Source organism: Petromyzon marinus, unplaced genomic scaffold, assembly GCF_048934315.1.
Source record: "Petromyzon marinus isolate PM22_M1 ecotype Great Lakes invasive population unplaced genomic scaffold, UKy_Petmar_22M1.pri1.0 PM_G_Scaffold_41, whole genome shotgun sequence".
Classification (NCBI taxonomy): Eukaryota; Metazoa; Chordata; class Hyperoartia; order Petromyzontiformes; family Petromyzontidae; genus Petromyzon; species Petromyzon marinus.
The window spans coordinates 909,596-981,684 of record NW_027422993.1 but is presented as its reverse complement, the minus strand read 5'-3'; the positions used below and the strand labels follow the sequence as shown (position 1 = coordinate 981,684).

Genomic DNA, 72,089 nt, shown 5'->3' with positions numbered 1-72,089 from the left:
TGTAGTGTGTACTATAGTGTCGTGTGTACTATAGTGTACTGTAGTGTGGTGTGTACTGTAGTGTAGTGTGTACTGTATACTGCAGTGTAGTGCGTACTATAGTGTCGTGTGTACTATAGTGTACTGTAGTGTAGTGTGTACTGTAGTGTGTACTGTAGTGTGGTGTGTACTACAGTGTAGTGTGTACTATAGTGTAGTGTGTACTACAGTGTAGTGTGTACTATAGTGTACTGTATACTGTAGTGTAGTGTGTACTATAGTGTAGTGTGCAGTGTAGTGTACTGTATACTACAGTGTAGTGTGTACTATAGTGTAGTGTGTACTGTAGTGTGGTGTGTACTATAGTGTAGTGTGTACTATAGTATAGTCTGCTGTATACTACAGTGTAGTGTGTACTATAGTGTAGTGTGTACTATAGTGTGGTGTGTACTATAGTGTAGTGTGTACTATAGTGTAGTGTGTACTATAGTGTAGTGTACTGTATACTACAGTGTAGTGTGTACTATAGTGTAGTGTGTACTGTAGTGTGTACTATAGTGTAGTGTGTACTATAGTGTAGTGTGTACTCTAGTGTAGTGTGTACTATAGTGTAGTGTAGCTATCAACACATACACTACACTATACGCTACACTATAAACTACACACATCTATATACATAGCTATCAACACATACACTACACTATACACTACACACACAACATCTATACACCCACATCGACCATCACCACCACCACCCACATCAACCATCATCATCACCACCACCCACATGAACCATCACCACCACCACCGCCCACATCACCACCACCACAACCATCATCACCACCACCACCCACATCAACCATCATCACCACCACCCACATCACCACCACCCACATCATCACCACCCACATCAACCATCATCACCACCACCCACATCAACCATCATCACCACCACTCACACCAACCATCATCATCACCACCCACATCAACCATCATCACAACCACCCACATCAACCACCATCACCACCACCCACATCAACCATCATCACCACCACCCACATCAACCATCATCACCACCACTCACATCAACCATCATCACCACCACCCACATCAACCATCATCACCACCACCCACATCAACCATCATCACCACCACCCACATCAACCATCATCACCACCACCCACATCAACCATCATCACCACCACCCACATCAACCATCATTACCACCACCACCCACATGAACCATCATCACCACCACCCACATCAACCATCATCACCACCACCCACATCAACCATCATCACCACCACCCACATCAACCATCATCACCACCACCCACATCAACCATCATCACCACCACCACCCACATCAACCATCATCACCACAACCCACATCAACCATCATCACCACCACCCACATCAACCATCATCACCACCACCCACATCAACCATCATCACCACCACCCACATCAACCATCATTACCACCACCACCCACATGAACCATCATCACCACCACCCACATCAACCATCATCACCACCACCCACATCAACCATCATCACCACCACCCACATCAACCATCATCACCACCACCCACATCAACCATCATCACCACCACCACCCACATCAACCATCATCACCACAACCCACATCAACCATCATCACCACCACCCACATCAACCATCATCACCACCACCCACATCAACCATCATCACCACCACCCACATCAACGACCCTCACGTGTTGCACACTGCGCATCGACTTGCCCCTCGGCCAACTGTGCGCACGGCATATTTCACTACACTGCAGTGTGTGTGTGTGCACGTTGGAACTATACGTGTAGCGTGTACTATAGTGTAGACTCTAGTGTATACTATAGTGTAGGGTGTACTATAGTGTAGTGTGTATTATAGTGTCGTGTGTACTATAGTGTACTGTAGTGTGGTGTGTACTATAGTGTAGTGTGTACTGTATACTACAGTGTAGTGTGTACTATATACTATAGTGTAGTGTGTACTATAGTGTAGTGTGTACTGTATACTATAGTGTAGTGTGTACTGTATACTATAGTGTGTACTATAGTGTAGTGTGTACTGTAGTGTGGTGTGTACTGTATACTATAGTGTAGTGTGTACTGTATACTATAGTGTGTACTGTAGTGTAGTGTGTACTATAGTATGTACTGCAGTGTATAGTGTAGTGTAATAACGCGGGTTTGTGACGGTGTAAGGGGCACTGACGGCAGGGGGCAGTGCACACGTCGGCGTGAGGAGATCACGTGGGGAGCCCAGGACAGGGGTCCATCTGGAAGCCGAGAACCCGCAAGTCGCTTCTAGAAGGGGGGGGGGGCGTGGCTATGTAGGGCGTGGCTTGGTAGGGCGTGGCTAGGTAGGGCGTGGCTAGGTAGGGCGTGGTTAGGTTGGGCGTGGCTAGGTAGGGCGTGACTAGGTAGGGCGTGACTAGGTAGGGCGTGGCTAGGTAGGGCGTGACTAGGTAGGGCGTGGCTATGTAGGGCGTGGCTAGGTAGGGCGTGACTAGGTAGGGCGTGGCTATGTAGGGCGTGGCTAGGTAGGGCGTGGCTAGGTAGGGCGTGGCTACGTAGGGCGTGGCTAGGTAGGGCGTGGCTAGGTAGGGCGTGACTAGGTAGGGCGCGACTAGGTAGGGCGTGGCTAGGTATGGCGTGGCTATGTTGGGCGTGGCTAGGTATGGCGTGACTAGGTAGGGCGCGGCTATGTAGGGCGCGGCTATGTAGGGCACGGCTAGGTAGTGCATGACTAGGTAGGGCGTGGCTATGTAGGGCGTGGCTAGGGCGTGACCTCGCCCCGCCCTTGCCAGGATATGAGAGGGGCCCGGGGCCGTTGCTGGCAGTGTCGCCCTTCGTCTCGACCAGTGACGTGCGGTGAGGTCAATGGCTAGGCAGGCACTGGCCAGTGTCAGAGCCAGATTCACACACTGAGAGGGGCGTGGCCTCACTGAGAGGGGGCGTGGCCTCACTGAGGAGGCGTGTTAGACACGTCCCCCTCAGTGAGGCAGATGTGATAGCTGCCTCCCCCGATGCTTTTTCATTGCAGTTTCACGATGAGACCAGCGAGTCTAAATATCTTTATACACATACGTGAAGTAAGTTACCTGGACTATGGAAGGCGAGGACATGAAATGAAGGGGTCTACAAACATTACATTAGTGACATATTGAGACAGTAACAGGCACGCGCTTATTGCCCGCGCTCCATCCAGTTATTGAGGGGTTGCACAATCAGAGGGGAGGCTGAGCTCGTCGCTGCCTCACCTCTCACCCCTCCCTGTATTTGCAGCGGAGCTCCGCAAATTTGGCGATTTTAACTGTAAAAAATGATCGTGGAGTCATACAGAAATGGCATAACACAGATCAGTGGGAAAAACGTAATCTTTATTTGATCAGATTTTTTTTTACTTTTAGTAACAGCTTATTTTCATTGTGGCATGACAGGTAAAGGCTCTGCCTCCCCTGCCTCCCGTGACCGCACGTCCCAGGTCTCGACCACCTTTAGGCGACGTCGCTAGCTGGCTGGCCAGGCAGCCTGCCGACTGCGCTAGCGAGGCAGTACCTCCACGCGATGGACGTGCGGCTGACTTGCAGTCAGCGCGCAGGGCGTCTGGGGTTCCCTTACGTGTAGAAATGAAGGCGGTGTCTTAAGAACCCCATCTCGGAGTGAGTCGCTACAGTAGTGTAGTGTTTACTGTAGTGTAGTGTATAGTGTAGTGTATACTATAGTGTAGTGTATACTGTATACTATAGTGTGTACTGTAGTGTAGTGTGTACTATAGTGTATACTATAGTGTAGTGTATACTATAGTGTAGTGTGTACTGTAGTGTAGTGTGTACTATAGTGTAGTGTATAGTGTAGTGTGTACTATAGTGTAGTGTATACTATAGTGTGTACTATAGTGTAGTGTATACTATAGTGTAGTGTGTACTTTATACTATAGTGTAGTGTGTACTATAGTGTAGTGTATACTATAGTGTAGTGTATAGTGTAGTGTGTACTATAGTGTAGTGTATACTATAGTGTGTACTATAGTGTAGTGTATACTATAGTGTACTGTATACTTCAGTGAAGTGTGCACTATATACTATAGTGTAGTGTGTACTATAGTGTAGTGTGTACTATATACTATAGTGTAGTGTGTACTATAGTGTAGTGTGTACTGTATACTATAGTGTATACTATAGTGTAGTGTACTGTATACTACAGTGTAGTGTGTACTATATACTATACTGTAGTGTGTACTATAGTGTAGTGTGTACTGTATACTATAGTGTAGTGTGTACTATAGTGTCGTGTGTACTATAGTGTACTGTAATGTAGTGTGTACTGTAGTGTGGTGTGCACTATAGTGTAGTGTGTACTACAGTGTAGTGTGTACTATAGTGTAGTGTGTACTATAGTGTAGTGTGTACTGTAGTGTAGTGTACTATATACTACAGTATAGTGTGTACTATAGTGTAGTGTGTACTGTAGTGTGGTGTGTACTATAGTGTAGTGTGTACTATAGTGTAGTGTGTACTGTAGTGTAGTGTACTATATACTACAGTATAGTGTGTACTATAGTGTAGTGTACTATATACTACAGTGTAGTGTGTACTATAGTGTAGTGTGTACTGTAGTGTGGTTTGTACTATAGTGTAGCGTGTACTATAGTGTAGTGTGTACTATAGTGTAGTCTACTGTATACTACAGTGTAGTGTGTACTATATACTATAGTGTAGTGTGTACTGTAGTGTAGTGTACTGTATACTACAGTGTAGTGTGTACTATATGCTATAGTGTAGTGTGTACTATAGTGTAGTGTGTACTGCATACTATAGTGTAGTGTGTACTATGTACTATAGTGTGTACTATAGTGTAGTGTGTACTGTATACCATAGTGTATACTATAGTGTAGTGTGTTCTATAGTGTCGTGTGTACTATAGTGTACTGTAGTGTGTACTATAGTGTAGTGTATACTATAGTGTTGTGTATAGTGTAGTGTGTACTATAGTGTAGTGTATACTATAGTGTGTACTATAGTGTAGTGTATACTATAGTGTACTGTATACTTCAGTGTAGTGTGCACTATATACTATAGTGTAGTGTGTACTATAGTGTAGTGTGTACTATATACTATAGTGTAGTGTGTACTATAGTGTAGTGTGTACTGTATACTATAGTGTATACTATAGTGTAGTGTACTGTATACTACAGTGTAGTGTGTACTATATACTATACTGTAGTGTGTACTATAGTGTAGTGTGTACTGTATACTATAGTGTAGTGTGTACTATAGTGTCGTGTGTACTATAGTGTACTGTAGTGTGGTGTGTACTGTAATGTAGTGTGTACTGTAGTGTGGTGTGCACTATAGTGTAGTGTGTACTACAGTGTAGTGTGTACTATAGTGTAGTGTGTACTATAGTGTAGTGTGTACTACAGTGTAGTGTGTACTATAGTGTAGTGTGTACTATAGTGTAGTGTGTACTGTAGTGTAGTGTACTATATACTACAGTGTAGTGTGTACTATAGTGTAGTGTGTACTGTAGTGTGGTGTGTACTATAGTGTAGTGTGTAATGTAGTGTGTACTATAGTGTAGTGTGTACTATAGTGTAGCGTGTACTATAGTGTAGTGTGTACTATAGTGTAGTCTACTGTATACTACAGTGTAGTGTGTACTATATACTATAGTGTAGTGTGTACTGTAGTGTAGTGTGTACTGTATACTACAGTGTAGTGTGTACTATATGCTATAGTGTAGTGTGTACTATAGTGTAGTGTGTACTGAATACTATAGTGTAGTGTGTACTGTGTACTATAGTGTGTACTATAGTGTAGTGTGTACTGTATACTATAGTGTATACTATAGTGTAGTGTGTTCTATAGTGTCGTGTGTACTATAGTGTACTGTAGTGTAGTGTGTACTGTAGTGTGGTGTGTACTATAGTGTAGTGTGTACTGTAGTGTGTACTATAGTGTAGTGTACTGTATACTATAGTGTAGTGTGTACTATAGTGTAGTGTGTACTATAGTGTAGTGTGTACTGTATACTACAGTGTATTGTGTACTATATACTATAGTGTAGTGTGTACGATAGTGTAGTGTGTACTGTATACTATAGTGTAGTGTGTGCTGTATACTATAGTGTATGCTATAGTGTAGTGTATACTATAGTGTACTGTATACTACAGTGTAGTGTGTACTATATACTATACTGTAGTGTGTACTATAGTGTAGTGTGTACTGTAAACTATAGTGTACTGTAGTGTGTACTGCATACTATAGTGTAGTGTGTACTGTATACTATAGTGTAGTGTGTACTGTATACTATAGTGTATACTATAGTGTAGTGTATACTACAGTGCAGTGTGTACTATATACTATACTGTAGTGTGTACTATAGTGTAGTGTGTACTGTATACTATAGTGTAGTGTATACTATAGTTTAGTGTATACTATAGTGTGTACTGTATACTATAGTGTAGTGTATACTGTATACTATAGTATAGTGTGTACTATAGTGTAGTGCAGGGGTCGGGAACCTATGGCTCGCGAGCCAGATGTGGCTCTTTTGATGATTGCATATGGCTCGCAGATAAAACAAAATATTCTCACTTGTTTTAATCCATCCATCGATTTTTCACTGCGCATGTCCTGTTCAGGGCTGCAGGAGCAATTGTCCATTATTTTAATTGGATGATACTGGCCTACGTTTGCCGTTGCTGGGTAAAACAGGTAAACGCCCCCTTTTGAATCAGTCTGAGACTGCGTCTGCTCGGTCATTAGCTCAAAGCTAACCCTTCGACGAAGAAGATGGCGAAAAGAAAAAAAGACGACGAGTATCGTACATTTCAGGACGAATGGACCGAAGAATTCGCCTTTGTGGAGAGAGCGGGTTCTGCGGTGTGTCTAATTTGCAATGACAAAATTACATCGTTGAAACGGTCGAATGTAAAGCGGCACTTCGGCACGCGCCACGCTACCTTTGCATCAAAATACCCTGCGGGAGACAGCAGAAAGAAAGCGTGCCAAGAGCTTCTGAGCAGGGTGCAAGCTAGCCAGCAGCAACTCCGCGTATGGACCCGGCAAGGTGATTATAATTCGGCTAGCTTTGCTGGTTCTTTAGCAATAGTGAGGAACGGAAAACCATTCACAGATGGCGAGTATGCTAAAACGTTCATGCTGGATGTAGCCAATGAACTTTTTGATGATCTTCCGAACAAAGACAAGATAATCAAACGGATACAAGACATGCCTCTGTCGGCAAGAACTGTTCATGATCGTACCATCGTGATGGCAAACAAAGTGGAGGAAACGCAAGTGAAGGACATAAATGCAGCGCCGTTCTTTTCTCTGGCTTTGGATGAGTCAACAGACGTGAGCCATTTGTCGCAGTTCAGCGTGATTGCAAGATATGCTGTTGGTGACACACTGCGCGAAGAAAGTCTTGCTGTTCTGCCATTAAAAGGGTCCACAAGAGGTGAGGATTTATTCAAGTCTTTCATGGAGTTTGCTCAAGAAAAAAGTCTACCTATGGATAAACTTCTCTCAGTGTGTACTGATGGTGCTCCGTGTATGGTGGGGAAAAACAAAGGATTTGTGGCGCTTCTCCGTGAACATGAAAATAGACCCATCCTAAGTTTCCATTGCATTATACACCAAGAGGCACTTTGTGCTCAGATGTGTGACAGGCAGTTTGGCGAAGTGATGTCGCTGGTCATTCGTGTGATCAACTTTATTGTTGCCCGAGCCTTAAATGATCGCCAGTTTAAAACACTGCTGGATGAAGTTGTAAATAACTATCCTGGTCTGCTTTTGCACAGCAATGTGCGTTGGTTGTCAAGAGGGAAGGTGCTTAGCCGTTTTGCGGCTTGCCTGAACGAAATCCGGACTTTCCTTGAAATGAAAGGCGTCGGGCATCCTGAGCTAGCCGACACCGAGTGGCTCCTCAAGTTTTACTATCTCGTAGATCTGACTGAACATCTGAACCAGCTCAACGTGAAAATGCAAGGCATTGGAAATACAGTGTTATCCCTTCAACAAGCTGTATTTGCTTTTGAAAACAAGCTGGAGCTTTTCATCACGGATCTTGAAACAGGTCGTTTACTACATTTTGAAAAACTGAGCCAATTTAAAGATGCATGCACAGCAAGTGAGCCCATTCAAAACCTTGATCTCCACCAGCTAGCTGGCTGCACATCCAGTCTCCTACAGTCCTTCAAAGCACGCTTTGGAGAATTTCGTGAGCACACTCGTCTTTTTAAGTTCATCACCCATCCAAACGAGTGTTCACTGAACACAGCCGACCTGAATTACATCCCTGGTGTCTCCGTCAGAGATTTTGAAGCAGAAGTGGCTGACCTGAAGGCCTCAGACATGTGGGTGAATAAGTTCAAGTCACTGAATGAAGATTTGGAAAGAATCACACGACAGAAAGCGGAGTTGGCGAGCAAGCACATGTGGACAGAAATGAAAAAACTCCAACCCGAAGACCAGCTGATTCTCAAAACTTGGAACGCGCTTCCTGTCACATACCACACACTGCAGCGTGTGAGTATTGCTGTATTGACCATGTTTGGATCTACGTATGCATGTGAGCAGTCATTCTCACATCTTAAAAACATCAAGTCCAACCTACGATCACGTTTAACGGATGAAAGCCTCAATGCTTGCATTAAGCTTAACCTCACCAAGTACCAACCCGACTACAAAGTACCAACCCGACTACAAAGACATCAGCAAATCCATGCAGCACCAGAAGTCGCATTAATGGTGAGTGTTATAACAACATTATTTAAAAGAATAAATTCAGAGGCTTATTATACTGACATTTAGTTGAATTCACTTTTAAAATATATTATATGGCTCTCACTGAAATAAATTTCCAAATTTTTTGCTTTCATGGCTCTCTTAGTCAAAAAGGTTCCCGACCCCTGGTGTAGTGTATACTATAGTGTGTACTGTATACTATAGTGTAGTGTATACTGTATACTATAGTATAGTGTGTACTGTAGTGTAGTGTGTACTATAGTGTATACTATAGTGTAGTGTATACTATAGTGTAGTGTGTACTGTAGTGTAGTGTGTACTATAGTGTGTACTGCAGTGTATAGTGTAGTGTGTACTGTATACTATAGTGTATACTATAGTGTATACTATAGTGTAGTGCATACTATAGTGTAGTGTGTACTGTATACTATAGTGTATACTATAGTGTAGTGTATACTATAGTGTAGTGTGTACTATAGTGTGTACTGCAGTGTATAGTGTAGTGTAATAACGCGGGTTTGTGACGGTGTCAGGGCCGCTGACGGCAGGGGCCAGTGCACACGTGGGCGTGAGGAGATCACGTGGGGAGCCCAGGACAAAGCTCTGCCCCCCCCCCCAAAAAAAAATATAAAACATGATTCAAATCGCTTTAAACTATTGTTGTCATTGTAGTGCGTAGTTAATGTGGCGCTGCACTCTGATGTTGTAGGTAGAAAACATTAAAAAGTCTATTTAATTAAGTAGAACGTGTTGTCTATTTAAAGTTGCACAATTTGATGTGACGTCACATTTCTCAAACCCCCCACCCCCCCCCTTGTCACACATCGTCACAAATGTCTGACCCCCCCCCCCTAGGTGCGTCATTTACGGACGGCCCCTAACTGTCAACAGCCTCCACACGGAACAGGCAGTGACGTCACGCGTAACAGACCCAACATAGTGACGTCACGCGTAACAGACCCAACATAGCAGTGACGTCATGTGTGTACAGACACAACACAGCAGTGACGTCACGCGTGTACTGGACCCGACACGGCAGTGACGTCACGCGCGCACCGGACCCGACACGGCAGTGACGTCATACATCGCTACGCATATATAAGGTGTAATACAGTTTAGTGACGACGCCTAGCTCGCTGCTTTCTCGGCACTTGACGTTGATGGCACACCCGCCTTAGCGCAGTGTCAGTGGGTTCACTCGAGGAGGAGGGTGCAGCCCCTCGTGCTACTGCTGGTCCGTCGTGCTCCCCACCCGCCCCTGGTCCATCATGGCCCATGCACCTCCTACGTACATCGTGCTCAATTCTACGCTAATTCCTTTGTCAAAGCGTTTTGCTTCCTCCCACACAGCTTAAAGGACGCGTCCTGGGCTTGGCTGTTTTCACTCCAACGCTGTCCTCGTGACAGCACGGTCCCCTTCACCTGATGAAGGCCACTTGTGTTGTGGCCGAAACGTCGTGATTTTTTGTTATTTTATTTTTTGTTGTCTTTTACGTGACTTTACCGAATAGAACCAAAGAGTATGGAGGGTGGAGCTCTGTAGACCCCCTCTAAAGGGGATTCCCAAGCTGCCTCTTCCACGTTGGTCAGATGTCTTGGAGGCGGTGGCAGTACCACGCGGTTTACTCCACCACACGCGATCTCTTGATTCATTCACTGTGGTGATGGACCCGTGGATACTGCTCTAGACGAGACTGTCTGGAGGACAGCGCTGGAGTGAAAAAGCCACGCTCAGATCGCGACCTTTAAGCTGTGTGAGAAGAAACAAAGCGCCTTAGAGTCGCTTCATCTGAGCGTGGCTTTGTTCACTCCAGCGCTGTCCTCCAGACAGTCTCGTCCCTTCACCTGATGAAGGCCGCTTGTGTTGTGGCCGAAACGTCGTGAGGATTTTATTGTTATTTTATTTTATCAATTTATTATTTTATTCTCATTCTACGTTGTGGTGACTTTACCGAAAGAACCAAAGAAGATGAATCCTTGCAGTCACGAAAGCTTTAAATCGAAAAATAAAATGTATCGCTCCGGATGAACGGCCGCAAATTATTATCTGCGTTTTGATTTAGCGTGCCGATCTTAAAGGTGCATTGAGAAATGTGATACTCCGACCGATGCTCCTGTTGTTTGTGGAGTAACTCATGTAGCCAGCTATGGCTCTAGGATTTGGTGTTACATGTTGTTTATGTTGTTTATTGTTAAAAATTAGGTCACAGTCCCTATGATCACTGATACGTTGCATTTATGGCTTTATTTTGGTGATTTCGAAAAGTTTTTTGGTTTGACCATGTTTTTGTTTATTGTAGTATGGAGTTAGACTGATGACCTCAATCTAAGTTGTCTTTTCTAGATTTAAAGCTTTCGTGACTGCTAGGATCCATACTCTTTGGTTCTATTGGGTAAAGTCACGTAGGTGAAAATAAAATAACAAAAAAAATAACAATTGTCTTGTGGTTGTTCTTGTTGTTGTTTGACTTGCATCCCACTGGGATTTTTGCACACAGCATTGGTGTACGGTGCTTTTTCCAGGAATATTTTTGCTGTTTTTTTTTTTCCCATGGATTTTCTGTTTTTACACAGTCAACACAAAGTCACTTTAAGATGTTTTTCTTGTTCATGTTTTTGTTTTTTGTATTTGTTGTGGTTGCACCCGATTCAAGAGCCGAATGGCTCACAGGGCTATACCAAAATAAACTGAACTGATTGCAATTCCAGAATTCCACCAAGGATCTCAATCTGCGACGGTGCAGAGTTAACAGTGACAAGGGGATTGGTAAAACAGACCCTGAACGCCATGTCAGACAGCACCTTGCTGAGGCCGTGAAGGCTAGCAGGCACGTGTCTGTGTCTTCTTAGGGCTGTAGCCCAGGCAATGAACGTACTGCAGTCTCCAGAATCAGATCAAAATGCAGTCTGCCGTGTATTAACATTCACGACAGCTGCGTTTCATTAGGGATTTTGCTTTCATTTTTAATATTGCTGCTTCGGCCAATCAGCGCCCGGGGATTTCGACCCTCCCCCCACCCCCGGGAGGGGGAGTGGCTTAGAGTGGAGGGGGGAGTGGCTTAGAGTGGAGGGGGGAGTGGCGTAGAGCACGTGGGCAAGTGACCCCCCCGGGGGGGAGTGGCTTAGAGTGGAGGGGGGAGTGGCTTAGAGTGGAGGGGGGAGTGGCTTAGAGTGGAGGGGGAGAGGCTTAGAGTGGAGGGGGGAGTGGCCGTAGAGCACGTGGCAAGTGGCTCTGAGCAAGATGGCCCAGCTGTTGACACCACCAGGAAGGGGACTCACAATGACAACTCCCGCCCGGCCGCCTTTGTCTCTCTCGACGCCACACGCAGGTACCGGGCTGCTGCTGCTGCTTGTTACTCGCCCCGCGAGGTCTAGCTCACGTTAAGGGCTGCTAGAGGCATTTCTGTAGAGTCCACGATGGGCCAGGCGGTGGTGTTGGTTAGGGGGGCGGGGGGGTAAAGTGTGGGGGTCGGAAGCTCTCGGCCGAACGTCCAACTGTAGGTGCCAGGCTAGGTGCACGTACTGTCCACCAGCACGTACTAGTAATCGATGCTCGATTCCTATTAAACATAAATCGATTCTTCCACCGTTCAACAAACGGGGGTGGTGGAATCGATTATATGAAACTATCATCGATTCCACGAATCGATTATCCATTGTTTTGTTTGGGGAGCGGTGGGTGTAGTGGTGAGCGCTGCGTTGCGCTACGAACCTGGCGACTTGGCTTGGGCAAGGTGAGGTAATTTACCTTTGTCACCGGGTAAAAGTGTAAAGGTAAAGGTGAAGTATTATAAATACGGTGCCTGGTTTACCGCCACAAAGCTCCGTGGCCCTGTCCGTGGCCTACATTTAATAAGTAATATTTAAAAAAATGTTTTATTAAAAACACGCTTTAATGAAATGTGCGAGTAGTAATGTCAGAACTACCTATGAGATCTTCACTCAAAACTGCTCTAGAGGAGTTGTACACCCCTAGCTGCCACTGCTATTCAGTGGCCTAACATATGGCTCTAGATTTTGGTGTTATAATTTATTTACGTAGTTTATTGTAAAAAATTCGGTCACAGTCCCTATGATCACTGTTACATTGCATTTATGGCTTTATTTTGGTGATTTCGAAAAGTTTTTTTTTGTTTTGGCCATGTTTTTGTTTATTGTAGTACGGAGTTAGACTGATGGCCTTAATCTTAGTTGTCTTGTGGTTGTTGTTGTTTGACTTGCATCCCACTGGGATTTTTTGCACACAGCGTTGGTGTTCGGTGCAATTTCAGGAATATTTTTGATGTTTTTTTTTCCCTGGATTTTCTGTTTGCACAGTCACACAAAGTCACTTTAAGATGTTTTCTTGTTCATGTTTTTTTGTGTTTGTTGCGGTTGCACCCGATTCAAGAGCCGAATGGCTCACAGGGCTATACCAAACTAAATGCAACTATGAACTAACTATGAAAACTCCACCACGACTCCGGGCAGTGGGCCCGAGCTCGCCACGACGTAAGGGGCCGTGGGCAATTAGACGCAAGCCGAAACATAACATGTACAAAATAATGTTTAAGATATATTTTTATTTTATTTTTAATGATAGAATATGGTATTGTCATCAGTATGACATAAGTATACCGAGTTTGCAGTCGATACCACATTGGGAAGTGGGTTAAAATTGAGTTACAAAATTTGAAGATACAACGACAGACAGAGTGAGTTAAAAGAAAGCGTGTACAATTGGAATCATTGAAAGTATTCTTTAGTTTTTCCGGTAAAGTCACGTAGAAATAATAAAATAAGATAATAGTGTATGACGTTTCAATTGCAACACAAGCAATCATCATCAGGTACAGAAGAGCTAAATTTACGAGAGCGAGGAGACACGTAACCGCAGATATATGTACAGACACAGATACAACAGGGGATACAGCGAGAGAGAAACGTGGGAGCACACTAAATATAATTCCTGCAGTCACGAAAGCTCCAAATTCAAGTATCATTGAGAGTATTCTATATGAATAAAGCACTCTACCTAGTGTGTACCTGCATGTGTAGTAGTACCCCAGTAATTACTACCCTGTAATGGGGTAATTTGTATGGGGTAAGCGTAAAAGGTCGGGTAAAGGTAGGCTCGTTGTTTTTAACCTTTAACCTTACCTGCTGAAGGGTAAAAGGTAGGTAGAGTGATTGTATTGTGGTAAGGTAAAAGGTAGGAAAAAGGTAGGCTCGTTGTTTTTTTACCTTTTACGTCACGACAACTTAAAATGTAGCAATGTGAGAGATCCTCGCCACGCGGTTGGCTAGGAGATGTTAACTCCCTCGCCTGGTCTACAGAGGTCCGTGGGTTCGATCCCGACCCTGGCGATACCTTCTGCTGCTGCTACTGAATGTTTGAAGTCTGTATCTCTCTGTCTCGCTCCCAGGTGCCCCTCGGACCACGAGGATGGAGGAGGAGATGAGGAGGGCCGGAGGTGGCGACCATCAGAGAGGAAGGGGAGGAGGAGGAGGTGGTGGAGGTGGTGGAGGTGGTGGAGGAGGTGGTGGAGGTGGTGGAGGTGGTGAAGAAGCTTGGGCGAGGATGTGGGCTGGTTCGGGAGGGTGGTGTGGACTTACCAGAGAGGGGGCCTGGTGGCACTATGATGGCAGTGGTGGTGGTGGTGGCTATGGTGGTGGTTATGGTGGTGGAGGTGGTGGTGGAGGTGGCTATAGTGGAGGTGTCTATGGTGGTGGTGGAGGTGGTGGTGGTGGTGGTGCCACGATCTGTGACGTGCTACAGAGACCCCAGCAGGTGCAGAGCGGATACGTGGAAGGAGGTGAAGGATCTGGAGGAGGTGAAGGAGGAGGTGAAGGATCTGGAGGAGGTGAAGAAGCTTGGGCGTGGATGTGGGCTGGTTGGGGAGGGTGGTGTGCACTTGCCAGAGAGGGGGCCTGGTGGCGCTATGATGGCAGTGGTGGTGGTTGCTATAGCGGAGGTGTCTATGGTGGTGGCTATGGTGGTAGCTATAGCGGAGGTGTCTCTGGTGGTGGCTATAGCGGAGGTGGCTATGGTGGTGGCTATGGTGGTAGCTATAGCGGAGGTGTCTCTGGTGGTGTCTATGGTGGTAGCTATAGCGGAGGTGTCTCTGGTGGTGGCTATGGTGGTAGCTATAGCGGAGGTGTCTATGGTGGTGTCCATGGTGGTAGCTATAGCGGAGGTGTCTCTGGTGGTGGCTATTTGGTGTCTATGGTGGTGCCACGATCGGTGACGTGCTACAGAGACACCAGCAGGTGCAGGGGGGAGACGTGGGAGGAGGTGAAAGATCTGGAGGAGGTGAAGCAGCTGGAGGAGGAGGAGGTGAAGGAGAAGGTGAAGGAGCTGGAGAAGATGAAGAAGGAGGTGAAGAAGAAGGAGCTGGAAGAGGAGGAGGAGGTGAAGGAGCTGGAGGAGATGAAGGAGGAGGTGAAGGAGGAGATGAAGGAGGAGGTGAAGGAGGAGGTGGAGGAGGAGGGGGTGGAGGAGGTGGAGGAGCTGGAGGAGGTGAAGCAGCTGGAGGAGGAGGAGGTGAAGGAGCTGGAGGAGATGAAGGAGGAGGTGAAGGAGGAGATGAAGGAGGAGGTGAAGGAGGAGGTGGAGGAGGAGGGGGTGGAAGAGGTGGAGGAGCTGGAGGAGGTAAAGCAGCTGGAGGAGGAGGAGGTGAAGGAGCTGGAGAAGATGAAGGAGGAGGTGAAGGAGGAGGTGAAGAAGCTGGAAGAGGAGGAGGAGGAGGTGAAGGAGCTGGAGGAGATGAAGGAGGAGGTGAAGGAGGAGGAGCTGGAGGAGGTGGGGGGGTTGGGGGCCACCACCACCGTGGGAGGACAAGAAGGAGAGCGCCAACAGCAGAAGCAGGTGGTGAGTGTGGTGGTGGTGGTGAGTGTGGTGGTGGTGAGTGTGGTGGTGGTGAGTGTGGTGGTGAGTGTGGTGGTGAGTGTGGTGGTGACCTACCTGATGTTCATCTTCTCTCTCTGCCCCCTCTGTCCCCACTCCCCTTCCAGCTGACTCACCGCTCGGTGAGGAGTCAACGCGACCTGACTCAACCTGGGGTCAATCTCCCCCCCTGGGGGAGTCGCTCCCAGGCGGTGTATCGCCAGGCTCCTGTCAGTCACCCCCAGCTTGTGAGCCGCCCACAGCTGGCTCAGCAGCTGAGTCACCCCTGGATGATGAACCCCCAGATCCAGTACCACTGGGTGATCCACCCCCCACAGCTGACTCACCCCCCTCAGCTGACTCACCCCCCACAGCTGACTCACCCCCCACAGCTGACTCACGCCCCCAGCTGACTCAACCACGCCAGGTGATTTACCTACAGCTGACTCACCCCCCCAGCTGACTCACCCCCCCAGCTGACTCACCCTCCCCCAGCTGACTCAACCCCCAGGTGACTCACCCCCCCCAGCTGACTCACCCCCACAGCTGACTCAACCACGCCAGGTGATTTACCTACAGGTGACTCACCTCCCCCCAGCTCACTCACCCCCCCCAGCTGACTCACCCCCCCCAGCTGACTCACCCCCCACAGCTGACTCACCCCCCTCCCAGGTTACTCACCCCCCCAGGTGATTTACCCACAGCTGACTCACCCCCATTGGGTGGTGTGGGATTGTCAGATGGTTCCTGCCATGGCCAGGACACGGCGCTCACCACACAACGTGAAGATGTAACGTGTACAGCCTGGGGTGTCAACAAGCCTGGAGTGTGGTACGTGTTGTGATGTTATTAAAGTTTTACTAAATATGGAAATGTAACATACAATCTGGATTGAGGTTGTATATTTTGTGATGTTATAAAAGTTTAACTAAATATGGAAATGTAACATACAATCTGGATTGAGGTTGTATATTTTGTGATGTTATAAAAGTTTAACTAAATATGGAAATGTAACATACAATCTGGATTGGCGTTGAATATTTTGTGATTTTATAAAAGTTTTACTAAATATGGAAATGTAACGTACAATCTGGATTGGCATTGTATATTTTGTGATCTTATAAAAGTTTTACTAAATATGGAAATGTAATGTACAATCTGGATTGGGATTGTGTATTTTGTGATGTTATAAAAGTTTTACTAAAAATGGAAATGTAACATACAATCTGGATTGGCGTTGTTTATTTTGTGATGTTATAAAAGTTTAACTAAATATGGAAATGTAACATACAATCTGGATTGGGGTTGTTTATTTTGTGATGTTATAAAAGTTTAACTAAATATGGAAATGTAACATACAATCTGGATTGAGGTTGTATATTTTGTGATGTTATAAAAGTTTTACTAAATATGGAAATGTAACATACAATCTGGATTGGCGTTGTTTATTTTGTGATGTTATAAAAGTTTAACTAAATATGGAAATGAAACATACAATCTGGATTGAGGTTGTATATTTTGTGATGTTATAAAAGTTTTACTAAATATGGAAATGTAACATACAAACTGGATTGAGGTTGTATATTTTGTGATGTTATAAAAGTTTTACTAAATATGGAAATGAAACATACAATCTGGATTGGCGTTGTGTATTTTGTGATGTTATAAAAGTTTTAATAAATATGGAAATGTAACATACAATCTGGATTGGTGTTGTATATTTTGTGATTTTATAAAAGTTTTAATAAATATGGAAATGTAACATACAATCTGGATTGAGGTTGAATATTTTGTGATGTTTTTGAAAGTTTTACTAAATATGGAAACGAAACATACAATCTGGATTGAGGTTGTATATTTTGTGATGTTATAAAAGTTTTACTAAATATGGAAATGTAACATACAAACTGGATTGAGGTTGTATATTTTGTGATGTTATAAAAGTTTTACTAAATATGGAAATGAAACATACAATCTGGATTGGTGTTGTATATTTTGTGATTTTATAAAAGTTTGAATAAATATGGAAATGTAACATACAATCTGGATTGAGGTTGAATATTTTGTGATGTTATAAAAGTTTTACTAAATATGGAAATGTAACATACAATCTGGATTGAGGTTGTGTATTTTGTGATGTTATAAAAGTTTTAATAAATATGGAAATGTAACATACAATCTGGATTGGCATTGTTTATTTTGTGATGTTATAAAAGTTTTACTGAATATGGAAATGTAACATACAATCTGGATTGGCGTTGTTTATTTTGTGATGTTATAAAAGTTTTACTAAATATGGAAATGAAACATACAATCTGGATTGGCGTTGTTTATTTTGTGATGTTATAAAAGTTTTAATAAATATGGAAATGTAACATACAATCTGGATTGGTGTTGTATATTTTGTGATTTTATAAAAGTTTTAATAAATATGGAAATGTAACATACAATCTGGATTGAGGTTGAATATTTTGTGATGTTATAAAAGTTTAACTAAATATGGAAATGTAACATACAATCTGGATTGAGGTTGTATATTTTGTGATGTTATAAAAGTTTAACTAAATATGGAAATGTAACATACAATCTGGATTGGCGTTGAATATTTTGTGATTTTATAAAAGTTTTACTAAATATGGAAATGTAACGTACAATCTGGATTGGCATTGTATATTTTGTGATCTTATAAAAGTTTTACTAAATATGGAAATGTAATGTACAATCTGGATTGGGGTTGTGTATTTTGTGATGTTATAAAAGTTTTACTAAAAATGGAAATGTAACATACAATCTGGATTGGCGTTGTTTATTTTGTGATGTTATAAAAGTTTAACTAAATATGGAAATGTAACATACAATCTGGATTGGGGTTGTTTATTTTGTGATGTTATAAAAGTTTAACTAAATATGGAAATGTAACATACAATCTGGATTGAGGTTGTATATTTTGTGATGTTATAAAAGTTTTACTAAATATGGAAATGTAACATACAATCTGGATTGGCGTTGTTTATTTTGTGATGTTATAAAAGTTTAACTAAATATGGAAATGAAACATACAATCTGGATTGAGGTTGTATATTTTGTGATGTTATAAAAGTTTTACTAAATATGGAAATGTAACATACAAACTGGATTGAGGTTGTATATTTTGTGATGTTATAAAAGTTTTACTAAATATGGAAATGAAACATACAATCTGGATTGGCGTTGTGTATTTTGTGATGTTATAAAAGTTTTAATAAATATGGAAATGTAACATACAATCTGGATTGGTGTTGTATATTTTGTGATTTTATAAAAGTTTTAATAAATATGGAAATGTAACATACAATCTGGATTGAGGTTGAATATGTTGTGATGTTATGAAAGTTTTACTAAATATGGAAACGAAACATACAATCTGGATTGAGGTTGTATATTTTGTGATGTTATAAAAGTTTTACTAAATATGGAAATGTAACATACAAACTGGATTGAGGTTGTATATTTTGTGATGTTATAAAAGTTTTACTAAATATGGAAATGAAACATACAATCTGGATTGGTGTTGTATATTTTGTGATTTTATAAAAGTTTTAATAAATATGGAAATGTAACATACAATCTGGATTGAGGTTGAATATTTTGTGATGTTATAAAAGTTTTACTAAATATGGAAATGTAACATACAATCTGGATTGAGGTTGTGTATTTTGTGATGTTATAAAAGTTTAAATAAATATGGAAATGTAACATACAATCTGGATTGGCATTGTTTATTTTGTGATGTTATAAAAGTTTTACTGAATATGGAAATGTAACATACAATCTGGATTGGCGTTGTTTATTTTGTGATGTTATAAAAGTTTTACTAAATATGGAAATGAAACATACAATCTGGATTGGCGTTGTTTATTTTGTGATGTTATAAAAGTTTTAATAAATATGGAAATGTAACATACAATCTGGATTGGTGTTGTATATTTTGTGATTTTATAAAAGTTTTAATAAATATGGAAATGTAACATACAATCTGGATTGAGGTTGAATATTTTGTGATGTTATAAAAGTTTTACTAAATATGGAAATGTAACATACAATCTGGATTGACGTTGTATATTTTGTGATCTTATAAAAGTTTTACTAAATGTGGAAACGTAACATACAATCTGGATTGGCGTTGTGTATTTTGTGATGTTATAAAAGTTTTACTAAATATGAAAATGTAACATACAATCTGGATTGACGTATATTTTGTGATGTTATAAAAGTTTTACTAAATGTCGTGCCGTGAATTCACTCGGACGACAACCGTCTCTTTTTCCGCCATCACTTTTATTCCATTGTTCCGTACACACAGTAATTCTCTCCGTGTTCCACCAACTCGGACACTCCGATTTACTTCAGCATCGTCCGTGCATCCCCTTCCACACACAGTGGTTCGTCTTCTATCTCTTCCACACACAGTGGTTCGTCTTCTATCTCCTCACACACAGTCTCGCCGCTATCTCTTCACACGCAGTGACTTCTATCTATTCACACACAGTGACTCTATATATCTCCGCTAACGCTGACTCTCCCTATTGCTATTTACTGTCTTTGGGGTCCGGCTCTCTATCTATTCTTCCCTAACATTTCCAGCTGTCTTCTTCGTATCGCTTTACCTCTTGCCAACAACTGCCCAGCAACAACTCTCCAGCAACAACTCCCCAGCAGCCACTCTCCAACAGCAACGCCCCTTCCGTTCAAACCACCTCACGTTTTATCCCCTCTCGCATTAGCCTTAATTAATTGCCACGTGGCTCGCTGGCCATTTCCCGCCAGCCCGCACCTGTCCCCTTCATCAGACATTCAGACGCCACCACTTAACGCTAACAGCCTCTCGACCAATCACAGCCCTCGTGCCACGACTCCCTTAATTACTTGGGTTTGTTTACGCCACTCGTGACTCGACCACCTGTTCGACCTCGTGTGACCCGTTCTCCTTGTCTGTCTGTATTTACTGTATATGGCCAATTCCTATGCGCATGATCTACTCCACTACATCACCCCCACCCCCCCCCCGTGATGAAAGAACCTAGCCGTCCCCGGCTACGATATACTCGAATTGGAGTAGTGGAGTGAAGCGGACGGAACGATGACAACATATATACATAACGCATTTGCAATATACATCCATTTTGTACACTCACGCAACGACAAGCACACAAGACCTTTATACAGAATTCCCAACCCCCAAAGTCAATGTATTGTATTCCTCCTGGAACGGGTTCCCGCAGCCGGTCCCTGTCCCCGCGACACTCAGCTGGTGGGGCTGTCCGTCGTTCACGGTCGGGATGGCCATTGGTCCGGATCTGTGGCCGTTCAATCGGCGTCCGGTCAGTAACCCTGCCCAAAAAGGGCGATCCTGCAGGCATACGGGGGGCAGATCTCTGGGACACGCGCACTTGTGACCTTCCCACAGGTTTGTCGGACACATCCAATACAGGCCGCTCTCAGATGGGGGATGACGCATCATATGGTAACACAAATTTCTTCAGGCGCGACGGGTGAACAAACCATGTCCGACGACCGAATTTTATTCGCACACTCTGATCCCGTAAAACCTCCACAATATCAATGGGCCCCTGCCAGGGGCGGTGAAATTTCGGGGACGTTCCCACCGGCACCATGGGGCAGTGCAACCAGGCTTTATCTCCAACACTCCACGGCTCTCGTGGCCGCTGCCTGCCGAACAATCTTTCGTTAGCGGCTTGTCGTCGTGCCGAATTTTGCAATGCAGCCTCTCGGGCTTCCCTTAGACGTTCCAAAGCCACCTGCATCGGAGCAGGCACCGTCGTAGATTTCTCCCGTTTTCGAATTCCCAATTTCACAATAGCCGGCGCTTCCGGTTCCCGTCCATACATCAGAAAAAATGGCGAGTACCCCATTGAGGCATGCGGGGCCAATCTATACGCGGCCAGCGTCGCTGCAACATGCAGATCCCAATCATCTTGAGCGGTGTTTACTTGGTGACAAAGCATGGACGTCAGCGTCCTATGCAGCCGCTCGACCATCCCGTCAGTCTGCGGGTCGTACGGGGACGTCCGGATCTTTTTGGTCCCCAGCGAGTCACACACGTCCTTAATCAATTTTGATGAAAAATTTCTGCCTTGGTCAGTAAGCAATTGTTCTGGGGCCCCCTTATCTAATACGTATCCATTCAAGAAAGCCTCAGTGATCGACGTCGCTGACTGGTCTACTAGCGGCCATGCCATCGGCCAATGAGTTAAGTATTCCACCCTGACGAGCAAATATCTGTGCCCTCGGGGGTGGTGGGAAACGGACCCAAAATATCCAGTGCCACAATTTCGTTCACTCTCGAAACTTGAATCGATTGCAAAGGGACACGATATGGCCGTGCCGGCGCTTTCCTCCGTGCACATTCCTGGCACACTTTTACATGCTGTTTCACATCGTTAAACATTCCCGGCCAGTAAAATTCACTCCCCACCGTCAACGCGGTCTTCTTCTCCCCCAGATGCAGCAATTTCTCATGTACCTCGTTAATAAGTTTCCCCCGCAACACCTTCGGGACATTTTTGTGCTTCCACATCCCAGCGAACAAGCAACCCCTCCGTTAACATCAAAAATGGGCGATCCTCCGATCCCCTTGAACGAGAGGCACGCAGCCTCATCCTGGTCAGCGAGGAATCTTCCACCTGCAGTTGCTTCCACTGCTTCAATGACAACCCCAACAGTTCAATTTCTGCTCCAGGGATTATCCCTGGCACCCCCGAACCCGCTGCAGCGACCGTTTGCGGAACCTCCTGCAGCGGCGGGCCGCAACGCGGCGAGACCTCTTTGCACCGACACGTCTCAGCCGGTCACGGCAACCTCGACAAAGCATCCGCGTTTACATGGTGCGTCCCTTTCCTATGCTGGATCGTGAAAGAGTACTCCTGGAGAGTCTCAATCCAGCGAGCCATTTGCCCCGATGGCTGATCCACGCGCAGCGAGTACTGTAGCGCCGCGTGATCAGTGCGGATCAAAAATTCCCTGCCGTATAGATACGGTCGGTACTGGCGCACAAAATAGACAATCGCCAATAATTCCCTACGCGTCACACAGTATTTTTGCTCGGCCGGCGATAACACCCGGCTGCCATATGCCACCACTCTCTCGACGCCATCAACCATTTGTGACAAAACCACGCCTATGCCCGTATCACAGGCATCCGCGTCAAGTATAAATTACTTCGTAAAATCCGGGTATCCCAACAGCGGTGCGTCCGCCAGTGCGGCCCGCAACGCTTCAAACGATTTTTGTTCAGCAATCCCCCATTGAAACTTTACACCTTTCCCGGTCAGCGTATGCAATGGTCGAGCAATCGTGGCAAAATCCTTAAAGAACCGCCGATAATACGACGCAAAGCCCACAAAGCTACGCACTTCCCCTGCTGTTTTCAGCACTGGCCATGTACGCACACAACTCGTCTTTTCCGGATCAGTGGCCACTCCTGACGCACTAACGACGTGCCCCAAATACTTCACCGATGTTCTCAACAATTGGCACTTCTGTGGTTTAAATTTCAATCCAGCGCGCCGCACTCTGCCAAAAACGGCGCGCAGCCGTTGCAAATGTTCATCACATCATCTAAATATATCAAGCATGACTCCCACTGCAGGTCTGACAACACAAGTTCCATTAATCGCTGGAAGGTCGCCGGCGTTGAGTGGAGTCCCATCGGGAGCACGTTAAATTGATACAATCCTTGTGGTGTCGGAAATGCCGTTTTAGGTCTTGACTCTTTATCCAGGGGCAATTGCCAAAAGCCCGACAACAAATCGAGGGTCGAAAATATTCTGGCGCCGGACAGGGCGTCCAGCGAATCATCAATTCGTGGAAGCGGGTATGCTTCCGCCACCGAAACTTTATTTAATTTCCGATAGTCAACACAAAATCGCATGGTTCCGTCACGTTTTTTAACGAGGACAATAGGGGCCCCCCACGGGCTGGACAATGGGGCGATAATATCCTGCTCTAGCATTTCGTCAACAGATCGCCGAATACATTCTTTCTCAAGAGGACCTACACGATATGAATTTAACCTGATCGGGGGTGCGTTCCCTGTGTCAATACGATGCTGCAACAACGTCGTTCGACCCACGTATTTCCCTGAACTGAACACATCCTTAAATTCCACTAGCAACGCATGCAACCTCGACCGTTGCACAGGCGATAACTCTGGGTTTTGTTTGTAAAGATCCCTTAACCATTCCGGATCGTCCTCCTCCCTTGACAACATTTCATCCTGCCCCTTAGCAAAACATGTTTTTGTTTCTGGACCCGGCGCACCCGTTGCGTGCACCAACGTAGTGCCCCCTTGAATAACAACCTCTTCGTGCCCCGCGTTTACAATTTGAATGAAGGGATCACAATATTTGAGGGTGTCAACAGCACAATATTTGAGGGTGTCAACAGCACTCCCTCCTGTAGCTCATCCCAAGGCAATTCCTTCTTTAACCGTAGCGGTACCAATATTTGCGATGCAGGCGGGACGCGCACGGTGCGGCTCACCATGGCCTGCACCACAGCGTTCGTCACCGAAAATTTCGAAGTGTCCCCAAAAAATTCATACATTTCCCCGACGGTAATTCCAAACAACCTTTTTCCACTGAAATCTTAATTGGCATCTTTTGCAAAAAATCCGTGCCCAACAAACATGGTACCGCCAAGGCCGTTGAAACCAAAACACTTCCTGTCACAATAACCTCCCCAATTTGAATTGTCGCAACCACGCAGCCCATAATGCCCAAACTACCCCCGTTTGCCGCTACACATAGCCCTTCCACTGGCGCTAACGATCCAGGCGACGTCGGCAGCGACCGAAAAGTTTGCAACAAAATGAGAGTTGCCGATGCCCCGGTATCCACAATAACCCCTACGATAACACCTTGAATACATGCCATCACATCCGACGATCCCGGCGCGGCCCCCAACACACGATGTACCAACGCGCCCCACATATCCCGGCTATGCGTACTATCCGAACCCGATGAATACGGTTGAGATGACGCGGATGAGTGATGTGGATAGGGCGGCCGTGTATTGAATGCATCTCGACTCACCCGGGATCCTTGGTCTTGGGGGAACCGCCCGCCGTAGTTGTTCGGCGTCCACGGAGGACCACCTCTTCGTCTCCAGCAGTCGCGGGCGAGATGACTCCTCCGCCCGCACTCGTAGCATGTCCGATGCACGCCGTCTCCATATGCCCCGGGACGACGCCGTCGGTCTCCGGTCGACACTCCGGCCGCCGCTGCCATCGGCGGCGCCTCGTCCACCACCACCGCCACCGTGCTCACAGCCCTGGCAGGGTTCGTCAGCGACGGCTGCGCTACCGCCGCCGCTGGTTCGTCTCGTATATCAAGGTTGACTTGTATGTTCCTGGCGATCAGCAACGATGACACGTCGTCGTCATCATGCTTGTCCGGGAGTGACAAGACGACTTTCAGTTCCTTTGCCAGCTGTAACATCTTCTCTTGCAGCAGGGAGTCCCAGCCCTCCTCGTCCATCGCCGGGTACGCAACCTGGGCGAGGGCCAGCAAGGTGCTGCGAAATGCCAGGGGGGACTCCGTGGCCTCCCGTTTCCTCTGTTGAAATCGACGTTTGGCGACCGACCGCGGCTCGTAGACCTTCCTCATTGCCGCAATAGCACCGTCCAATGTTTTTTCTGAAAGCGGCAGGGAGTCCGTTAAAAGTCGCCAAGGAGTCGTCATCCAATGCCGTCGGCAGTGCTCGTAACGCGGCACTCTCCGTCCACTTCAGGGACTCGTAAGCCGCACGGAATCTTCGTATGAATGCTGTCCAATCTCCCAACTTGGCCTCTAATCGTTGTACATGTAGCCGTCGTGGCGGACCCTCCGACTGGTCGTCTTCATCGTCATCTTCTTCCAACCGCTCTGGCTGAGCGGCAACCTCCGGTGGTGGACCCGGTACGGGTAGTTGAATGCGGTTCTCTGTCAAGAAGTTCTGGAATTCCTCCGACAACTTCTCCATTCTGGCCTCCCACTGGGTCATGAGGACTCGCCAATCCTCCGGCAATCCCGGGCCTTCAGCACCACCCAAACCGCTGTCACCGTCCGGAGTACTGCCAGCCATCTGGCCGGGCTGCAAATCGTCGTTGTCGCTGTCGCCGCCCGAGTCCACTGGCACATTTCTCTTCTTTTCCGCTTTCCTTGACATCGTGGCGTGTTCCGTACTTTTTCTGACACCAAATATAGTGCCGTGAATTCACTCGGACGACAACCGTCTCTTTTTCCGCCGTCACTTTTATTACATCGTTCCGTACACACAGTAATTCTCTCCGTGCTCCGCTAACTCGGACACTCCGATTTACTTCAGCATCGTCCGTGCATCACCTTCCACACACAGTGTTTCTTCGCCTATCTCTTCACACACAGTGTCTTCCCTTCTACACACAGTGGTTCGTCTTCTATCTCTTCCACACACAGTGGTTCATCTTCTATCTCTTCCACACACAATGGTTCGTCGTCTATCTCCTCACACACAGTATCGCCGCTATCTCTTCACACGCAGTGACTTCCATCTATTCACACACAGTGACTCTATCTATCTCCGCTAACGCTGACTCTCCCTATCGCTATTTACTGTCTTTGGGGTCCGGCTCTCTTATCTATTCTTCCCTAACATTTCCAGCTGTCTTCTCCGTATCTCTTCACCTCTCGCCAACAACTGCCCAGCAACAACTTCCCAGCAGCAACTCTCCAACAGCAACCACCAACAGCAACTCCCCTCCGTTCAAACCACCTCGCGTTTGATCCCCTCTCGCATTAGCCTTAATTAATTGCCACGTGGCTCGCTGGCCGTTTCCCGCCAGCCCACACCTGTCCCCCTCATCAGACATTCCGACGCCACCACTTAACGCTAACAGCCTCTCGACCAATCACAGCCCTCGTGCCATGACTCCCTTAATTACTTTGGTTTGTTTACGGCACTTGCGACTCGACCACCTGTTCGACCTCGTGTGACCCGTTCTCCTTGTCTGTCTGTATGTACTGTACATGGCCAATTCCTATGCGCATTATCTACTCCACTACACCTTGAATAAAGGTGTCAGTTTTTGTGCCAGTTAAAAGGGTAAAATCTATTACTATAGGCCTGCCATTCATTCTCGGCAAGCTCTTCGTCATAAATAGAAGACTGTAAGACGGTGCCCAGTGACAAAACTACGGCCCACATTGCAAATCACTGTGGCCTTGCGCTCCTTCAACGGAGGAACAGCAAAACTAAACGAACTCTCTCCTGAAGCCCCCTTTCGTGGAGAGCAGACCTCGACAAATTGGCATTTAGGTCCTGACCACATTTTCATCATACGCAGGGATGTAATAAACATAGTTGATGCTTCCATGTCGTAATTACATTACAATGTGTCCATGCTGAAATTACATACAAATGCATGCATTCTTCATTTGAAGTGTCACATTGTATTATTGCTCTATAATTGTCATGCTTTTTAATGTCACGAGTGTATACCAATATACGTAGGTCTGTATCGAGAGCTCAACTCATGTTACGCTCTAATTAGGCTCACGATTCCAGGTTGTTCCATTTGCAATGAATAAAAAAAAACACTGCCACACGTTCAGCTTGTTACATTGCAAAAATATGCAGGGGACGCTCGATCCCATGGGAACTTGGTGACAAATTGCTAATTGCTCAGGCTGCCAAGTATCATGGGAGATCATTAGAGAATGCATAAAACTCACCCGGTCCACACAATCGTGAACATTGGCTCTTGCCACATCTTTAGGGATTGTTTTGATTAACAAAGCACCTCACAATTCGCTTGGCCAGCCCTTTACTTAATTACACGTATAATATGACAGTAGCGGACGTTACAACTTGTTACTTGATTACATCAAGTGTTGATTATATTCATATCAGGTAAGAGCAATTCATACGTAACATTAAAAAAATAGCAATTGTTATGCAAACTAGGGGCATGAGTGGCACGGTGGTTACCACACCGCAAGTTTATCCATCGGCCCGAGTTCAATTACAGTTGTAAGCTATATGTGTTCTCATATAATATGGTAGTTATTCTTTGGGTCTTTCGGTAAAGCCACGTAGATAGAAACAAATATGGTAGCTGCTTTCCTGAAGAACTGCGCGGTATGGAAACATCGCGTTATAACAACTTAAATGGTGGTAAATCACAATCCGCGATAACACGTGAGATGCGTATGCAAGCTGAACAAAGACTTGATGCACGTGGGTAGTATCCAGAAGCATCCCACCATGCGTGATGCTACGCAGAAACAGCCATAGATCCGCTTATTCCAACTCGCACGACGAAGTTCTGTTCACTCAACCGCGTTGTATACAATTTGCAGGAAAGCGCAGCGGGAAACTTAGGGATGGCGAACCAAGCGCGCTCGCAAAACCGTCACGTACCACTTGGTGCAGATTTATTTTTTCGTGCTGCCGGTGTTTCCGTACAATGGCGAAAAACGCGTTCTTGATTATTATGACCAGTCACGTGGTGCAGAACCTCATGCTCAAGGTCCGAGTCCCATTGTGTATGGCTTACACGCTCGCGAGTTCAGAGAGACACTTGTAAGGGTGTTCTGTACCAATAGACGCGTTGGGGAGGTTAACAATCGACTCATTTTTTCCCGTTCCATTTGACGATAGCGGAATAATAAACGGCAAGTTGCGACAACCGGTGTCCCTCGATTTACGAACGTTCGGCTCACGACATTTGGCGCTCACGCAATGACTCTTTGGTTCTATTCGGTAAAGTCACGTAGGTCAAAAAATAAAATAACAAAAATCACGACGTTTCGGCCACAACACAAGCGGCCTTCATCAGGTGAAGGGAGCGTGCTGTCATGAGGACAGCGTTGGAGTGAAAACAGTCAAGCCCAGGTCGCGTCCTTTAAGTCGTGTGGGAGGAAGCAAAACGCTTTGACAAAGAAATTTGCTCACGCAATTGTACAAATTACGGACACTTTTCGATTCACGAAATCGATTTTCCACGTGAACGAAATTTCACACTGCACGCGTCACCGGATCAATCGAGAACAGGCCGTGAGGCTGCGTCATCCATCCACTAGAGAGTCTCAGCATCCCTACAGCATGTCAACTTTCCAGTCATTCCAACATGCAGAGATTTTTACGAGTTATAGTAATAGGTTTTACCCTTTTAACTGGCACAAAAACTGACACCTTTATTCAAGGCATCATGTTTGCAATAACCACAACACAAGCAGTCAAAATGCAAACAAAAGAGACAACTCTGATAATAACATGCACTGTCCTTGAATTTGATTGGTCCACACCCGAGACAGCTTTTCTTAGAGCCTAGTCTCCATTGGTGTTGGACCAGAAGACGCCAAAAGGCGTACAACTCAAAAACAGCGCACTATCAGAGTATTGAGGTGCTTGGGGTGAGCCATTATGAGTCCTCCTTTGCCAGTAACAAGATATAGGAAGAGGTTTTACCCTTTTAACTGGTTAATTCTTTTTCGTCTTCGCTTTAACTTTAATATACATTTGTTTGGTATTTGTGTTCTCTATTGTAGTTTTTGTTGCGCTGTGACAAGCGATATAGGTGTGTATTTTTTTAGGTTAGGAGTAGAGTTGGAGTGGCTGTCCGAAACGCATCCCGAAAATTAAATGAAAGTGGGAAAATCGTTAAATTTACGCAATTGTGTTTTCCGCGTGTTTTAAGTCCTTTTTTTCTTTTAAGAACGCCATCCCTTTTGTAAATCGAAGGACCTGCAATGATGTGCAAGTACAAAATAACAAAGAAACTGACATTTGTCAAACACATTGTCCTAAAGAGGATGAACTTGAGTTTCAGGAATTGCTCATTGCTAAACTGCCCATAGAATGGCTTTGCATTTTAGTGGCAATGCTATACATCCAGAAATATTCCCACTTCCTCCGATTGTGGCCGATGTTAATGACCAAATATTACATTGAAATCATTGTGATAGCTATTTTTACGGGCAAGGTTATTTCATGAATTCGTGATTAACTGTTTTTTTTCCCGTTTTGCATAAGTAAAAATGATTTAAGAAAATTAATGGTTCACATCTTTACGCAATATGCTTACATAATAATGTTGCAGTGTATAGTGTGCTATAAAATGTCACATGCATGCTTGTAAATCATCTCAGATTTAATTAAACGATTGTTTTGCTTTATAGCATATCCGCCCTCGTCACTGAACCGCCAATTCAATGAAAAAATAAATTCCATAAAAAAAAATACGAAGTGTTTTCTTGCTCACATAAAAAGCATCCAGTGACTCTCATCACCAATGCCAGCAACCAAACAAGGTGAAATTTGCACATTCCCATAATGGGGGGCTACGTTTGTTCACAGGATGAAAACTTTTCAATCATCAGCATCAGCAGCTATGCCCAAATAACCCAGAATGTACCCGATCTAGTGAAATCCTGGAAGATAATCAGGTTTTAACTTGGATGTTGCTGGCGCAGTGCTGACCACACGCATAGCAGGTTGGCATGGGCAGCTGCAGGGGTGCAAGGTGGTCAGCTGAAGGATCCATTGTTGTACTGTACTTATATGCTCTACTCGCACTTGTGCTCATCCATTTTGTGTTCCGCTTTCTGTCTCGCAGCGAAATTCCCAACGTGTGCGATTGTTACATTTGATTTGTCAGTGTGAGTTCCGTTCCTGATCATTGTTTCTGATCACTCGCAAGACAATTGAGAGATGGACATTGGAAGGCCTTCTTCCAGAAGCGGATAGAGAATGACTTTGATGATAAGTCATTTGACTCTCAATTCTATTTCACATTTGCTTGGTTATGGTATTTACTAAAATGCAAAATAACCCTCGAAGCTTTGTTTATCATTCAAATAATTTGAAACGAGCATGCAACCAAGATTTTGCTGCATGTTGTTTTATTTGCATGTTTCATTTATAGGCTGCTATATACTGGTGGGGAGGTGGAAAGGGAGAAGTGGGGGGGGGGGGGGATTGGGAGGATTTGTGTGCTGGGGGGTGGGCAGAAGCTTGTGCAAGCTGTTTTTTCTACATAACTCAATTTACTTTCTTTCATTTGTCAAACTTGCAACATTTAAATTGTTGATTTAAAGCTTTCGTGACTGCAGGGATTCATATTCTTGGTTCTTTCGGTAAAGTCACCACCACGTAGAAGGGAAGACAATAAAATAATAGAGAATTTTATTGTTTTATATTTTTATTATTTTATTGTTTCCCTTCTAGCGAGAATTTTATTGTTTTATATTTTTATTATTTGATTGTTTCCCTTCTACGTGACTTTACCGAAAGAACCAAGAATTTGCAACATTTAGTTGATATACTAAGCGACCTCTCACGGTCTTTACATAACGTCTTGACATGTAACCTACTCCGATCATTTGTCCCCAAGTTAAAATCGCCCTAAATGCATGGAAATAATTTGACACAGCACCCACGACCACTGAAAATAAGAATGCTTGATTAAAGCACTGATGTGCGTTTATTGTTGTAACTGTTGACGATGAAAAAAGAAGCAATCCGAGCACAAAGCAACACATGGATGCACATGCAATCAGGGAATCATGTCGCAGCTCCGATTATAGCACGGTTGGCTACGTACAGTGTGAAAGACGTTCTCCACGCATACTAAATTTAATTTCACATTTGTAACGTATTTGTTGCGCAAGGTGAAAAAAATATTAACAGATGTGCACACGTATGTATTAGAATGTGAATCAATTATTGCATTATCCAGTTCATATCATGTACTCGGCAATGACACACAATGTTTGCTTTGTGATTGTATATTATGGATATTTTTTGGTCTATAATACGGTATCTTCCTCCACATTTTCAATAAGCTAAGCAATGAGAGATCAGCACATATAAATCATTAAAAGATCATTGTTTACCCAAGCTCATATTTAGTGTATCGTGATGTTGATGAAGATATATTATTGTTGTTACATGCAAGTGCTGTTGCTGAACAACTGAGAGATCAAAACAATGTCCATTAGCAAATTAATCTCCTGAACAACATCATATGGTGGGACCAGAATTATTTGTAAAGTAACCATTGTTAACAGGCATGGCAGTCAAAGAATGTAACGCATCAGTTGGGAGATGGAGCAATGAAATCAGCTCGTGTGCAGGTCATAGTTGGATTATTACATCATAGCATCGTCAAAGGTGGTGGGTTGGGGAGGCCTCCATTCATTGACCATGGCTGATGATGATGACGATGATGATATATAAAGGTGTCTCAGTTTTAGTATTTGATTCCTTGCTGATTTTGTACGTTTGCTCACTGATAAACAAATTATCAGTCTATAATTTTAATGGTAGGTGTATTTGAACAGTGAGAGACAGAAAAACAACAAAAAAATCCAGAAAAACGCATGTTAATAATGTTATAAATTAATTTGCATTTTAATGAGGGAAATAAGTATTTGACCCCCTCTCAATTAGAAAGATTTTTGGCTCCCAGGTGTCTTTTATACAGGTAACGAGCTGCGATTAGGAGCACACTCTTAAAGGGAGTGCTCCTAATCTCAGCTTGTTACCTGTATAAAAGACACCTGTCCACAGAAGCAATCAATCAATCAGATTCCAAACTCTCCACCATGGCCAAGACCAAAGAGCTCTCCAAGGATGTCAGGGACAAGATTGTAGACCTACACAAGGCTGGAATGGGCTACAAGACCATTGCCAAGCAGCTTGGTGAGAAGGTGACAACAGTTGGTGCGATTATTCGCAAATGGAAGAAACACAAAAGAACTGTCAATCTCCCTCGGCCTGGGGCTCCATGCAAGTTCTCACCTCGTGGAGTTGCAATGATCATGAGAACGGTGAGGAATCAGCCCAGAACTACACGGGAGGATCTTGTCAATGATCTCAAGGCAGCTGGGACCACAGTCACCAAGAAAACAATTGGTAACACACTACGCCGTGAAGGAAATCCTGCATCGCCCGCAAAGTCCCCCTGCTCAAGAAAGCACATATACATGACCATCTGAAGTTTGCCAATGAACATCTGAATGATTCAGAGGACAACTGGGTGAAAGTGTTGTGGTAAGATGAGACCAAAATGGAGCTCTTTGGCATCAACTCAACTCGCCGTGTTTGGAGGAGGAGGAATGCTGCCTATGACCCCAAGAACACCATCCCCACCGTCAAACATGGAGGTGGAAACATTATGCTTTGGGGGTGTTTTTCTGCTAAGGGGACAGAACAACTTCACTGCATCAAAGGGACGATGGACGGGGCCATGTACCGTCAAATCTTGGGTGAGAACCTCCTTCCCTCAGCCAGGGCATTGAAAATGGGTCGTGGATGGGTATTCCAGCATGACAATGACCCAAAACACACGGCCAAGGCAACAAAGGAGTGGCTCAAGAAGAAGCACATTAAGGTCCTGGAGTGGCCTAGCCAGTCTCCAGACCTTAATCCCATAGAAAATATGTGGAGGGAGCTGAAGGTTTGAGTTGCCAAACGTCAGCCTCGAAACCTTAATGACTTGGAGAAGATCTGCAAAGAGGAGTGGCACAAAATCCCTCCTGAGATGTATGCAAATCTGGTGGCCAACTACAAGAAACATCTGACCTCTGTAATTGCCAACAAGGGTTTTGCCACCAAGTACTAAGTCATGTTTTGCAGAGGGGTCAAATACTTATTTCCCTCATAAAAATGCAAATACATTTATTACATTTTTGAAATGCTTTTTTTTCTGGATTTTGTTGTTGTTATTCTGTCTCTCACTGTTCAAATAAACCTACCATTAAAATTATAGACTGACCATTTTTTTGTCAGTGGGCAAACGTACAAAATCAGCAGGGGATCAAATACTTTTATCCCTCACTGTACATTGTTATTAAAGGCAATGCATCCTATTGTTATAGTTACATTGTTATTGAAGACAATTCATCATATTGTTATAGTTACATTGTTATTTAAGACAATGTATCCTATTGTTATAGTTACAATGTTATTGAAGACAATGGATCATATTGTTATAGTTACATTGTTATTGAAGACAATTCATCATATTGTAATAGTTACATTGTTATTGAAGACAATGTAACCTATTGTAATAGTTACATTGTTATTGAAGACAATGTATCCTAGTGTTATAGTTACATTGTTATTAAAGACAATGCATCATATTGTTACAGTTACATTGTTATTAAAGACAATGCATCCTAGTGTAATAGTTACATTGTTATTGAAGACAATGCATCATATTGTTATTATCAGAGCCATGTGTGTTTGCATGTTCACCCATTCACCCACCACTCACCCACGCACTTAGTCAACCACCATCGCCCCACTCTCCCCCCACTCTCCCCCCACCCTCCCCCCACTCTCCCCCCACTCTCCCCCCCCACCCCCACTCTCAGCTTCTTCTCCTTAGCGATTCTCTCCGCCCTGAGCGCTGCCACCTGGACAGGTGACAGCGGCGTCTCGTAGCTGATACCGCTGCAACAACATCAACAACATCAACAACACCATCAATAACATCAATAACATCAACAACACCATCAACAACATCAACAACACTATCAATACCATCAATAACATCAGTAACATCAAAAACACCATCAACAACATCAACAACATAAAGAACACCATCAACAACAATCAACAACATCAACAACACCATCAATAACATCAACAACATCAAAAACACCATCAACAACATCAACAACACCATCAATAACATCAACATCAAAAACACCATCAACAACATCAACAACACTATCAACAACATCAACAACATCAACAACATCAACACCATAAACAACACTATCAATAGCATCAACACCATCAACACGATCAACAACATCAAAACCATCAACAACACCATCAACAACACCATCAACACCATCATCAACACCATCAACACCATCATCAACACCATCATCAACACCATCATCAACACCATCAACACCATCATCAACACCATCATCAACACCATCAACACCATCATCAACACCATCATCAACACCATCATCAACACCATCAACACCATCATCAACACCATCAACACCATCACCATCATCACCATCAGCGGTGTGGGGTGCTCACCTCTCCGACGGCACCGACACACGCTTGGGATTCTTCTGGAAGAGATTTGTCCCCAACCTGAAAAGAGCGCAGCACACACACACACAGTCACACACACGCACGCAGACACACACACACACACGCACGCAGACACACACACATGCACAGACACACACACGCACGCACGCAGACACACACGCACACGCACGCAGACACACACACATGCACAGACACACGCACGCAGATACACAGACATGCACAGACACACACACGCACGCACGCAGACACACACACATGCACAGACACACACACGCACACGCACGCAGACACACACACATGCACAGACACACGCACGCAGACACACACACATGCACAGACACACACACACACACGCAGACACACACACATGCACAGACACACACGCACGCACGCAGACACACACGCACACGCACGCAGACACACACACATGCACAGACACACGCACGCAGATACACAGACATGCACAGACACACGCACGCACGCACGCAGACACACACACGTAGACACACGCACGCGCACGCACGCACACGCGACGTCAGAGGGAGCGGGTGAGTGAGTGGATGAGCGGGTGGGTGGGTGAGTTTGTGGGTGAGTGAGTGGGTGAGTGAGTGGGTGGGTAGGCGAGTGAGTGGGTGAGTGAGTGGGTGGGTGAGTGGGTGGAAGAGTGTGTGTGTGGGTGGGTGGGCGGGTGAGTGGGTGAGTGGGCGGGTGAGTGAGTGGATGAGTGAGTGAGTGGGTGGGTGGGTGGGTGAGTGGGTGGGTGAGTGGGTGAGTGAGTGGGTGGGTGGGTGAGTGGGTGAGTGAGTGGGTGGATGGGTGGGTGAGTGGGTGGGTGGGTGGGTGAATGGGTAGGTGAGTGGGTGGGTGAGTGAGTGAGTGGGTGAGTGAGTGGGTGGGTGGGTAGGCGAGTGAGTGGGTGAGTGAGTGGGTGGGTGAGTGGGTGGAAGAGTGTGTGTGTGGGTGGGTGGGCGAGTGGGTGGAAGAGTGTGTGTGTGGGTGGGTGGGCGAGTGAATGGGTGAGTGAGTGGGTGGGTGGGTGAGTGAGTGGGCGGGTGAGTGAGTGGATGAGTGAGTGAGTGGGTGGGTGAGTGGGTGAGTGGATGAGTGAGTGGGTGGGTGAGTGGGTGAGTGTGTGGGTGGGTGGGCGAGTGAGTGAGTGAGTGGGTGGGTGGGTGAGTGGGTGGGTGAGTGGGTGAGTGAGTGGGTGAGTGGGTGAGTGAGTGGGTGAGTGGGTGGGTGGGTGAGTGAGTGGGTAGGTGAGTGGGTGGGTGAGTGGGCGGGTGAGTTGGTGAGTGAGTGGGTGGGTGAGTGAGTGGGTGGGTGGGTGAGTGAGTGGGTGAGTAAGTGAGTGGGTGAGTGAGTGAGTGGGTGAGTGAGTGGGTGAGTGAGTGGGTGGGTGAGTGAGTGGATGAGTAAGTGAGTGGGTGAGTGAGTGAGTGGGTGGGTGAGTGAGTGGGTGGGTGAGTGAGTGGATGAGTAAGTGAGTGGGTGAGTGAGTGGGTCGGTGAGTGAGTGAGTGAGTGGGTGAGTGAGTGAGTGGGTGAGCGAGTGAGTGGGTGGGTGAGCGTGCGGGCACCCACACGGGTTTGAGTGACATCCTGCGCTTGGCAGCGCTGCTCCGCGCCAGCTCAAACTTGGCAGAGAAGAGCTCCGTCTGAGTCGTGTGCTCGTCCTGCGCGAAGATCTGGCTGGTGCACAGCGGCTGCCTGCTCTTCGTCTACGCGGGGAGGGAGGGAAGGGAGGGGGAGGGAGGGAAGCAGTCAAATGATCATCACCACCACCACCATGAGACCCACTACAGCCATCATCATCGCCGCCATCACCATCACCACCACCATGAGACCCACTTAGCGCACCTGCTCACCCGCTCACTCGCCTACTCACCCGCTCACCCGCGGCTCGCTCGCCCACTCACCCACCCACCCACTCACCCACCCGCTCACCCCTCTCACCCACCCACCCGCTTGCCCGCCTGCCCACTCACCCACCAACCCACCCGCTCACCCACCCGCTCGCCCATTCACCCACCCGCTCACCCACTCACCAGTGGCTCGCTCACCAGCCACTCACCTTGTAGACGCCTTTGGTCTTCTGCTTCTTCTTGGGGTGGAAGTCGTAGAGGAGCTGGGGGAGACATTGAAGGCACGAAGATGGTCAGCAGCTCACCACCACCGTCACCATGGTGATGGTGAGCTCACCACCACCATGGTGACAGTCAGCTCACCACCACCGTCACCATGGTGACAGTCAGCTCACCACCACCACCGTCACCACCATCACCATCACCATGGTGACAGTCAGCTCACCATCACCGTCACCATGGTGACAGTCCGCTCACCATCACCGTCAGCTCACCATCACTATGGTGACAGTCAGCTCACCACCACCGTCACCATGGTAACAGTCAGCTCACCATCACCGTCACCACGGTGACAGTCAGCTCGTCACCACCATCACCGTCACCACGGTGACAGCTCACCATCACCGTCACCACCACCACTGTCACCATGGTGATAGTCAGCTCACCCACTCACTCACCCAGCCACCCACTCACCCATTCACCCATTCACCCACCCACCAACCCACTTACCCACCCACCCCCCCACCCAGCCACCCACTCACCCACTCACTAACCCACCCACTCACTCACCCACCCACTCACCAAACAACCCACCCACCCATCCACGCCTCACTCACTCACCCACGCAGCCACCCACTCACCCACCCACCCACTCACCCATGCACTCACTCACTCACCCAGCCACCCACTCACCCACTCACTAACCCACCCACTCACTCACCAACCTACCCACTCACCCATTCACCCACCCACCAACCCACCCACTTACCCACCCACCCCCCCACTAGCCACCCACACACCCACTCACTTACCCACCCACCCACCTTGCCATCCTCGCGTGGCACCACAACGGCCTCGTAGCGCGAGCGGCAGTGCTTGGGTGAGCGGTAGACGCGGCTCACCACGTTCACCACATCGCTCACCAGCTCCCAGTTGGGGGTGTGCGCCGGGGACACCGGGGCCAGGTTCAGCGGCAGCTCCAGCAGCTGCTGGATCGCCTGGTGAGGAGACACGGAGGGAGGGGGGGGGGGTTGGTGGGTGGGTGGGTGAGTAGTTGGGTGAGTGCGTGGGTGGGTGGGTGAGTGGGTGAGTGAGTGGGTGGGTGGGTGGGTGAGTGAGTGAGTGAGTGGGTGGGTGAGTGGGTGGGTGAGTGGGTGAGTGAGTGGGTGGGTGGGTGAGTAGTTGGGTGAGTGGGTGGGTGAGTAGTTGGGTGAGTGGGTTGGTGGGTGAGTGGATGAGTGAGTAGGTGAGTGGGTGGGTGGGTGAGTGGGTGAGTGAGTGGGTTGGTGGGTGAGTGGGTGGGTGAGTGGGTGAGTGAGTGAGTGGGTTGGTGGATGAGTAGTTGGGTGGGTGAGTGGGTTGGTGGGTGAGTGGGTGGGTGGGTGAGTGAGTGGGTGGGTGAGTGGGTGAGTGAGTGGGTGGGTGAGTGGGTGGGTGGGTGAGTGAGTAGTTGGGTAGGTGAGTGGGTTGGTGGGTGAGTGGATGGGTGAGTGGGTGGGTGAGTGGGTAAGTTTGTGTGTGTGTGTGTGTCTGTGGTCCGGCATGCCTAAACAGCTTTTGTTCTGCCGGATAGAGGGGGCTAAACGGGCGCGGCCCGGGCCAGAGAAGAGATGGAGTGATGTGGTACAGGAAGACGTGGAGCTGAGTGGACTTGCCGATGACTGGTACCAGTATTTTCAAGATCGGATTTGTTGTTGAAAGTGGTTGCGCAATTGGCGGTTTGGAGTGTCCGTCTAAGGCTTTGATGGTCTTCCAAAGTTTTGATGAGTTTTGGCGGTGGTCAAAAGATTCGACAAACTCGTGCCAGCGTTCCCTGTTTTGGCTTGATTGATTAGCTTTGTGATTTCAATATTGAAGGCCGGGAGGATTTGTGGTGATGTAGGATTTTTTGTCCTAATGGTGTTCCGTTGGTTTATTAGCGTTGAGGCTTGTTTAGGGAGGCAGGGAAGGTGTTGCTTGCAGCAACCCCCCAGCGATGGTGTGCTTGGTGGTAGTCGCGATGATGTTTCTGAAATTATTTTCAGAGTTATGTGCGGATGTGTGGCTATGGTTGATGTTGTCGGTGAATAATTATTCTGAATCATAAGTGAAAAGTGGCCAGTTTCCTTTTTTAAAGTTGTGATACAAGCGGTTTTTAGGATTTAAATGTAGATTTAAAGCTTCCGTGACTGCAGGGATTCATATTCTTGGTTCTCTCGGTAAAGTCACCACCACGTAGAAGGGAAACAATAAAATAATAAAAATACGTTAAAAAAATAATTCTCACGACGTTTGCAATCATCATAAAAAACGCCATTTTTTTTCAAATCTTCTCGCTGTGGATTTCACACCTGCTGATGATGATTGCTTGTTTGTTTAGCAATCGAAACGTCATGAGAATGTTATTGTTTTTATTATTTTATTATTTCTCTTCTATGTGACTTTACCAAAAGCATCGAGTGAACGGTTTTTAGGAGTTTGTGAATGTTTGGCGGCATTGAGGGTCAACGCAATAGGTGGGCGGTCGGCTCCAAGGGCCTCAAAAAGACTCGCCAGTCGATTGATGAAAGGAGTTTTCCTGACGCTATTGAAGGGCAAGATGATGACGGAACTCTGGTTTGATTCTTTTCATCGAGTACCCCATAGGGGGAGCCGTTCAAGATACCGGCCATGAGGTCGCCACGTGCATCGGGGAGGGGAAGACTGCGGCCTTTTTTTGTGGGCGTCGAAATCTCCAATAACAATTGAGTCGTCGTTTGGTAAAAGTCGATATATATTGAACTCATAGTTGCGAGGGCAAGACCTCGTCGCCGAGATGTAGACGTTGATTAAGGTGAGCGGGCCCAGACGGGATTTGATACGGACGCTTAAGACTTCTGCGGTGATATCACAATGAGGCATTGGGATTTTAATATCTTCAAATTGAATGCTGTCGTGGATGAGGTAAAGGGAGACCGCCACCGGCTGTTGGTCGGTCTCTCTTACGGAGGAAAGTGACATTTTGTAAGTCGGGGCGCGCGAGAAGTGGATTTTAATTTTGTTTCTTCGATGGCGGCTACGTCAATGGAGTTCTCTTGTAGGAAGGTGCCGGAGTTCAAGAGATTTGTCGTTGATGCCGTCGATGTTTTGGTCGAAGGATTTTAAGGTCGTTTTTGTCGTGGACGTTTCGTGTTGTGGTTGTGCAAGGTGGAGTTGTTGGAGTGGACGATTTGCAGAACCGGCCGGAATTTGAGCTGGGGATGCGGGCTAAAGCAGCGCAGCATTTGCGTTACGAAGCTTTGCAAACCGTCGTGTTGGATGGAATTTGCATTGACGTTCATGCCGCAGCCGCCACAAGGGAAAGACGTGGCCTGGATTAAAATCGACGTCCCCGGCAATAATGAGAAGCCAGCTCCAGCATGCGGGGAGGCCTGGGCTGGCTGGCGAAGTTGCCATGTTTCGATTTAAAGCTTTCGTGACTGCAAGGATTCTTTCGGTAAAGTCACGTAGAATGAAAATAAAATAATAAATTGATAAAATAAAATAAAACTTCGTGAGAATTTTATTGTGTTATTTTATTTTACCAAATTTATTATTTTATTCTCATTCTACGTGACTTTACCGCAAGAACCAAAGAAGAAGTTGCCATCAGCAAATGCTTTAGTAGCACTTGGGTCTCTCCACTTGGAACAAGCGACAACACCGCAGCGGTGGTTGTTGTCGAGCGGGTGGGTGGCCTAAACCCCTAAACCTTAACCGTGACGTAAACCCTTAAACCCTCCCCACCTCACCCACCACCCTCACCCCCCACCGCGTCACCTGCAGCAGGGCCCAGTCCTCGTTGACAAGCCACTGCGGCTGGTCGGCGGTGAGATCCGGCGGCGGCGGCCCCACACGGCCCGCGGCCGCCACGTCCTATTGTTATAGGTACATTGTTATTAAAGGCAATGCGTCCTATTGTTATGGTTACATTGTTATTAAAGACAATGCATCCTATTGTTATGGTTACATTGTTATTAAAGACAATGCATCATATTGTTATAGTTACATTGTTATTGAAGACAATACATCCTATTGTTATGGTTACATTGTTATTAAAGACAATGCATCCTATTGTTATGGTTACATTGTTATTAAAGACAATGCATCCTATTGTTATAGTTACATTGTTATTGAAGACAATATATCCTGTTGTTATGGTTACATTGTTATTAAAGACAATGCATCCTGTTGTTATGGTTACATTGTTATTAAAGACAATGCATCCTATTGTTATAGTTACATTGTTATTAAAAACAATGTATCATATTGTCATAGTTACATTGTTATTAAAGACAATGCATCCTGTTGTTATAGTTACATTGTTATTAAAGACAATGTATCATATTGTCATAGCTACATTGTTATATTCTTAGTTTTTTCGGTAAAGTCACGTTGAAGAGAAAAAACAAAACAACAAAATATATATAAAACAATAAAAAATTCTCACGACGTTTCGACCATAACTCAAACGGTCATCATCAGGTGTGTCGGTTTGCATAAATTTATTTTGAAAAGGCATATTTATTTATTTATATAAAAATAACGTTTGCGTCACGCGCAACGATTGGCTGTTTGCCAGGACTAGTCCATCTATTTTTTGAAAAGAGGAGGGGGGAGACGAAATTTGTTTTTATGTATGCTGTCTGAAAGCCACTGTAAGCGTGAACAATCAATCAAGAACTGAAATGATTTATCAAATCTTTCCAATGATTGCTAAGATAGAATCCATCTTCTCGGTTGAAATTGTCTCTGTGTTTGTATATGTGGATAGCCTCATGAACGAATCTCTCATGGAAGCCAGATGGCTTACAAAGAACCGTTTGAGTTATGGTCGAAACGTCGTGAGAATTTTTTATTGTTTTATATATATTTTGTTGTTTTGTTTTTTCTCTTCAACGTGACTTTACCGAAAAAACTAAGAATATGAATTACTGCAGTCACGAAAGCTTTAAATCAAAGCTACATTGTTATTAAAGACAATGCATCCCGTTGTTATAGTTACATTGTTATTAAAGACAATGCATCATATTGTTATAGTTATATTGTTATTAAAGACAATGCATCATATTGTTATAGTTACATTGTTATTAAAGACAATGCATCCTGTTGTTATAACTACATTGTTATCAAAGACAATGCATCCTATTGTTATGGTTACATTGTTATTAAAGACAATGTATCATATTGTTATGGTTACATTGTTATTAAAGACAATGTATCATATTGTTATGGTTACATTGTTATTGAAGACAATGTAAACATATTGTTATAGTTACAATTTATCAATTTATTATTTTATTCTCATTCTACGTGACTTTACCGAATGAACCAAAGAAGATATAGTTACATTGTTATTAAAGGCAATGCATCCTGTTTTTATGGTTACATTGTTATCAAAGACAATGTATCATATTGTTATAGTTACATTGTTATTAAAGACAATGTATCATATTGTTATAGTTCATTGTTATTAAAGACAATGCATCCTATTTTTACGGTTACATTGGTATTAAAGACAATGCATCATATCGTTATAGTTACATTGTTATTGAAGACAATGCATCACATTGTTATAGTTTCGTTGTTATCAAAGACAATGTATCCTATTGTTATGGTTACATTGTTATTAAAGACAATGTATCATATTGTTATAGTTACAATTTATCAATTTATTATTTTATTATCATTCTACGTGACTTTACCGAAAGAACCAAAGAAGATATAGTTACATTGTTATTGAAGACAATGCATCCTATTGTTACAGTTACATTGTTATTAAAGACAATGTATCCTATTGTTATAGTTAGTGTTGTTGAAGACAATGCATACTCTTTTTACGGTTACATTGTTATTAAAGACAATGCATCATATTGTTACAGTTACATTGTTATTAAAGACAATGCATCCTAGTGTTATAGTTACATTGTTATTGAAGACAATGCATACTATTTTTACGGTTACATTGTTATTAAAGACAATGCATCATATCGCTATAGTTACATTGTTATTGAAGACAATGCATCATATTGTTATTATCAGAGTCATGTGTGTTTGCATGTTCACCCATCCACCCACCACTCACCCACGCACTCAGTCACCCACCCTCGCCCCACTCTCCCCCCACTCTCCCTCCACTCCCCCCCCCCACTCTCCCCCCACTCTCCCCCCCACCCCCCCTCTCACCTTCTTCTCCTTAGCGATTCTCTCCGCCCTGAGCGCTGCCACCTGGACAGGTGACAGCGGCTTCTCGTAGCTGATACTGCTGCAACAACATCAACAACATCAACAACACCATCAATAACATCAACATCAACAACACCATCAATAACATCAACAACATCAACACCACCATCAACACCATCAACACCATAAACAACACCATCATCATCATCAACAACACCATCAACACCATCATCAACACCATCAACACCATCACCATCATCACCATCATCACCATCAGCGGTGCGAGGTGCTCACCTCTCCGACAGCACCGACACGTGCTTGGGATTCTTCTGGAAGAGATTTGTCCCCAACCTGAAAAGAGCGCAGCACACACACACAGTCACACACACGCACGCAGACACACACACACACACGCAGACACACACACACGCACGCAGACACACACACACACGCACGCAGACACACACACATGCACAAACACACACACGCACGCACGCAGACGCACACACATGCACAGACACACACACGCACACACATGCACAGACACACACATGCACGCATACGCACGCAGACACACACATGCACGCATACGCACGCAGACACACACACATGCACAGACACACGCACGCAGACACACACACGCACACACATGCACAGACACACACACGCACGCAGACACACACATGCACAGACACACGCACGCACGCAGACACACACACACACGCAGACACACACTCACACACACGCACGTAGACATACGCACACACACGCACGCACGCACACGCGACGTCAGGGTGGGCGGGTGAGTGAGTGGATGAGTGGGTGGGTGAGTTTGTGGGTGAGTGGGCGAGTGAGTGGGTGAGTGAGTGGGTGAGTGGGTGGGTGGGTGAGTGAGTGAGTGGGTGGTTGAGTGGGTGGGTGGGTGAGTGAGTGGGTGAGTGGGTGAGTGAGTGGGTGAGTGAGTAGGTGAGTGAGTGGGTGGGTGGGTGAGTGAGTGAGTGAGTGGGTGAGTGAGTGGGTGAGTGGGTGGGTGGGTGAGTGAGTGAGTGGGTGGTTGAGTGGGTGAGTGAGTGGGTGAGTGGGTGAGTGAGTGGGTGAGTGAGTCGGTGAGTGGGTGGGTGGGTGGGTGAGTGAGTGAGTGGGTGGGCGGGTGAGTGAGTGGGTGATTGAGTGAGTGAGTGGGTGAGTGAGTGAGTGGGCGGGTGAGTGAGTGGGTGAGTGAGTGAGTGGGTGAGCGAGTGAGTGGGTGGGTGAGCGTGCGGGCACCCACACGGGTTTGAGTGACATCCTGCGCTTGGCAGCGCTGCTCTGCGCCAGCTCAAACTTGGCAGAGAAGAGCTCCGTCTGAGTCGTGTGCTCGTCCTGCGCGAAGATCTGGCTGGTGCACAGCGGCTGCCTGCTCTTCGTCTACGCGGGGAGGGAGGGGAGGGAGGGAAGCAGTGAAATGATCATCATCACCACCACCATGAGACCCACTACAGCCATCATCATCGCCGCCACCACCATCACCACCACCACCACCACCATGAGACCCACTGCAGCCATCATCATCGCCGCCATCATCATCACCACCACCACCATCACCATGAGACCCACTTAGCTCACCTGCTCACCCGCTCACTCGCCTCCTCACCCGCTCACCCGCGGCTCGCTCGCCCGCTCATCTACCCACCTCCTCGCCCGCCTGCCCACTCACCCACCCGCTCACCCCTCTCACCCACCCACCCATTCACCCACCCGCTCACCTGCTAACCAGCGGCTCGCTCACCAGCCACTCACCTTGTAGACGCCTTTGGTCTTCTGCTTCTTCTTGGGGTGGAAGTCGTGGAGGAGCTGGGGGAGACATTGAAGGCATGAAGACGATCAGCAGCTCACCACCACCGTCACCATGGTGATGGTGAGCTCACCACCACCATGGTGACAGTCAGCTCACCACCACCGTCACCATGGTGACAGTCAGCTCACCACCACCATGGTGACAGTCAGCTCACCATCACCGTCAGCTCACCATCACCATGGTGACAGTCAGCTCACCATCACCGTCAGCTCACCATCAGCATGGTGACAGTCAGCTCACTACCACCGTCACCATGGTGACAGTCAGCTCACCACCACCACCGTCACCACCATCACCATGGTGACAGTCAGCTTACCATCACCGTCACCACCACCACCGTCACCATGGTGACAGACAGCTCACCATCACCGTCACCATGGTGACAGTCACCACCACCGTCACCATGGTGACAGTCAGCTCACCATCACCGTCACCACCACCACCGTCACCATGGTGACAGTCAGCTCACAAACACCGTCACCACCACCACCACCACCGCAGTGACGGTGATGACGATGATGACGATGAAGATGCCGATAATGCTGATGATGATGATTCTGCTGAAGCCGATGATGATGCTGATGATGAAGCTGATGATGATGCTGATGATGCTGATGATTCTGATGATGATGCTGATGATTCTGCTGAAGCTGATGGTGTGAGAAACTCATAATCAACATCATTATTGTCACCATCGTCAGCGGCAGCATCACCACCACCCACTCACTCACCCACCCACCAACTCACTCACTCACACACCCACTCACTCACCCACCCACCCACCTACTCACTCCCTACCCACTCACTCACCCACCCACTCACTCACCCACCCACCCACCCGCTCACCAAACCACCCACCCATCCACGCCTCACTCACTCACCCACGCAGCCACCCACTCACCCACCCACCCACCCACTCACCCATGAGTGGGTGAGTAGGTGGGTGGGTGAGTGGTTTGGTGGGTGAGTGAGTGGGTGGGTGGGTGAGTGGGTGGGTGAGTAGTTGGGTGGGTGAGTGGGTTGGTGAGTGAGTGGGTGGGTGGGTGAGTGGGTGGGTGAGTGGGTGGGTGAGTAGGTGGGTGGGTTGGTGGGTGAGTGGGTTGGTGGGTGAGTGGGTGGGTGAGTTGGTGGGTGAGTGGGTGGGTGGATGAGTGGGTGAGTAGGTGGGTGGGTGAGTGGGTAAGTGGGTGGGTGAGTGGCTGGATGAGTGGCTGGCTGGGTGAGTGGCTGGGTGAGTGGCTGGGTGAGTGGCTGGCTGGGTGAGTGGGTAGGTGAGTGGCTGGGTGAGTGGCAGGGTGAGTGGCTGGGTGAGCGGCTGGGTGAGTGGCTGGGTGAGTGGCTGGTTGAGTGAGTGGCTGGCTGAGTGAGCGGCTGTCACCCTGCAGCTGCAGCTGGTGCCGGGCACCACCACCACCGCTGCCCCCGGCGGTGGAGCAGATGAAATAATGGGCACGTTATTTTAATCCCCCCATCCCTCCACTCCTCTGTGCACACCGGCAGTACAAGGGGATTAAGTTAGAAATGTGTGGTTTAAGATGTGGAGCAGAGATCTCAACAAAATCATAATGGTGCATGAATGAACAAATTAAAAAAAATCGATTTTAATAAAGTATGTAATGATTGCCAGTCAGTAAGACATTCTGATTAAAATTATTAAAATTGTGTTTATTTTTACTTAACAAAGAATGCATTTATAATCACACTTACACTTCAGTCAATGAATTAGATGGACACAAGAGGGTATGTGTGTATGTTGAACGTATTTCGCATTGTACGTAACCAACCGTGCACATTGGAGGTGTGAGGTAGCAGTAGCGTTAAATGGTTTTTAACGCCAAACGGATGGATGGTTAGAAAAATGGGTTGCCATGAATAACAAAAAAAATTTTGAGCCAAATTTGTGAATGCAACACTTCCAAAAAATGTATTTTTTTAAAAAAGATTAACACTTTCATTCTGTACTCTTTGGTTCTATTCGGTAAAGTCACGTAGGTAAAAAATTAAAACAAAAATCACGACGTTTCGGCCACAACACAAGCGGCCTTCATCAGCTGAAGGGACCAGACTGTCACCTGATGAAGGCCGCTTGTGTTGTGGCCTGAAACGTCGTGATTTTTGTTTAAATTTTTTTACCTACGTGACTTTACCGAATAGAACCAAAGAGCGTGGATCCTTGCAGTCACGAAAGCTTCAAATCGAGAACTTTCATTCTGCCCTTTTTTGTAACGTTACGAGCACCATCCCCTCCGATGCAACATTATTGTTGTTCACGCTTCTTGACGCGGCGACGACAGCGGCCCACTTCGTGGGGCTGTCATTTGCGGTGGCCGGGTCGCTTCTAAAACAGCGCTGCACAGCAACTCACCGGGGCCTTGCCTGGTCAAATAAAAGGCAGTTTTAGTTTGCTTTAGTAGAACGCGGTGAACCCCGCGGTGAACCCCGCGGTGAACCCCGCGGTGAACCCCGCGGTGGCCTCGTGTGCACGGTGGGCAGCTGCGGAGGAGGAGGAGTTCACGTCGTCCCTCTTCCACTTCACTCACTTGCTGGTGACGGCCGAGCTGCTGTCCACCCATGCTGCAGGTGAGGCTCACTCACTTACCCACTCACCCACCCGCTCACCCACTCGCTCACCCACTCAACTACTCACTCGCCCACCCGCTCACCCACCCGCTCACCCACTCACTCACACACCCGCACACCCACTCAACTACTCACTCGCCCACCCGCTCACCCACTAACTCACCCACCCACTCACCCACCACTCACCCACCTGCTCACCCACCCACTCATCCACTTACAGTGAGGGAAAAAAGTATTTGATCCCCTGCTGATTTTGTACGTTTGCCCACTGACAAAAAAATGATCAGTCTATAATTGCAATGGTAGGTTAATTTGAACAGTGAGAGACAGAATAACACCAAAAAATCCATAAAAACGCATGTCAAAAATGTTATAAATTGATTTGCATTTTAATGAAGGAAATAAGTATTTGACCCCTCTCAATTAGAAAGATTTCTGGCTCCCAGGTGTCTTTTATACAGGTAACGAGCTGAGATTAGGAGCACACTCTTAAAAGAAGTGCTCCTAATCTCAGCTTGTTACCTGTATAAAAGACACCTGTCCACAGAAGCAATCAATCAATCAGATTCCAAACTCTCCACCATGGCCAAGACCAAAGAGCTCTCCAAGGATGTCAGGGACAAGATTGTAGACCTACACAAGGCTGGAATGGGCTACAAGACCATTGCCAAGCAGCTTGGTGAGAAGGTGACAACAGTTGGTGAGATTATTCGCAAATGGAAAAACACAAAAGAACTGTCAAACTCCCTCGACCTGGGGCTCCATGCAAGTTCTCACCTCGTGGAGTTTCAATGATCATAAGAACGGTGAGGAATCAGCCCAGAACTACACGGGAGGATCTTGTCAATGATCTCAAGGCAGCTGGGATCATAGTCACCAAGAAAACAATTGGTAACACATTACGCCGTGAAGGACTGAAATCCTGCAGCGCCCGCAAGGTCCCCCTGCTCAAGAAGCACATATACATGACCGTCTGAAGTTTGCCAATGAACATCTGAATGATTCAGAGGACAACTGGGTGAAAGTGTTGTGATCAGATGAGACCAAAATGGAGCTCTTTGGCATCAACTCAACTCGCCGTCTTTGGAGGAGGAGGTGTGAGTGAGCCAGTGTGAGTGAGGAGGTGTGAGTGAGGGTGTGAGTGAGGAGGTGTGAGTGAGGGGGTGTGAGTGAGGAGGTGTGAGTGAGGAGGTGTGAGTGAAGGGGTGTGAGTGAGGAGGTGTGAGTGAGGGAGTGTGAGTGAGGAGGTGTGAGTGAGGGAGTGTGAGGGGATGTGAGTGAGGGAGTGTGAGTGAGGAGGTGTGAGTGAGGGAGTGTGAGGGGATGTGAGTGAGGGAGTGTGAGTGAGGGGGTGTGAGTGAGGGAGTGTGAGGGGATGTGAGTGAGGGAGTGTGAGTGAGGGGGTGTGAGTGAGGGAGTGTGAGGGGATGTGAGTGAGGGAGTGTGAGTGAGGAGGTGTGAGTGAGGGAGTGTGAGGGGATGTGAGTGAGGGAGTGTGAGTGAGGAGGTGTGAGTGAGATAGTGTGAGGGGATGTGAGTGAGGGAGTGTGAGTGAGGGGGTGTGAGTGAGGAGGTGTGAGTGAGGAGGTGTGAATGAGGAGGTGTGAGTGAGAAGGTGTGAGTGAGTGAGGAGGTGTGAGTGAGAAGGTGTGAGTGAGGGGGTGTGAGTGAGGGGGTGTGAGTGAGTGAGGAGGTGTGAGTGTGTGAGGAGGTGTGAGTGAGGGGGTGTGAGTGAGGAGGTGTGAGTGAGTGAGGAGGTGTGAGTGTGAGTGAGTGAGTGTGTGTGTGAGTGTGAGTGTATGAGTGTGTGTGTGTGAGTGAGTGTGTGTGAGTGAGTGTGTGAGGAGGTGTGAGTGTGTGAGTGAGGAGGTGTGAGTGTGAGTGAGTGAGGAGGTGTGAGTGAGGGGGTGTGAGTGAGGAGGTGTGAGTGAGTGAGGAGGTGTGAGTGAGTGAGGAGGTGTGAGTGTGAGTGAGTGAGTGAGGAGGTGTGAGTGAGGGGGTGTGAGTGAGGAGGTGTGAGTGTGTGAGTGAGGGGGTGTGAGTGTGTGAGTGAGTGAGTGAGGGGGTGTGAGTGAGTGAGTGAGGAGGTGTGAGTGTGTGAGTGAGGAGGTGTGAGTGAGTGTGAGTGAGGAGATGTGAGTGTGAGTGAGTGAGGGGGTGTGAGTGAGGGGGTGTGAGTGTGAGTGAGTGTGAGTGAGGAGGTGTGAGTGAGTGAGTGAGTGTGAGTGAGTGAGTGAGGAGGTGTGAGTGAGTGAGTGTGAGTGAGTGAGGAGGTGTGAGTGTGAGTGAGTGAGGGGGTGTGACCGTGCGAGTTGCGATCGAGGGCCCCTCACCCAGGCCGTGCAGGAAGCTCCGTGAGTCTGCGTGCCTTCTCCGCCGCGTCCACGCAGCGCCGCCAGCCACGCCAGCCACTCGGCCGACGAGGCCTTCGGCGCTCGCGAGTCCACGGGGCGGCGGCGTAGGCGGCGGTCGCGTTTGGGGCGCGTGCGGGTCGGCGTAGTGGCGAGCGGCAGCGCGGCGGTTCACGCACCGCGTCGACGAGGCCCCCCCCCATGACCCGGGATCGATTCTCGCTTGCGGCCAACCTCGGTGACGACAGACGCGAACCGGTCCCGGGCCTCCCCTCGGCCGACTCTTAGAACGAGCGCCCCGGTGCGGTGCGTGGTAAACGTTTGCCTCGCGCGCCGTGCCGGTCTTCACGGCGCTCGCCCCAAAGGCCCGTCAACGCCACGGGTGGGGTATTTGTCTTTGCGCACGTCACCGTACGTACACACGCGGATGTATTTGTAGCCGGGCGGTTGGAGGCGGTCGCCCTCCAACAACAACGGAGGGCGGAGGAGCGACGCTCACAACGACGAGCGGGAACGACGAGCGGAGCGAGAGGGGCGGCTAAAATGCAGCGAGTTTGGGTACGGTAGGCGGCACGCAGCTGGTGGTGCATCTACCAATCGCCTCAGTCAGTCAACCCACGGTACCACCTGGGTCTGTTCCGTGAGCTCCCGTCAGCGAGCCTTCGACACTTCACGCGTCCTCAACGTGCACCCGGCCTGGCGCAGGACGCAGTGGTGACATCGCCGCCGCTTAGTGGCGAACGGCGGCTGCTGCTGTTGCAGTGTTCGTAGCTGCGCAGGTGACCGAGTGTGTGTTTACAGTTGTGCGAATGTAGTCGTGGTTTCCCCCAGAGCATCGTCACCTCTGGCGGGTGCAGCACGTCCATCAGCTGCTTGGGATTCCGCTGAGCCATGAGCACGCGCTCACCCGCCGACGGACACCCTCCGCACGGCAGGCAGTCGCTCACCAGCAGGGCCTGCGTCCGCTCCTCACCCCCACACTCACCCCGGCCCGCTTCCTCTTGGAGCATTCCTGCACACAGCGGAGACGGTGAGCCAAGTCTAATGATATCGGTCTAAAATGTATGTGGCGGCGACGCTGCTGCATTGGCAGTGGTGTCACGAATAAAATTCAACATATTCGTCAAGAGGACTGTTACCTTAAAAAGAAAGGGTATATTTACTGGTGACGTTTCAGGCAATGGCCCTTCTTCACAGCACATAGAGAAAGCAGAGAAGTGGGGTTCCAATAGACGGTAAATTACTATACAGTATTTATTTAACAAGGTAAATCCCACCGAGCTGTAAAGCTCTTTTTCAGAAGCGACCTGGCCACAAATTATAGCTCAACAAAGTGGCTCATTCACGTGGAAATGTATAGCAGCCAAATACTCTAAACGCACGTTGATTATATAAATGTGGAGGGAAAGCCGGAGCCGGAGAAAAATCTACGCGACCACGGGGAGAGAGAGACCGCAAACTCCAAATACACAGCAGGCGTCGTCAGGGACGGGATCGAACCCACGCCTTCCTGTACACCTAGCGAGGTAGTTAACATCTCACCACACAGAGAGAGACACCGCAAACTCCAAATACACAGCAGGCGTCGTCAGGGTCGGGATCTAACCCACGACTTTCTGTACACCTGGCGAGGTAGTTAACATCTCACCTCCGCAGTGCCCCTTCCAACATCACTCACTACCAATATTCGCAGCATTTCTCCCATCACCATTCACATCATCACGGCACTGCTCACAACATCAAGTCTTACACAATCACTCCCGTCACCTACTCCACTATCACTCGAACCATGACTCCCACCATCCCTCGCAACACTTACACCACCACATCATCATTTCCATATCATCGTCATGTACACCATTACACCACAACCATCACATTATCACTCACATCAATCCCCCCATTATCACACTCTCTCACACCCCTTACGCTGCATCACCCTCCCCACCCTCCACACACACGAACAACACTCAAACTATCACACCCACACATCACAATCACCTCCACACCATCACCCCCCACCCTCCACACACACGAACAACACTCAAACTATCACACCCACACATCACAATCACCTCCACACCATCACCCCTCCACACACACGAACAACACTCAAACTATCACACACACATCACAATCACCTCCACACCATCACCACCTCCACTTCACCGTCACTCACCAACACCAACATCTACACCCGCAGCGCCGTCTTACGCCATCACCACCATGCGTTGTGATCATCTTCCACATCACTCATCATTTTACACGACATCACCAACATCGCCCTCCTCCTCCTCACCGCCTTTGTGCTGTTGGTCACACGTCCTCACGTATCCCCCTCACGTATCCCCTCGCGTATCCCCTCACGTATCCCCTCACGTATCCCCCTCACGTATCCCCTCACGTATCCCCTCACGTATCCCCCTCACGTATCCCCTCACGTATCCCCCTCACGTATCCCCCCCACGTATCCCCCCACGTATCCCCTCACGTATCCCCTCACGTATCCCTCACGTATCCCCCTCACGTATCCCCTCACGTATCCCCCTCACGTATCCCCCCCACGTATCCCCCCACGTATCCCCTCACGTATCCCCTCACGTATCCCTCACGTATCCCCTCACGTATCCCCCTCACGTATCCCTCACGTATCCCCTCACGTATCCCTCACGTATCCCCTCACGTATCCCTCACGTATCCCCCTCACGTATCCCCACACGTATCCCCCTGACGTATCCCCTCACGTATCCCTCACGTATCCCCTCACGTATCCCCTTCATGTATCCCCTCACGTATCCCTCACGTATCCCCCTCACGTATCCCTCACATATCCCCTCACGTATCCCTCTCACGTATCCCTCACGTATCCCCCTCACGTATCCCCTCACGTGTCCCCCTCATGTATCCCCTCACGTATCCCTCTCACGTATCCCTCTCATGTATCCCCTCACGTATCCCCTCACGTATCCCCCTCATGTATCCCCTCACGTATCCCTCTCACGTATCCCCTCACGTATCCCCTCACGTATCCCCCTCGCGTATCCCCCCACGTATCCCCTCACGTATCCCCCTCACGTATCTTCTCACGTATCCCCTCACGTATCCCCTCACGTATCCCTCTCACGTATCCCCTCACGTATCCCTCACGTATCCCCCTCATGTATCCCTCACGTACCCCTCCCTTCAGCCAGGTCACGCTGACCCTGACCCCGTCTCTCTGCTCGAGGTCGTCACCAATATTGAGCAATCCCCACCCCACCACCAGTGAACAACAACAAAACAAAAAATTTTTCGAGGTCGTCACCAATATTGAGCAATCCCCACCCCACCACCAGTGAACAACAACAAAACAAAATTTTAAAAAAACTCGACTTAAGCTAAAATACGATAATCATGAGGTAAATTATGAGGTAAAGTGTTCATTAATTGTGTTAATTAATTACGCTGTACTATGTAGAGAACAATCGTGTCGAGGAGGAGTTTTTGCGCGGGTCGCTTTTGTTACCTCGCCTGCAAAATACAAACAGTAATCGATTCTTCGATTACTGCCATACAAAATTGGGAATCGTAAATTTTAATCTGATGCTATGGTTCGTCTCTGGAATCGATTCACAGGGCCTTTGCTGAGTCGATTACTTTGACTGCTACTGTGAAAACGGCCCTCAAGGCAAAAAATTCCTCCCCCAATAATGGCGGCAAATTACTCACCCAAGATGGCTGAAACTACTCACCCAACATGGCTGCAAACGCTCGTCCAAAACAGCGGAACCTACTTACCCAACATGGCGGCCACAGAGGCCGTAAGACGTCAAGAGCCACGTGCTTGCACGGCGGTGGAAATTCCACATTCCTCTGGACGGGGATGAGCGTGGAGCATAGAGGGTGGAGCAGTGGTCGGTGGAACCCGCACCCCTCCCACGTCCACACAGGGAGAGAGAACTTAGAATTTGGTGATTGTGCTTTGGCAGTGACTTTTTATATACAACGAGGACTCCTCGACTTACGAACGAGTTTCGTTCCAGAGGTCTCTGTTCGTAACTTTACTCCAAACGTGATGTACGGCGTGTACACTAAACACGGGGAATGCGCTTTAAAAGTTGTATAATCTCCTGCAGATGTAGATGCCACTGGTTCTTTAAGTTCTGCAGATGTAGATGCCACTGGTTCTTTAAGTTCTGCAGATGTAGATGCCACTGGTTCTTTAAGTTCTGTAGATGTAGATGCCACTGGTTCTTTAAGTTCTGTAGATGTAGATGCCACTGGTTCTTCATGTTCTGCAGATGTAGATGCCACTGGTTCTTCAAGTTCTGTAGATGTAGATGCCACTGGTTCTTTAAATTCTGCAGATGTAGATGCCACTGGTTCTTCATGTTCTGCAGATGTAGATGCCACTGGTTCTTCAAGTTCTGTAGATGTAGATGCCACTGGTTCTTTAAATTCTGCAGATGTAGATGCCACTGGTTCTTCACGTTCTGCAGATGTAGATGCTACTGGTTCTTCACGTTCTGTAGATGTAGATGCCACTGGTTCTTCACGTTCTGTAGATGTAGATGCCACTGGTTCTTCACGTTCTGTAGATGTAGATGCCACTGGTTCTTCAAGTTCTGCAGATATAGATGTCACTGGTTCTTCACGTTCTGCAGGTGTAGATGCCACTGGTTCTTCACGTTCTACAGATGTAGATGCCACTGGTTCTTCACGTTCTGCAGCTGTAGATGCCACTGGTTCTTCACGTTCTGTAGATGTAGATGCCACTGGTTCTTCACGTTCTGCAGATGTAGATGCTACTGGTTCTTCACGTTCTGCAGATGTAGATGCCACTAGTTATTTAAGTTTTGTAGATGTAGATGCCACTGGTTCTTCACGTTCTGCAGATGTAGATGCCACTGGTTCTTCACGTTCTACAGATGTAGATGCTACTGGTTCTTCACGTTCTGCAGATGTAGATGCCACTAGTTATTTAAGTTCTGCAGATGTAGATGCCACTGGTTCTTCACGTTCTACAGATGTAGATGCCACTGGTTCTTCACGTTCAGTAGATGTAGATGCCACTGGTTATTTAAGTTTTGCAGATGTAGATGCCACTGGTTCTTCACATTCTGTAGATGTAGATGCCACTAGTTATTTAAGTTCTGCAGATGTAGATGCCACTGGTTCTTCGCGTTCTGCAGATGTAGATGCCACTGGTTCTTCACGTTCTGTAGATGTAGATGCCACTGGTTCTTCATGTAGCATCTACATGACATACGGACAGGTTTTTCAAATCTCTGAAAGTCGAACGTTCGTAAGCAGAGGAGTCCCTGTATAAGGCGACGTTTCGGACAATGGCCCTCCTACACTGCACATAGCCCAGAGAGCGATGTATAAGGGTTGGAGACTGCTCATATAATTATATTTTATTTCAGTTCATTTTTGTGAAGGCAAATCGCTGTTGACTTCCAAAACAAAGTGGTACCCAATTTATCGACCCTCCCCCCACCTCCGCTGGAGGCAGAGGATGATGGGTTGAGCCAACCCCCCCAAGTCGGATTAAAAATTCGAAATCCTTCAACTCACTGGCAGCTGTGAACATTCTCGCTTGAGAGAGAACACCTGCGGTGTTGTGCATGGGGTCAATAATATCATCAGCCATGTATTTAGGATTCTTTCGCACCAATCCACTGCTGGATGAAGGCCTCCCTGAGCCACTGCCGGCATCTCAACCCAGCAGCGTCTACCCACGAAGCTATCCCATCGCTCCAGATCTAAATCAGAACACAGCTACCACGACTCCTTCATGGACTGCAAAACCTCGGCTTAACAAGCAGGCTGACGCGACCAATATAATCCATAGTACAGGGTTATTTTTTTTGGGTGAGTGGGGGGGGTGGTAGATCGCGTAAATAGAGATGTGAAGTTAATACGGTTTATGTAAAGTTTGTTTACGTGACAAACCTTAGTAATTGGCTGTGTCGGGTGGTCAGTGGGTTTAACGACACATGTATATTTACACGATCTAACTCCCCAAAAACCACTCTGTATTATGCCTTCCTGTAGCGTCGTACACTTATATTGTATTTTATACTTGATCATACTTTATATTTAGCCTTTCGTTTAAAGTAATTATATCATCATCATCACCACGATTCATGGACACGTGGCCCCGTTAGGTGTCCACTGCACATTCCATCATTTGTCATTTCCACTTTTCTCTCTCTCTGCTTTGTATTACGCTCAAGTAGTGCACCACATCACACTGACACCCAATCTCTTCCGCTGTCGTCAACCCATTCTCTGTTAGGTCCTTCCTCTGCTTAAAGCAATGGTCACAAATCCAAAGTTCGAGATATCGAACGTACGCATATCGAGGTGTTGACTTCAAAGCCTCACTCACGTGTCTCAAGACTTTTCCTGCCAAAGTTGTCCGCGGTAGGGAGAGCGATTTTGCTGTTGCTGCCGCTGCTGCTGCGTGTAATCCCGAATGAGTAATCGTCCGGTACTTTTTTTAGCCACTGGGATATTTATTAAATCAATTCCAGTTTGCACTTGTGTTTGTGTTTAACTGCGGGAGGAGGAATGATGGAAAATCTAGAGGAAACAGATGCAGAACTGGGGGAGATAATCTACAAACGCCACAATCACTCTGCAGAACAGGAGGTCATACAAACTCCACTCACACTCACTCTGCAGAACAACAGGAGGTCATACAAACTCCACTCACTATCACTCTGCAGAACAGCAGGAGATCATACAAACTCCACTCACTATCACTCTGCAGAACAGCAGCAGATCATACAAACTCAACTCACTCTCAATCTGCAGAACAGCAGGAGATCATACAAACTCCACTCACTCATTCTCACTCTGCAGAACAGGAGGAGGTCATACAAACTCCACTCACTCTCACTCTGCAGAACAGCAGCAGATCATACAAACTCCACTCACTCTCACTCTGCAGAACAGGAGGAGGTCATACAAACTCCACTCACTCTGCAGAACAGCAGGAGATCATACAAACTCCACTCACTCACTCTCACTCTGCAGAACACGAGGAGGTCATACAAACTCCACTCACTCTCACTCTGCAGAACAGCAGCATATCATACAAACTCCACTCACTCACTCTCACTCTTCAGAGCAGGAGGAGGCCATACAAACTCCACTCACTCTGCAGAACAGCAGGAGATCATACAAACTCCACTCACTCACTCTCACTCTGCAGAACAGGAGGAGGTCATACAAACTCCACTCACTCTCACTCTGCAGAACAGCAGCAGATCATACAAACTCCACTCACTCTCACTCTGCAGAACAGCAGGAGATCATACAAACTCCACTCACTCTCACTCTGCAGAACAGCAGCAGATCATACAAACTCCACTCACTCTCACTCTGCAGAACAGGAGGAGGTCATACAAACTCCACTCACTCTCACTCTGCAGAACAGCAGGAGATCATACAAACTCCACTCACTATCACTCTGCAGAACAGCAGCAGATCATACAAACTCAACTCACTCTCAATCTGCAGAACAGCAGGAGATCATACAAACTCCATTCACTCATTCTCACTCTGCAGAACAGGAGGAGGTCATACAAACTCCACTCACTCTCACTCTGCAGAACAGGAGGAGGTCATACAAACTCCACTCACTCTGCAGAACAGCAGGAGATCATACAAACTCCACTCACTCACTCTCACTCTGCAGAACACGAGGAGGTCATACAAACTCCACTCACTCTCACTCTGCAGAACAGCAGCATATCATACAAACTCCACTCACTCACTCTCACTCTTCAGAGCAGGAGGAGGCCATACAAACTCCACTCACTCTGCAGAACAGCAGGAGATCATACAAACTCCACTCACTCACTCTCACTCTGCAGAACAGGAGGAGGTCATACAAACTCCACTCACTCTCACTCTGCAGAACAGCAGCAGATCATACAAACTCCACTCACTCTCACTCTGCAGAACAGCAGGAGATCATACAAACTCCACTCACTCTCACTCTGCAGAACAGCAGCAGATCATACAAACTCCACTCACTCTCACTCTGCAGAACAGGAGGAGATCATACAAACTCCACTCACTCACTCACTCTCACTCTGCAGAACAGGAGGAGGTCATACAAACTCCACTCACTCTCACTCTGCAGAACAGCCGCAGATCATACAAACTCCACTCACTCTCACTCTGCAGAACAGCAGCAGATCATACAAACTCCACTCACTCTCACTCTGCAGAACAGGAGGAGGTCATACAAACTCCACTCACTCTGCAGAACAGCAGGAGATCATACAAACTCCACTCACTCACTCTCACTCTGCAGAACACGAGGAGGTCATACAAACTCCACTCACTCTCACTCTGCAGAACAGCAGCAGATCATACAAACTCCACTCACTCTCACTCTGCAGAACAGCAGGTCATAGAAACTCCACTCACTCTCACTCTGCAGAACAGCAGGAGATCATACAAACTCCACTCACTCTCACTCTGCAGAACAGGAGGAGATCATACAAACTCCACTCACTCTCACTCTGCAGAACAGGAGGAGGTTATACAAACTCCACTCACTCTCACTCTGCAGAACAGGAGGAGTTCATACAAACTCCTGCTCATTCAGATATTAATTCAAAGCATTGCCACAATGGCTGAATAGAAATTAACAGAATAACTAACTAGATGTCAAAGTTGATCTGTGACATTAATAATGAATGGTTATGATCACTTACGGGGGGAACAGTGCCGTAGTAGTTAGAGTACCGCAGTTCAATTCCTTGCCACAGCTCAAATCAATAGTGAGTGACATCTGATCCGGTCCTGGGCACTTCCTTTCACAAACTTGCTCTGGCCAGCGTGGTGATACACGGCTAAAACCCCCATGACCGACAAGGCATCAGGGAGGAATCAATCCATCCATCCATAAGTAGACTGAGAATGGCCAACATGTTAATTTGATTCGAGCATTCATACGATTAGTCACAAGCCAAATCTTCATTGGCATAGCTTCAGTGGAAATGCGAGAGAGAGAGAGAACCTATAGTATTTGCAAGTAGAGGGAACAAATCTTGCATAGTGTCCAATCTGTAGAACGGCACACGGTATTCAGGAAGGGATTCCATTTCAAACACTAACGCTCGTGACCCAGTGGCTGATGCCCTGACATGTAACTTGAGTAGCACATCTATTTAATAATCCTTTGATCTATCCGTATGTATACGTATGGTGGTTCAGAGAATATCACCGAAACCGTTCTGCCAATTTCAATACATGGGGAGTCCTAGGCTAGGCCTACGACATGCAGATCCTGCCCGAATGATTTAAATAATTATACAAGAATTACCACAGATTTTATAATTCGACTGATTCGTCGGCTTAATGGCCACGACGGAGGTCATCCGGACCTACCATATGCGATAGTCTGGCCTGTTGGTGTGACCCCCTTTCCGAAATCATACGTCCTCTCCCCATTGCGCTGTCAGCCCCCCCCTCCCCCACAACTTGTAAAACTTGTAAAACGATGGCACCACCAGTGCCAGTTTGCACGGGCAACGACGCTGTGGCTGGCAAGCCTTGGCAAGGTGGCGCATCGCATACGCAACATCTACCCGCGTGCTGTGTTCACGTGCTGTGTGTCACGTGCTGTGTTCACGTGCTGTGTTCACGTGCTGTGTTCACGTGCTGTGTTCACGTGCTGTGTTCACGCGCTGTGTGTCACGTGCTGTGTTCACGTGCTGTGTGTTCACGTGCTGTGTTCACGTGCTGTGTTCACACGCCGCTTGTGCACTGGATCTTTACAAAAATAGTTCTGGCCGCGCTGACAATTTCGGCAGGCTCCTCGAGAAGTTGCGACTCCCTGGCGAGCGTGCGTAAAAACTGTCAGAAAATAAATAAGTGGACTTTTATTTCCACCCCCCTCCCCCCCCACCGTACTTTTTGGAAAATCTAACTTAGAATTGGCACGAGTCGTAAGCTGTTGTTTTGGTGTCAAATTTCTCGTGACAGCCGACACGGCAGCAACCAACTCGGGGGGGTGTTCGTGTGCCTGTGCCTCTGTGGCGATGGCTCAGTCAGCGAGCGGACACTTGCCTGCTCGGTTGGACTGGTCAATCATGGGCTGCACTATCCCGACGGCGAGCGTTGATGAACCTGCACAGAAACACAAACGGCAACGGCAAAAAACAACAACAGCAACAACAACAACAGCAAGGGCGATGACGACGACGTGAGTTGAGACAGAGAAAGATGAATGAAGCAAATATTTTTTATTTAAAGCTTTCGTGACTGCAGTAATTCATATTCTTAGTTCTTTCGGTAAAGTCACGTTGAAGGGAAACAATAAAATAATAAAATATCTATAAAACAATAAAATAAATTCTCACGACGTTTCGACACGCGCAGCGATTTGGCAGTTTATTTAGAAGGACTAGTCCATCTATGTTCTGAAAAGAGGAGGGGGGAGACGGAAAATTTAATGTATGCTGTCTGAAAGCCACTGTAAGCGTGAAGAATCAATTAAGACCTGAAATGGTTTATCAAATAAGGTCTTAATTGATTGTTCACGCTTACAGTGGCTTTCAGACAGCATACATTAATTTTTTCGTCTCCCCCCTCCTCTTTTCAGAACATAGATGGACTAGTCCTTCTAAATAAACTGCCAAATCGCTGCGCGTGGCGCTGACGTTTTTTTATAAATAAATACACCGTTTAAAAATAAATAAATTAATGCAAACCGACACACCTGATGACGACCGTTTGTGTTATGGCCGAAACGTCGTGATAATTTGTATTGTTTTATATATATTTTATTATTTTATTGTTTCCCTTCAACGTGACTTTACCGAAAGAACTAAGAATATGAAGCAAATATTATGGTACGCAAAGGGTTGAGACTGGATAGTGTTTTAATGGGTCATCACGGAGCTGAGCATCGGTGTCAGTTCATTACGTTTTTGATCCAGCTGGCGATGATTGGGCAAAAACTTAGCCCCACTGTTGACCCAAGCAACTGAAGGGCGCACAGACCAAGTGCTTCGAACCGAACGTCGTGTGTTGTGGGCTACGTCGAGCCTGTTAGAAGCAGTACGGTACGCTGTTGTACTCTACTCCTATGTCCCCCGCCTCGTAATACTCGCACGGATCGGCGTGGTAAAATGACCTCCACAACCCGCACGGCAAGGGGGAAGTCCTCATCCAGAAGTGGCCTGTGACAAGGGCTGTTCACGTTGTACGAAGAATGTTATAAAAATAAAACACGTTACGTTCCGAGATAACGGAAGAACGTTTTTGGTAATGGAATGTTAAATGAATACATAAACCAACAGTTTTCATGCCATTCCTCTATAGCATAACTCTGTACATCGATGCCTTCACCCCACGTTGCAACAGCATAAGTGCATAAACAGTGGGCCTTAAACATTGTCATGACCCATCATCATTTGTACGGCCCTGCAAACCACATTCTCCGCGTTACATTTGATCTTGGCACACCATATCAAAACAGCCATTCTGATGCCTAACATGATGCTTGTCATTGTGTTTATTTTATAGATTCTGGGGGGGGGGGGGGGGGGGTGGGATGAAAATGCTCTTAAATAAAATTTTCACCGCCCCCCACCCTCCACAAATTTAGCTCAATCGCCTCTTCTTCTGAGTCTCCTTTCATTTTCTAACCGTTTCAAACACCGACAGTGCCGCGCTCACTTCACGTTCACGCGTGCGATGCAGCCGGTATTCGCCCGCACTTATCTCTGTGTCACACGCAGATTACCATGTAGGCCTACGATGCCACACCAGCGGGGCGTTGTTCTCAAGCCTTTTGCCATAATAGAGAGGGACGTTACGGGTCTGAAATAGGTAGGGCGTGAAAGAACAACAGGGAAATAACGTTGGTTGTGTGTCCACCTATTCCCCGTTGTGTCCATACATTCCTGGTTGTGTGTCCACCCGTTCCCCGGTTGTGTGTCCACCCATTCCCTGTTGTGTCCATCCAGTCCTCGTTGTGTGTCTATCCATTCCCAGTTGTGTGTCTATCCATTCCCAGTTGTGTGTCTATCCATTCCTTGTTGTGTGTCTATCCATTTCCCATTGTGTGTCCATCCATTCCCAGTTGTGTGTCTATCCATTCCCAGTTGTGTGTCTATCCATTCCCAGTTGTGTGTCTATCCATTTCCCGTTGTGTGTATATCCATTCCCAGTTATGTGTCTATCCATTCCCAGTTGTGTGTCTATCCATTCCCAGTTGTGTGTCTATCCATTCCCAGTTGTGTGTCTATCCATTCCCAGTTGTGTGTCTATCCATTCCCAGTTGTGTGTCTATCCATTCCCAGTTGTGTGTCTATCCATTCCCAGTTGTGTGTCTATCCATTCCTCGTTGTGTGTCCATCCATTTCTTGCTGTGTGTCTATCCATTCCCAGTTGTGTGTCTATCCATTCCCAGTTGTGTGTCTATCCATTCCTTGTTGTGTGTCTATCCATTCCCAGTTGTGTGTCTATCCATTCCCGGTTGTGTGTCCATCCATTCCCAGTTGTGTGTCTATCCATTCCCAGTTGTGTGTCCATCCATTCCCCATTATGTGTCCATCCATTCCTGGTTGGGTGTCTATCCATTCCTTGTTGTGTGTCTGTCCATTCCCAGTTGTGTGTCTATCCATTCCCAGTTGTGTGTCCATCCATTCCCCATTATGTGTCCATCCATTCCTGGTTGGGTGTCTATCCATTCCTTGTTGTGTGTCTGTCCATTCCCAGTTGTGTGTCTATCCATTCCCAGTTGTGTGTCCATCCATTCCCCATTATGTGTCCATCCATTCCTGGTTGTGTGTCTATCCATTCCTTGTTGTGTGTCTGTCCATTCCCAGTTGTGTGTCTATCCATTCCCAGTTGTGTGTCTATCCATTCCCAGTTGTGTGTCTATCCATTCCCAGTTGTGTGTCCATCCATTCCCCATTATGTGTCCATCCATTCCTGGTTGTCTGTCTATCCATTCCCGTTTCTCGACCTACTTCACCGCCAAACAACACAACGTGGCAACTGAACTCCCCTCCACACCGCAACCTCTTTCTCTCTCTCTCCCCACCACCACCACTAGCCTCATCCCTCTAATTCCCAGCTCCCCATCACTACATCCCCTCAGCCCCACCTCCCCATCACTACATCTCCCCAGCACCCCCCCCCCCCCCACAACTCACCCCCACAAATAGTACCGCAGCCGCTTTCTCCCATACAGCCAGACCTGCTGCAATGGGAACTCGTGGGGTTACCGCGAGGTCAGGCTGGGTGGCAGAGTAACCTTTCTCAATCCAGAAACGTTTCACTACAAGCTCTATCGGAGACTGGCTTGGAGAATTTGCGATATTTAAGGCGGGCTTCGTGCCACAATATTTACTGCAAAGACGTCTCGAGGAATCATCTCTGGAATGGTTGTACGCACCAACCAGATTGATATTTTGATTTAAAGCTTTCGTGACTGCAGTAATTCGTATTCTTAGCTCTTTCGGTAAAATCACGTTGAAGGGAAACAATAAAATATATATAAAACAATAAAAATTCTCACGACGTTTCGACCATAACACAAACGATCGTCACCTGATGACGTTTCGACCATAACACAAACGGTCGTCACCTGATGACGACCGTTTGTGTTATGGTCGAAACGTCGTGAGAATTTTTATTGTTTTATATATATTTTATTATTTATTGTTTCCCTTCAACGTGACTTTACCGAAAGAGCTAAGAATACAGATTGATATCATTCCAATTGATATCACCTCTGGCACACGGAATAGTGCCAAATGATAAAAATGCGTTGTGTAAAAATGGTTTTCAAAATAAAATGTCTAATTCCAGAGATTTGACAGGGTGAACGACGGCGCGTTTGTTCTCATATTTGATCAATTTTTAAAGCGCAATATTACATTCTTTGGACAAGCAGTTCCACCGTATAAACCTGGGATAAAGTCAGAGGTAAATAATATCCTCTATCCCACCCCATCATTGTGGACTCTTCCAAGCTACAAGCAGCGCATCCGTCTTAATCATGATGCAGGGGCTTCGGTACACTGTTTATATTGAGGCAAATCAAAAGTACGGGGAGTTCTGAATCTCTGGCAATTGCATTTTCGAACAGTTTAACCCCTGTGTAGAATAATACAGCCAATTTATTCCGTTGGTTTATTATTATTTTTATTTTGCACACCGTTAAGACAACACACGAGAGCAGGATTGGAGTGCTTTTGGAAAACCGACAACGAAAAGCAACCGTAATCGACGCGTGTCCCCGAAGAAGAAACCATTCAATCGGCGAACGTTGCCCACTACAATGAAGGGCCCTGCCTCACGTGCCGGAGTGAGACGCGTTGCGGCGTCGTCGCAACGACGACGGCACGGGGAAGAGACCTTCGTCTTCTTTGGTTCTTTCGGTAAAGTCACGTAGAATGAGAATAAAATAATAAATTGATAAAATACAATAACACAATAATATTCTCACGACGTTTCGCCCACAACGCAAGCGGCCTTCAGCACTGTCCTACCAGACATTCTCGTCCCCTTCACCTGATGAAGGCCGCTTGTGTTGTGGCCGAAACGTCGTGAGAATATTATTGTGTTATTTTATTTTATCAATTTATTATTTTATTCTCATTCTATGTGACTTTACCGAAAGAACCAAAGAAGATGAATCATTGCAGTCACGAAAGCTTTAAATCGAAATTCAAGAGACCTTCAACCCAGCGGTGGATAGACGCCAATGCGTAAACCGCGGCATCGACGGAGCAGGTTGTACGGTCACAGGTTAAATTTCGATTTAAAGCTTTCGTGACTGCAAGGATTCATCTTCTTTGGTTCTTTCGGTAAAGTCACCGCGTAGAATGAGAATAAAATAATAAATTGATAAAATAAAATAACACAGTAATATTCTCACGACGATGAAGGCCGCTTGTGTTGGTTTTATTATTTTATTCTCATTCTATGTGACTTTACCGAAGGTCACAGGTTACTCATCAAGCAGTCTTTTTTGTTTGCACTTTGACTGCTTGTGTTGTGTTTATTGCAGACACGATGCCTTGAATAAAGGTGTCAGTTTTTGTGCCAGTTAAAAGGGTAAAACCTGTTCCTAATGGCAGCGGCCTTTGCAAACAAAAGGGCATTTTGCTACTCTTTGCATGGCAACAAGTTGGGACGCGTCTGGCGGAGTGGGTTAAGTGTTTTTTTTTTAAGCTGCGCCACCGTTCACGCTGCTGCGGGGTCAACTCTCGACCTCTGAACTTCTGAGTCGAAAAGCAGGCCCTTCATAAAACATCGCCATCGCGGCCCGTTCTCGGTTGTAGTTGATGCGGGAAGATCACCGAATCCGTTCAAGAGGCTTCTGACCCATCCTGCCGCATATCGAAGCCACCTATGGAGGCCCGCCACTTCCCCCACAATCCCCCTGGGTCTTTCCACACGGTGTCAGCCACAGAAAAAAACGAGGATTTGCTTCTGCAATTACAAACGGCATGCTCCAAAGTGCTGCCCCCCCCCCTTTTATATTGACTCGTGATGTGCACCTATGGAGCAATGGTTAGTTGGCACACTGTGTTATAAACCTGGCGATCCGAGTTCGGATCGCCAGGTCAGCGGTGGTCGGGTGATATATGAAACCAGTCTTGGACACGGCCCCCACTTCCTTCACCAACCCGCACTGCCCAGCGTGGTGAAGTATGTTCATGAACAACCACCCTCACGACCGAAACAGTCGTGGGCTGACACAGGTAAAAGATGAATTCGGATTAAGGCTCCGCTATTTGATGTGTCCACAAACGAGACAGACTCGATGAGCATTCGGCAATATTCCTCAGTTGGAGGTTGACCAGCAGCGACCGATTGCCGCTGTGATTGACAAAGAATGCGGTACATTTATTTTGGAGACCTTTCTCAACCCGCCGCTGGACGGACACCTTCCCACTCTCGTGTTCCCTGCTACACTTACGAACGTGCCTCATCAGTGTTGTACCATGTAAATGCCAGAAGCGTAGACATCTCTGGAACACATGCATCCAATCCATCCACCTTCTTAAACCATTTTCACCGCTGAAGTGTACACCCTAACCTCCCCATACATTTCAGCTCCCTTCAAAGTTTTATTCACCAGAACCATAATCGCACAACGCTGCTATCCCAACGATGCAAGACACTGCTATTGCCGCCATATTGCAATTACCCAGACTGTTTTGCGCAGCTGTGATGCCACTCCACCAAGGATTTGCCAAATTTTGGCCACTGCCACTTACACACAAATTTGAAGCAGTGCTCTATCGACCGTTATTTTAAGACTGTCTACGCCCAAAGTGTACGGGTTAACCTTGAAAGAACATTGTTGGTTATGTTACCATTAAAGCTCCCACATTTCTAATTAAGTAAAAAGAGGCATGAAAAGCACATCAAAACATAACAATTGAGCGTCTAAGAGTCCGTACGGGACCTATCAGCAATGCGGAACATTAATGGGCCCACCACGGAAGTCTTTGATGGAGTGTAAAGATGTTAACCTTTTGCCGAGAAATCTTTTGCGGGTCAACCTTGGCCAACAATCCCCGCAAATGCTGTTGCAAACATGAATTATCCTGGTTATTGGCACACACGCACGTAATCCGCAACGTAAAGTTCTCCTTATTTTAAATACGTTGCAATATTTACTCCCCGAAAAACAATTTGAGAGGATTTTTTTGCTAAGTTGGTTTGGGTTAATGAGTCAACTCCTGCTTGGCGCACTGAGCCGCTGCATGACCTCCACTTCCGCTTTGTAATGAGCGTAAGTACGTGGCTGGAACGCGTAAAAATATATATGATAATAATTACAACAGAGTAACAAAAAAATGTAATTCAAAAAAATTCCAGGATTTGAAATTTAAACTTTTTCTGACCTTTTAAATATTCGTGCTCGAGCTAATTAGCACTGCCACGAAAAACCAAGATGACCGATTGGTGGGATTATAAGCTGTGTTGTAATAAGAGCGAACTTTTTCTCTACCCCCTCTTCTTCCACTCCACCCTTTTCAAACGAATTCAATGTCACTGCAGAAGCACTCGAAGCCTGTCTGCAAATAGTAATGGTACCGGGTTACTTTTGTACACAATGTTCCCGCTGTTACCTGCAGCGCAAACACACCTAATATAACTCCATGTTAATAGACACACGGTATGTAACTATGTTCGCAGTACGTAACTGCAGTGCGTTTGTATACACATACACAAACAGCGGAGGAAAAAAAACGCATCTGCGTAATCACTTACACGAGTTATTTTATTTTTTTACCATCAGAATTGACCCTGAATGCAGGTCAGCTGTAACAAAAAGGCAACCTGTGACCTGCACGGTTGGCGTTATTTATTTATTTAAAAAAAATGTTCTCTTTAAACATTCGGTGAGCGTGGAGGGAATGGTTTGGGTGGTGGTGTAAGAAATAGCGGTAGTTATTTCGCTCAGCGATGGAAATCGGCGCGAGCACCTTGGCGTTTCCGTGGCAGCATCAAAACCTCACCACTGTGATTTGTCAAAGTGATCCCGGCAGTCTGACTGCGGTTACCATGAAAATGTGGAAACGTGCGCCTCCGATCTGGGACGCAATGACTGCGATGCCGTGGGGAATTCGTGTTTAAAATTTGCAACATCAAACCCCTACTCTCCTCTCTTCCTAGCCCGCCCACCCCCACCTCCACCACAATTCCTTGACTCGCTATTCCCGTGCAAGCCCCCGCATAGCAAATTCCACCAAGTAGGGCGCTGAATCGCAAAATTGCCACAAATTGAGATGCACCCCTGCAGGTTACAAAAGCAACAAATATTTATGAATACATGGGAATTATTTACTTGGCCGCTATGTCAGTTAAGCGGAGGTTGTTTGAACATACTTCACCACGCTGGTCATTGTGGGTAGGTGAAGAGAAGGGCCTAGCAGCGGTTCAGACATCGAATGCCACCGATTTTAACTGGGTTTTTTTTACAATATACTAAATATCAGAGCGCTGCACTGCAAATTCTATTGTTTTATTTAACTTCCATGCTCTCACAGCTATGCTTCCTGATTTCAACAACCTGTACTGACCAGTGTGGTGAAGTATGGTCAAACGACCCCACCCACGGCCGACCGAAACATAAAAAAGGTGTAGATTTATTTTCTCGGCTCCGATGCCACCGCCGCCCGAGCGCCCCGTCTGAATGAGCATCTGTGGACTCGTTCCGGCGTCTTCGCCGATCTTGAGCTGTGTGTAGGCGAGCTCTCGACTCACTCGTTCGTCCACTGCACAAAGATCCCCCCCCCCCCCCCGTATAGCCTTAACAGACAGGTGGGACAAGTGCTGTTAGCGAGCAGCACACGCGAGGGGGTGGGTGGCCAGCACCACACCTGGCCGCTTTAGTCTCTTCAGTGCTGATTTATATACAGTGAGGGAAAAAAGTATTTGATCCCCTGCTGATTTTGTACGTTTGCCCACTGACAAGGAAATGATCAGTCTAAAATTTTAATGGTAGGTTTATTTGAACAGTGAGAGACAGAATAACAACAAAAATCCAGAAAAACGTATGTCAAAAATGTTATAAATTTATTTGCATTTTAATGAGGGAAATAATTATTTGACCCCTCTGCAAAACATGACTTAGTACTTGGTGGCAAAATCCTTGTTGGCAATCACAGAGGTCAGACGTTTCTTGTAGTTGGCCACCAGGTTTGCACACATCTCAGGAGGGATTTTGTCCCACTCCTCTTTGCAGATCTTCTCCAAGTCATGAAGGTTTCGAGGCTGACGTTTGGCAACTCAAACCTTCAGCTCCCTCCACAGATTTTCTATGGGATTAAGGTCTGGAGACTGGCTAGGCCACTCCAGAACCTTTGATGTGCTTCTTCTTGAGCCACTCCTTTGTTGCCTTGGCCATGTGTTTTGGGTCCTTGTCATGCTGGAATACCCATCCACGACCCATTTTCAATGCCCTGGCTGAGGGAAGGTTCTCACCCAAAATTTGACGGTACATGGCGCCGTCCATCGTCCCTTTGATGCAGTGAAGTTGTTCTGTCCCCTTAGCAGAAAAACACCCCCAAAGCATAATGTTTCCACCTCCATGTTTGACGGTGGGGATGGTGTTCTTGGGGTCATAGGCAGCATTCCTCCTCCTCCAAACACGGCGAGTTGAGTTGATGCCAAAGAGCTCTATTTTGGTCTCATCTGACCACAACACTTTCACCCAGTTGTCCTCTGAATCATTCAGATGTTCATTGGCAAACTTCAGACGGGCATGTATATGTGCTTTCTTGAGCAGGGGGACCTTGCGGGCGCTGCAGGATTTCAGTCCTTTACGGCGTAGTGTGTTACCAATTGTTCTCTTGGTGACTATGGTCCCAGTTGCCTTGAGATCATTGACAAGATCCTCCCGTGTAGTTCTGGGCTGATTCCTCACCGTTCTCATGATCATTGCAACTCCACGAAGTATGGTCAAACTAGCCACGCGACTGAAAAGAACGAGAAGGCCTCCATCGTAGCAGTGGATTGACAAAGAGCTTCAAATTATAATTATTACCAATACACTTATATTTATATAACTCCATGTTAATAGACATACGGGTGAACTCTGGTTATCCGTCTCTCATTTGGGGAATGTTGAGTTTATCCACTTCTAATTTGGGGAATGTGGCATTGCAACACCAAGCCCTGAACAGAGACGGCTAATTTATTGTCACGCACAGCGATGTTAGTGTACAAATTACCGTGAAAAAACACGGCGACAGTCAGAGGAACAGTGGCAACACAAGCCAACAATCTTGTCAGAACTATAAAATTGTACATTTACACGCGATAACAAGTGCATGTTCAAAACTTTGTGACGTAGGGGTTGGAATTCAAGCATACTTTCATGGTGACACTGCAACACACATGCTAACAGACTATACAATTGTTTAAAATGCAAACGTAATTGCAATACTCAGGCATGTTTTTTTAACAGTTTGAATGTGTCTCAGGGGAAACATTCAAACTGAGGCCATTCGATATCGCAACGAAATCCACGCAAACATTACTGGGATTGAGTAAAATTGCCTTACAATTTCGATTTAAAGCTTTCGTGAATGCAAGGATTCATCTTCTATGGTTCTTTCGGTAAAGTCATGTAGAATGAGAATAAAATAATAAATTAATAAAATATTATTGTGTTATTTTATTTTATCAATTTATTATTTTATTCTCATTCTATGTGACTTTACCGAAAGAACCAAAGAAGATGCCTTAGAATTATTACGTAGAGAACACAATCATCTCCACGCTCGTACTCCAATGTGGGAATCACAGCCTTAGGGCAAAGGTATTGCCTCGGGGATTTTACCACGGGGCCTAGGGGATTTTACCACGGGGCCTAGGGGATTTTACCACGGGGCCTCGGGGATTTTACCGCTGGGCCAAGGGGATTTTACCGCTGGGCCTCGGGGATTTTACCGCTGGGCCAAGGGGATTTTACCGCTGGGCCAAGTGGATTTTACCACGGGGCCAAGGGGATTTTACCACGGGGCCAAGTGGATTTTACCACGGGGCCTCGGGGATTTTACCACTGGGCCTTAGGGATTTTACCACGGGGCCTCGGGGATTTTACCACGGGGCCTAGGGGATTTTACCACGGGGCCTAGGGGATTTTTTGCGCGGTTTCTGCTCCGATGGCAGCCAATGGTATGGGCCCCCGCTCAGGGTGATCCTACATCACTCCCTGAGGGGGACCCTTCGCCGTCTCTCTCTGGGTTCCAGCACCGCCATCGTGCCAACCGCGGAGCCTTCAACGGAGCCCCCCCACCACCACCGCCGCCGCCGCCGCCGACCCGGCGAAGATGAAGCCCGCGTTGATCGCCGTGCCCGGGGGCTCGGCGCCCGTCAGCGGCGCCGGCTCTTCCGGCGGCGTCCCCAAAGCGTGGGGGGCGCTTCCTGGTCGGGTGAGAAGAGACGCCTCTGCAGACGCCGCCATGGGCGTCCGGACTGGCGGCCACCTTGTACTCGCTCGACTGCCACGGGAGTGTAGCGTGACAACCTCCGTCAGCTGGGCGTCCCGGCCCACCCGAGGCCTCCTCCTCCTCCTCCTCCTCTCACGGAGTCGTGGGCTCTCTCGGACCTGTGGATGGGTGAGTGGGTGAGTGAGTGGGTGAGTGGGTAGGTGAGTGGGTGGGTGAGTGAGTGGGTGAGTGGGTGGGTGAGTGAGTGGGTGAGTGAGTGGTTGGGTGAGTGGGTGAGTGAGTGGTGGTTGAGTGGGTGGGTGAGTGAGTGGTTGAGTGGTTGAGTGGGTGAGTGAGTGGGTGAGTGGTTGAGTGAGTGGGTGAGTGGGTGGGTGAGTGGGTGAGTGGGTGAGTGAGTGGGTGGTTGACTGGGTGAGTGAGTGGGTGATTGTGGGTGTGTGGATAAGTGGGTGGGTGAGTGGATAAGTGGGTGAGTGGTTGAGTGGGTGGTTGACTGGGTGAGTGGGTGGGTGTGTGGATGAGTGGGTGGGTGAGTGAGTGGGTGAGTGGTTGAGTGAGTGGGTGAGTGGTTGAGTGAGTGGGTGAGTGAGTGGTTGACTGGGTGAGTAAGTGGGTGAGTGAGTGGGTGAGTGGGTGAGTGGGTGGGTGAGTGGGTGAGTGAGTGGGTGGTTGACTGGGTGAGTGAGTGGGTGATTGTGGGTGTGTGGATAAGTGGGTGGGTGAGTGGATGAGTGGGTGAGTGGTTGAGTGGGTGGTTGACTGGGTGAGTGGGTGGGTGTGTGGATGAGTGGGTGGGTGAGTGAGTGGGTGAGTGGTTGAGTGAGTGGGTGAGAGGTTGAGTGAGTGGGTGAGTGAGTGGTTGACTGGGTGAGTAAGTGGGTGAGTGAGTGAGTGAGTGGGTGAGTGGTTGAGTGAGTGGGTGAGTGAGTGGGTGAGTGAGTGGTTGACTGGGTGAGTGAGTGGTTGACTGGGTGAGTGGGTGAGTGAGTGAGTGAGTGGTTGACTGGGTGAGTAAGTGGGTGAGTGGGTGAGTGAGTGGGTGAGTGAGTGGTTGACTGGGTGAGTGGGTGAGTGAACCAGAGAATCAACCCCCTCCTACGGGGGGAGGGCGTTCCGACGGCGTCTGCAGGCCGCCTCTACCGGTGACTCCACCTGCACACTAGAACATCGGATCATGGTGTAAGTATTTGTACTACAATACACACTGCACCATAGACTCAACACTGCACCATAGACTCAACACTGCACCATAGACTCAACACTGCACCATAGACTCAACATTGCACCATAGACTCAACATTGCACCATAGACTCAACACTACACCATAGACTCAACATTGCACCATAGACTCAACACTACCCATAGACTCAACATTGCACCATAGACTCAA

At 47.1% G+C, this 72,089-nt stretch overlaps 1 protein-coding gene across 1 annotated transcript; it reads right to left on the bottom strand.

The window, feature by feature from the left end:
* Nucleotides 1-30,206: 30,206 nt before the first annotated feature.
* Nucleotides 30,207-70,712, bottom strand: LOC142917085 (uncharacterized). The gene is made up of 14 exons (XM_076061781.1): nt 70,532-70,712; nt 59,831-59,890; nt 50,599-50,768; nt 44,768-44,821; nt 44,259-44,395; nt 43,283-43,339; nt 42,989-43,067; nt 40,583-40,678; nt 37,630-37,803; nt 36,796-36,849; nt 36,306-36,442; nt 34,708-34,764; nt 34,014-34,098; nt 30,207-30,245 (listed from the first exon to the last, which is right to left on the bottom strand). The coding sequence occupies exons 1-14, from the start codon at nt 70,710-70,712 to the stop codon at nt 30,207-30,209; spliced, it is 1,380 nt and encodes a 459-aa protein (XP_075917896.1).
* Between the last annotated feature and the right edge of the window lie 1,377 nt (nt 70,713-72,089).

Coding starts and splice junctions, on each gene's coding strand:
- LOC142917085 (XM_076061781.1), bottom strand. CDS start 70,712: ATGGCGGCGTCTGCAGAGGCGTCTCTTCTCACCCGACCAGGAAGCGCC. Junction 44,822..50,598: donor ACGTGCTGCACCCGCCAGAG/GTGACGATGCTC, acceptor TGTCTCCCCCAG/CTCCTCCACGACTTCCACCC. Junction 40,679..42,988: donor GAATCGCTAAGGAGAAGAAG/GTGAGAGGGGGG, acceptor CTATAACAATAG/GACGTGGCGGCCGCGGGCCG.